The sequence below is a fragment of the Mizuhopecten yessoensis genome, unplaced genomic scaffold, assembly GCF_002113885.1.
Source record: "Mizuhopecten yessoensis strain PY_sf001 unplaced genomic scaffold, ASM211388v2 scaffold716319, whole genome shotgun sequence".
Classification (NCBI taxonomy): domain Eukaryota; kingdom Metazoa; phylum Mollusca; class Bivalvia; order Pectinida; family Pectinidae; genus Mizuhopecten; species Mizuhopecten yessoensis.
The window spans coordinates 143876-215964 of record NW_018480057.1 but is presented as its reverse complement, the minus strand read 5'-3'; the positions used below and the strand labels follow the sequence as shown (position 1 = coordinate 215964).

Here is a 72089-nt window from a genome sequence, read left to right as displayed (position 1 = left end):
CATCAGCAGCACATCATATGATTCGATTTTATAAACACCTTGTGTTGTCCAGTTTTTCTTACGTCTACTTTGTTCTGATGATTCAAAATATGTTCTTGGTTTATTCCTATTTGTCTTGTCTTTCTTTTCTATCTACTTCTTCCTTCCGGTGGTGTCTCAATGTCCCTTATATCACCCTGTCTGTTACGAGAACGTGAACCCCAAACTAACAAAAAAAAACTTCACAGAAAGTTCTCGAGGGACATATCTCCTATTTGATATGGTGGTTCCTCTTGGTATTCAGATGTGCATGTATACTTTTGAAACTGAAAGGAACAAAATGACTGCCAGGTGTCCATCTTTGATTTTGACAGAAAACAATGAATGCTTGTTCTGCATGTTTCATTTAGGGAGTGATCATAAAAAAATAAGATGGTTGCAGACGGTCATCTTGGATGTTGACAGTTCAAGAATACTATCACTATTTCCCAGGAAGTACTTATAATTGATCTTTCTCACATTGCAATGATCGGTTCTATTTCTGTCACATTAAGTACTGTACTACTAACTATGTGAAACGACAAACTCACTTGGATGACAAGTGTTGACACGTGGTGTAATGAAAACAAGATACTAGTAAATGTAAATAAAATTAAATGTATATTAGTTGCTAATAAGCAGAAACTTGGGAGACTAAATGAAACTCTCAATCTTATACTAGAGGAGAAACCGTGGCCCAGGTACATGCTGAGAAATTATTTGGTATTTATATCGATGACAGTTTGTCCTAATCAACTAATTTTTCATCAAATATTTCCAAAATAAATCAAGGATTAGGATTATTACGGCGTATCGACCACTTTTACATACAGATTCAGGGCTTCAGATTCCCGCATGAATTTTTGAAAATGACGCGTCTGTTATTGTCCATTTTATTCAAAGCTATTCATCATGAAACTTTTTACTCACGTTAGTGTCAATCTACTACCGACTCGTATAGGGTTCCGTTTAGTCTTCATCATCATCATTACCATTGCAAGAGAATTATATAAGACGCGATGACGACGACTTGTATTGCTATTACTTTTCACCCCGTCCTTGACGAAAGGACATATTTTCCTATCTCTTGACTAGAATGTCGATAAAAATATAAAAGACAGTAATGAAGCAGATTTAATTCTAGATAAAGTACTATAATTCACCGAGAAGGTATTTTGAAACAGCAGAAATACATATACGTCATAACATATAAACAACACATGGTGTTTTTAGATAGAATCATATGATGTGCTGCTAATGATAGTGATGATGATAATACCTATAATTATGTTCTTGATAATTTCTAGCAATCCCATTGGCCGCATCCAATTGATATGGTTGGTTATCTACGCTTGCACGTAGATAACATCTCGAGTCCACCTGCGCTGGCCTCTCGATTTTATCCACGTGCTCGCGATGAGAAAATTGTTCTCACGACAAACCCTGAAAATACAGTGTGATAATCTATAATTATCATCATCATTTTCATCAGCAGCACATTATATGATCCAATCTAATAAACACCATGTGTTGTCCAGGAGGAGTTGCTTTATTTTGCTGTTTCACTGTTTGCACGTACAGTGGCTTGCAACATCTGCGCACGTAATTGTTTAAAAATAAGTTAAACTGTGTACTCGTGTACTAGTATATAGTATTGCCGGTCTATCATCATCATCATTACACTCAGTCATCTTAATTGTGCCATAATGACACTCATCATCATAAACAGCATCGATCATCATCATCATCATCATCATCATGTCATAGTGACACACCTACTCACAATTGTCATGTCATTTTGACATTATTCATCAAACAAGAGAGGTATAATAGGCTGGGAAGGTCTTTGTGTCAGGAAATCATATTTTTGTAAACAGCGTTTGAAAGCAGAGACTAGTCCATGGTATTGGAGAAAGTTTAAATTAGTTTGAAAATTATGAAAGAATTCGTCAAGTGAGAGAAAAGTCAAAGTAACTGGATCTTTATTTACATCATTTAATGTAAGCACGACCGCCTCAAACCAATTTGGATAAAAAACTATTATATTATACCAAAGAGGTGATTCTAAAATTGAATCTGGTTTAGGAAGCCTTATATATTCAGAATTATTAAGTCTACCCCATGCTTTAAACACACTCCTCCAAATTAATTGTGACAGTTGGATTTACATAAATGAATATATTCCTTTCCACAGTTATACAGCTTTTTAGAATCGCCAGATGAATGCAATAATCTTCTTGCCCAACCTAACTTAAGAGAATCAATAAAAGGATGTACATATAGTTTTGAATAACAACATATTTTTTTCATCTTATGACATTTACCATTCCACAAGGAATAAAAAAAATAAAGAATTTAACTGTGTAACATATTTTTCTGGTGGGTAAGGCAAAGTTATAAAAAAGATAGTTAAGTTGCGAAATCAACAATGATTTAATAACATTTATCTTACCTACTGGAGTCAAGTTCTTTCTATTCCATGTATTTATAATAGCTTTAAGCTTTACATTCTTTTTATCAAAGTAGTCTAGGACATACGTATAGGTCATTTTTTCTTCTTATTAGGTAGAAGTGTACTGTAGCGTACGATGGCCATGGATGGGTGATATTTTTTATACAATGAATAATCCCGGTAACATAACATGTATCAAAATTTCAAAAAGAAATCAGAACTAAAATTGGCATATTCCGTCGAGTTATCTTCTCTTGTGAACAGGTATTGATTGTTACGTCATTGGTTTGTATGAGAAAATTACGTCGTTTTCTCAAAAATTGATGACGTTACTCTCTCAAACAAATGACGTAACAATCAATACCTACTCTCTAGAGAAGATAACTCTACAATACGAAAAGACGGAATACATGATGAAGTGGACTATGTGGGCTTCATAATTTTTCAAAAAAAAAAATCGAATTCGGTTTGAGACTACACTTTTGGGCATTTACAAATCTGTGTCTACACAACAAAAGCTAGCTTTTCATGTAGTCTATTTTTGTACTTAGCACATGTGTAAATATTGTGAAAAATCCACCGGAATGACCTATGCTAAAACGTGAATATTTTTGTTACCGAGTAGGCGATATTTAATTTCAGACAGGTTTTAAGAAAAACAATACTACTTGCGGGGGTCAAATTTTGGGTTAAAAATCATGTTTTTTGGCATATTTTGCAAAAAGTTATTCATGAAAACCACTAACCTATTCAAGGTTTCATTTTTCAGATTACCTCCCTTTGTTGGTAGTTTGTGAGCAGAATTGGTAAAAATTCACCTGTCAGGAGAATTCATATTACTCGGTCACTATTAAAGTGAGAAAGGGAACAGATACATCGTTTTGTTCATTGTGTCATTTTCCAAACATTTAAAAGGTTTTAATTAAATTTTGAGAAAAAGAAAGTGATGTATGAGGTAGCAGTGTAGAGTAGCGTACGATGGCCATGGGTGATATTTTTATACAATGAATAACCCCTGTAATATAACATGTATCAAATAAAAAAAAAATCAGCACTAAAATTGGCATATACATGATGAAGTGGACTATGTGGGCTTCATAATCTTTTCAAAAACAAAATTTGAATTTGGTTTGAGACTGCAGTTTTGGGCATTTACAAATCTGTATCTACACAACAAAAGCTTGCTTTTTATGTAGTTTATTTTTGTACTAAGCACATGTGTAAATATTGTGAAAAATCCACCGGAATGACCTATGCTAAAACGTGAGTATTTCTGTAACCGAGTAGGCGATATTTAATTGCAGACAGGTTTAAAGAAAAAACAATACTACTTGCGGGGGTCAAATTTTGGGTTAAAAATCTTTTTTATGCAATGTTTTGGTGTTTTTTGATGTGGTAGCCATGGTTTTCACAAGTCCCAAATCTGGGGAAAACAGTTTTTGAAAACAAAAACAAATCTTCTAAACAAAATGAAATCAAAATGTAGTTTATAAATATGTATATATATGTAGGTGTGTTGTGTAGGTTGTTTGGGAGGAGGTAAACCGGAAGTAACAGGTTTTGATATGACAATATTGATTATGGGTCAATTGTAATGATGTGTGATTGTTTGTAATTTAAAGGTCCCTTTATAAAGAAACACACCTGTTCCGGATGATTGATATCATCGTTATTGAAAAGAATTCATTGTGGCGACGTTGTATGCGATCGACTTTTTAAATCCTTTTATTTACACGCTCGATGTGCTATTGTGACATTGTACATCATATTTAGGGACAATGTCACCATGTAGTCATAACAATGTATGATATAATAACCATGCCATTATACATATCATATCATCGAAGTCTCAGACTGTAGATGTTGGTTATCTACTTCAATAACAAAGATTTTTCATTAAAAAACCCAATGACTGACAACATGCTGATTAATTACTACTTTAATTATAAGTAATATATCAATGAGTTATTAGAATTTTCATTTCACCAAAAACCCCATTAAATATGATATCACAATATTGATTTGTGTCAATTTTAAGTTGTGTGATTGTTTGTAAGTTAAGGGGCCCTTTTTAAAAGTGTTGTTATGACAATGGATTATGGGTTAATTATATTGTTGGGTGATTGTCTGTAATTTAAAGGGCCGTATAAAGAAATACCTGTTCAAGGTGATTGATATCATCGCTATTTAAAAGAATTCATTGTGGCAACGTTGTACAAAAGGATTAGTGGTCTAGTTTTTATATTTTGTTATTGATATTTTCACACCTGGCGTGCTATTGTGACATTGTACAACATCTAAAGGACAATTTCAACACGTAGTCATAACGACGTAACAGGTATATTCTTTGATCGAATAGAAATGATAATGACCAATTCTCGTTTCTACACTTATGGCATAATTCGTAGGAATGCCTTCCTTTTATTCGTCCTCATTCTCATTTGAGTCTTCTGTATCGCTTTCCGCGTCAGATTCGAATTTATCATCATCATCAGCAACTGATACATCATCATTTTCACACATACACTCCTGAACATGGTGTTTGTTTTTCAAAAGAGACAATCGTATAGCAGCAAGGTTTTCATAATCATTTCGTCTATACTTTCCACAGATTCTATTATTTTCGTGTGCAGTTTCCCACTTTTTAGTTGTAAGAGATGAAGAAGTGTCTGCCCATATTGAATAAGGAATTCCATAAGATTTTCCTCTTTCATCTTTGTATCTGCCTTACTCTCAGCCTCTTTCTTCGAAAGTCCGTTTTCCTTGTATTTTTCTACCCTTTCACTCCATTTATCTTTGTTGTTGGCTTTAGCCCGGTTACAAATCGTTTTGAAGTATTCGTCCTCTTTTGAATCTTTCTCCTTCTCATTTGTATCGAAAATATTGGAGCCATCATCTTCAAAGATATGAGACTTATGTTTCTTGACTTGAAATTTTTTTTCGTCCTCATCGTCCCCCAAATTTCTTTTAAGGGTACCGTTCTCAGGGCACCATCGCTTTACGTGCCTCTGTAAATCATGTATGTTCTTAAACATCAGACCACAATCGTCACAGGAATGCATGTCTAAGCGCTCTGTTTCTGTTACAGCGGTACTGTCTTCTACTAAGGGGGCATTGAAGATACCAAAATTGGTCTGCTGCCCCCATTCCTATTTTTTTTCCTTTTCTATGTACTTTTTCTTCCTGACGGTGTCTTCCTAGGCATCCGTCTGCATATGACCCTGGAAGTTGCGAGGACGTTAAACCACAAACAAACAAACAAAACTCCCCAGGATAAACCATTGCAATCAACTGAGGAGAAGAAACGTGTTTTTAGATACGAGACTCGCATAGTAGAGATTCTGAAGGCAATTATACAGCTAATGGAAAAGCGGTCGTTCTAAAATTTGCGTCTTCAGTTTCTTAGAATTCACTTTCTGCCACAAGGAAGGAATTTGAGTGAACGCTCGTCCTAATCAAGCGACTAAAGAACAACCCATATGCACAGATGGATCCACCAGCGCACCATGAAGTAACCAGCGCACAACTTAGAGATCAAAATGAGACCACGGATAGGGCCAGCCTCAAACAGGAACCTGGACTAGTGCACAACCTGCAGCGACCAACCCCAACAATTGGCAGAAACCAGCGCACAGCCTAAAGACCAGTCCGAAGCAACGGATGGAACCAGAGCACAACCCCAGTAAGCGGATGGATCCGGTTCACAACTTCAGAGACAAACCTGAACCAATGGTGGTAATCAGCACACAATCTAGAGACCGATCCGAGCCAGCGGATGGGACCAGTGCACAACACAGAGGACAACCTGAACCGATGGAGGGGATCAGTGCACAACCTAAAGACAAAACCGAGCCAACGGATTGAACAAACGCACAACCTGGAAACACGCCCTCCCAACCGTTTGTAAAGGGTTTAACGACCTATCAACAGCTAATGTCATTTCAGGACGTGCCTCAATGTGTGTTGTGCAAGCATGTATGAGTGCAGGAGGCAGGGTCTGTTTGCCTCCGTGTGATTGCGCGGATAGGATGCTGACTTTCAAGTGATATCTCACTTAAATACCATTTTGAAGGCACATGGAAAAGTATTTCCGCCCTTTCACATTATACTGACAACAGGTGAACCAGTTGTTGCCATTACGCTACAATGTTTAAGGACTTTGGTATATTCGAAATAGTGTCAGAACCCATTGCCTTCCTCACCTGGGCGAACGCTCAACGTTATAGCCAAAAGTGAGGTACTGTCAGGCAAGGCTCTAGGAAACAAAAGGTAGTGAGAAGTCGACAGAAATATAATTTGCCATTGCCCTAAACTATTGCTTAGGGTGCTGTCTAATTCCAAACATCTAAAATCGCCGCCCCAAAAAAAAAAATCTGAACATTTCGGAACTGGAAAGATGCCACCGAGGACCTGAAATCCAACTTTGTAAGCTTGTACCAGCAAATCCCCAATTATGCAAGGGGTTCCCACATTAGCCGCCACCTACGGTCATGCAGTGGGTAACAGCATATGTATTCTTTTCTCGAAGCCCGAACTGCAGGCGTGGTACAACTAAGAGGCAAACCTGAGCCAGCGGATGAAACCAGCGCAGGGATTAGAGACGAACAGTGACATTCGAAATTATAACAATATAGCAGCAGCAAATTCCGTCAAATTTACTTTTATTCAAAACACGAACTCGATCTATCTTTCAATTTTCCACCAACACTTAAAATATCTATATAAGCACAAGGGTTCCAGGCGGATAAAGGACTTTATATTAAACGCTAAAGCTGGCGATTATTTTTATTGCTTAGGATGCTGTCTAATTCCAGACATCTAAAATCGCCGCCCAAAAAACAATCTGAACATTTCGGAACTGGAAAGATGCCACCGAGGACCTGAAATCCAACTTTGTAAGCTTGTACCATTTATCATCTATGGCTCTGGTGTCCTCAATTTGGGGACACAAAGCGACCAAAATAAGTCTGCTGCACCCATTGCAATAATTCGGATCTTAATCTTTCTTTATACTTCTAACTACCTTTTATTCCTAGCGCCTTGCTTGGCAACACCTCACTTTTGGCCTTAATGTTGAGCGTTCGCCCAGGTGAGGAAGGCAATAGGTTCTGTCCCAGGCCGGGACAACCCAAAGTCCTTAAAAATGGTAGTTGTTACTCCCTGCTTAACGTTCAGCATCTAGGGGAATGGCAACAACCGGTTCACCCGTTTTCATTATAATGTGACCTGGTGGAATGCTGTGCTGGATGCCTTCGGCATGGTATTTCAGTGAGATAGCACTATAAAGTCGGCATCAGATCCGCACTATCACAAGGAGGCAAGTACAGCAACATTTCCTGTCTCCTGCATACACACACGCAAACAAGCATACACTACACACATGGAGGCACATCCTTAAATGACCTTAGCTGTTAATAGGACGTTAAACAAAATTAAACCAAACCAAACCAATCAGAGAATGAATTGCTCCTGTGTCAAATGAAAGGTATTCAAGACAAAACAAAATTCGTTACTTAAAGAATATAAACTTCTTCGCTTATGATGAAGTTTTAGCCGCAAGCAGTTGGAAACAACTGTTTGTTTGGTTTGGTTTGTTTGTGTTTTACGTCCTATTAACAGCTATGGTCATTGATGGACGTGCCAGGTTTGGTTTGTTTGTGTTTTACGTCCTATTAATAGCTATGGTCATTTAAGGACGTGCCTGGTTTTGGTGGCAAAGGTAATCCGGAGTTCCCGGAGAAAAACCACCAACATACGACCAGTGCCTGGCGACTGCCCAACTTAGGTCTCGAACCCGCGACCCAGTGGTGGATGGTTAGTGGTAGCCGAATGTCAGACGCCTTAACCACTTGGCCACCGCGGATATTGTTGGAATTTACTTCCGTGTAAAAGCTTATGTAGCCAGTCAATATCCTTTCTTTCGCTTACAGAAGTAGGACTTGACACACAGACGTGTAACATGTCGGATTAGTGCAATGCAGGTGCTGGAAAATTCAAGGAACGCTCCTAGATCAACATATCACTATTGCAGTAGCCATGATCTTAATCAGGTTCTTTGCAAAATATGTAATATAAGGAAATTCATATCATTCTAGACACATTGAAACAATTTAACTTGTATTTTTTTTTCACATACTGACCAAAGCGTAGTAATACCGCGAGCAATTAATCCGTGATGTCAGTGCTCAGAGAGATTCCCAAGATCTCATCAAGACAACCAAGTTGAAACTGTTTTGTGAAAGAAAGTGGGTGGAGAAAATTTCGACACCGGTAGAAAGTCTTCGATGAAATGTACGAGCCCTTGCTAGACTGCCTGCAGGTCATTAGCACGTCAGAGCCTAATTTAGATGCCAAAGCAGTAACGGAATCTCACGGAATCTTGAAACGTATACGGACGCTACTTTCATTGACCGTTTTCAAACTGTTGTACGTTTCTTTGGTTACGTTGTTGGTCTCAGTAGAAAGCTCCAAGGCTCATCGCTTTATGTCGTTAATTTTGTTTTGTTGCTAGAGAAAGTGAGACTGACTTTGAAAGTTTGTTCTCGAAATCTAAGGAAATGGCAAAGATTCATTTGATTTATCAGGCGTTTAACTAAGTGATTGACATTTCAGTTATGTATTCACATTTCATTTTCCTTCATAACGAAACAGTTGTTTTGTTTTCATTCCAAAGGCCTAGATATTCTTCCCAAAACAGTCCTGTTTGTCCCTAAAATATCATAATTCAGATGTGACACTGCATAGAATAGCCATGTAAAGTAGCATAGAGATAAAATGGCGATGTCAGTATTGAGAGAACCACATTGAGATGTCCATAACAGTGTAGAGATCAGATGGTAACAGTAAATGAGAATATAATTGTACAATACAGAAAAAGCTATTAATAAAATTACCGCATTAGTTAAAGCAGCGAATATTATAATAGATAACAATACTTATTCTTTGAAGTTGCATCAATGTATTGTAAAATAACATCTATATTTAGACCCTTAGAATGTAGGGGAATACATTTTTGAACACCTAACGGTAAAACGTTTTCCAGGAGGATAACCTCAGAACCCCCGCACACACAAAGTGACGGGGACAACTCCCTTCTCATACTCCCTCTTCCCACCCACCCCTTCCCCTTGTCGTGTCGCTCTTCGCCAAGTGCTACCTACTTTATTAAGCACAAAACACTTAACAGACAGCTAGTGTGGGGCCGTCGGGGGGAGGGGGATGTCTGCCGTACCGTTTGCTTTAGGGACATTGAAGAAACAAAAATTGATCTGGTGCCCCAATAGGAACTGGAACTCTTCGAAACTTTATTTTACCCTCAAATCTACGCATGTGAAATGTTTATTAATTTATAAATTTCAAAACAATTATAAAACAAGTTATGATACTTATAATAATCATTCTTATCGACCCGGAGTCCGTTTTGCCCTACCTGGTTGACATGTTGTCGTGTTCAGGTTAAGACATTTCAAAATTTCAACATGTCTCTTGATTTGCCTTCATATCTGTCTTTATGTNCACCCCCCCATGACTGAGCAAACTGAGACCAGATCAATGGTATCGATAAAATAATCGAACCTTCCAACTCCCGGTCAGTTAGTAAACACGATATCAATGACATTGACGAGTGTACATGTAGGCCTATATGAACAGCCACACCGCCTAACAGTGGATAATTCGAACGAAAGGCAAAAAGAGTCCCTGGCAAAAGGTTTGTATTACTTGATTAATATGATCTTTAAATGTCAGGAGCTTATTTCTAGAAGCAAGGTTCGCTTTTTAAAGCAAGAAAATGATAAAAAAAAAAAGGGAAAAGCTTATCTTATAACATTGTGTGAGTGTGTATTAAGTCATGTTTCTGTAAGAACGTATAAAAAATGTACATAATTAGTTTGACATAAAAACTTAAATAAGACCTTTTGTTTCAAATACGGAGAAATTATCTAAAACCCATATAAGCTCACTGTTAAAATAGAAAAGTAAACTACTTTAACACAGGAAACATTAATATTTTCAAAAGTTTGTACTAAAACAGTAAATAAGATCTTAGATTCAAAGGGATATAAAATGAAGAGAAATTCATTTGGATGTGGCACAAAGCGCTATTTCTAAAAGTGGATTTATTGATTATCGTTTCGTTTATGTACTAGTTTTGGATTTTCAAAGTATCAAACTAATAAACATACAAGACATTACCAACTTAAAATATGCCTTAAACTTAAAATATTAATATGGTGAATGTCTGGTTGTTATCAAGTTTCACCTTTGTTTGACTCCACAGAGTACATTGACACGAAGAAGATATGTTTCTCCTTGGTTTAGCCATGCTGCTTTCAAGCCATCAAGGTAAGTGTTTCTCTAAAGTTTAGAACAACAACTTATAATGAAAGGACTCGTGTCAAAGAGTGAAAGCATAAACAAGATCGAACCATGAAAATATTACGGTGGTATTTAAGGATGTAAAGAACTTTTCTATCACTGCAACCCAGTGGAAGTGATTTATTTTTCTATTTTTCTAACATTTTTAAGGGAGGTTTAACCTCTCTAAAAAATAAAACCCTACGTATTGCTGGGTTCGCATACTTTATAATTCAAAGTCATAGATGTTAGATTAAACAAAATTTTGTAAGATTGCATCGCTTTACCGCTTATAGTGAAACTTGACAGGTATGTTTGCCGTGAACAAGTTTGAATATATGTCTCATCAGGCACTATAACCAAAATTAGAGTTTTACAATCAAACTCCTTATAAGGAGTTAAAAGTTAATTTTCTGCTGACGTGATGTGAATGCGAGGGATTTGTATCACTTGTGATGCCTTGATACTAATTTTTTTTATTTGTATTTTGTTTTTTCTGTGTTTTTTTTTTTTTTTTTTGGTTAACCTTTTACAAAATATTTTACCTGAAGTAGTTTATATTGCTTATATTGAATAAGCCTCTCATTCGTTGCACTGACCTAGTGCCGCTCTATTTAAAGCCTTTTCTTTCTACCTAAGTATGCAGATTCTACCGTTATTACCTTTCAGTTATCTTTCGGTTTATTAAGGAGTGTTTGTGTCCATTGTTGTCGCTGTCAGTCCGATATGACCTTGTCGTTGCTGGGCCGTTAAGCAGCTTACTAACTAAGAAAGCAAACTGTTGTATACATCAACAACTACCCAGTCGAAGTATTGTATATCTAGATATTTATTTACTCCCCTCCCCTTCGACAAATGGGACAGTCTTTTCTACTTTACATCTCCCTGGGCACTTCTCATATTACTGTAGGTGTTGCGCTGACCCGACAAACATCAAACAAAAGAGAAAAACAAACTATTGTGTTAAAATTCACAGATCTAGTGTCCATTGATTAACTGATAGTAAACTAAATATTGGTGGATAATACGATATATTAAATGTTACAGAAGCCTGCACGATTTATTTCTAGGCAATATTTACATACTAGCATGCCCTATGACGAATTCGACAGCCCGATACACTGATAGCACGTGTTATTGGATGGTTACTGGTGGCACTGCCACTGAGAGCAACGACGAATGCAACGCTGATGGTGGCGTCCTAGCGCAAATACCCGATGCTGAAGCCAACAGTTTGGTATTGGAATTAGCCTTGAGGTAATTAAAGTGAATATGTCGTTTAAGATTAATTAACTATCTTAGATAATGAAGGTCATTCAACAATACTGATAAATAAAACCGTACCTCAAACACAAAAACTAAAAACATCGGGGTAATTCAACATGGAGATCCTTGTGAATGTGCTAGAAGAACATTACCAAGTGATTCCGGGAAGTCTCTTCCGCTTCATCGACCACACTGGGCGTGTAAATCTAGGTCAAGTAATGTCACGTCCTCAAAGCGAGGACCAGGGTAGCAACATCCCCATGTCATCATCATGACAAATATCATTTCAAATACACCAGTAAGCGTCGAATTTTTTGGCGGAAATCATGGTATTTAGATAAGCCATCCGTTAACTCAACTGCGCTAGTAAACATTTATTTTGAGGTAGAAGGGATGTTCCGTTCAAATAGGGGAAGTTTATGATCGGAAATTGAAATCACCACGCTTAGTAGTAAGCGGTCAATATTGGTCATGTTGTATGCAAAGACCAAAGTAAGCGATGGTACATGCACCAGCGAAGGCATATCGTGTAATAATTTGAAACTAGTTCTAAGATTTGTAAAGATAACTGGCCTTACTAAGACGAATGTATAAGTTTGCCTATTATTTTATGTAATTGCGTCATGTTTCAATCTGTTATGAAACGTGTCATCAACTTTACAGGTGTAGTCCTATCTTCTGCAAAGACGTCTGGAAGAGACCAAACTTGCAACATTTGGGATCTTTCTTTCTTGTCTACACCAGTTCGTTTCCTATATACGTTCTCTTTCCGACGCTAGGCATTCGTCAACATATGACCCTGGTTGTTGCGAAGACGTTGAATCCCATACAAATGCACAAACAAACCTATACATATATGTTTTGTTGTTTTGGGTCAAACGTTCTCGCAACATCCAGTGTCATATGAGGACGGGTGGCTGGGGCACATCGCCAGGAGGAGAACGTAGATGGAAGGAAAGATGACAGGGAAGATGGGAAACAAAACAATTTTTTTTATCTCAAGTGTTACCATAAGGGAGAGCAGATAAATTTCGGTCTTTTCAATGTCCTCTTAGTAGGACACCCAAGAAAACCCCGACTCTACATTGGGGGATCACAAACTAGTCACTTTTACGGTCATAAATGCCGTAGGATACACCATGTTTATTCTTTCATCTTTAAATGTCCACTTAACAGCAGACAAAGATAAAACCATTCCCGATTCTGCATAATAAAATATCTAATCTTGCATTTATAACCTCAGCTTCTGTCTCCTTTTCAAATGAGAGGAAAACTGTACTTCCATGGTTCCTCGGTTTTTTCTTGTGGTACGTGGTAGTAACCTTTAAAAGGATTAAGTTCTTATTCATTTTAAACTTCATTTTTCAGTTTTTAAACAGTTCATAACAAACTTTGGAAGGAAAAGGGCCAAAATAATTGGAATACGCGTAGACAACAAATTACAATCTGAAACCTAAACTACGTGAATGGTCTCCCAGTCATTCATATTAGATGTTATATTTTCTCAAATGTATTTTATCACATCATAGTGATTGTGATTGTGTTTCCTTCAATCAAGTTCAAGTCACTTCTTTTTTTAATTTTTATCGCAAAGTTTACATAGTGTTCAGTGATTTTATGTTCTTCATTCATAGTCTTTGGCCCATACGTAAGATTATTTCGATTTGCTATGCCTCACGTCCATTAATTACGCTTTCTACTATTTTTGACATCCAAGTTTTGACGCCGATGCTGTTGGCACCTGGATTGGCGGACCTATCAACTCTACTGGCTGGGACAAAAGGTTACCGTGAAAGGGCGTGCCTGATGATAGTTGTTATTTCCTTTTAATGAATAGTGGATACTGGATCGCCACACCTAGCTGCAGCGTACCATTCCATGGAATATGTTCAACACCATTTGTTATTCCAGGTGATTGCATCTTCGGACCGTATATCATAGTAATCCTATATAAATCGAAAATTATGTTTTATCATTTCAATGTTTTAAACTTTTATGTTTTAAGTAATACCAAGTAAACAAGAAATATTGTTACACTGAAGAATTGGTTATTATACAACGCTTAACTAAGTGAAAGGTTAAAACTTGCAACCAGTAGATCATGGTACAGAGAGCCATTTTCCTCTGGCCACTACCTGCATTTTACAAAAGATAAATGTATGCGATTGAATTCATACCCTACAGAATCGGGGACTTTAATTTATGTCTTTTACTAGAGGGACATGGTAAAGACCACGATTGATCTGCTGCCCCATTGATCGACGTGGGTTCTTTTTCGCTTCCTATTTTTCCCGTCTCTTCCTTTCCTATCTGATTTTTCTGTTCAGCTGTGTCTCGCTAAGCACCTGTCCTCATATGACCTAAGCTTTTGCATAGGATGTAAAATCTGTTGAAATATGTTGATTAATTTAATAATAAACGCACCGATTTTAAATTTAAACAAATTGGTGTATCAACTATGAAGCAAATGTGTTTGATACAGTTTCTGTTTTTATATTATAAATACTATATACGATATAATATAGGATAAGACGACTTCTTGTGATTGTAATGTTTTTGTATTTTTCACCTTTGAACAATTACTTTTCATGTGTTTCTATTTGTTCTACACTGATGTTTTGGGCTCATAGCGACTTAGGTATTTCATCGCTGTAAAACTATATTTTGCCCTATCAGTGATAGTATGAAATTTTCTTTCTGAAAAAAAGTGCAGTTATTCAATTATAATGCAAATAACAAAAGAAAATCTGTTTGTAGAAGGTGAGTCAGAAACGACTACAACTGAATCTTTCGTGACGATGACAGAACAACATACGGCGACAATTGAGCCTCCCATTATGGTAACAACTCTCAATAATTCAACAAAAATACAGTCTACATCACCACTGACATCAGACGAACAAAAGATAATTAACACAGTAACAGTAAATCTAGAAACAAGAGCAGCCCAGACAACTATAGCAACTGAACCAGCAACAACAGGACAAACAACGAGGTCTGAAACAACGCCATCTGAGCCAACAACAATTGACCATGGAACATCTTCGGAATCATTAACAACAGAAACAACAACGGTTGCACCCGTAACATCTGCTAAAACATCTGAACAAACACCTGTTGAAACAACGCAAACAACTTCACTAATAACGACGTTTGAACTAACAACAAATCAATCAACAACAACTGAGACAACGGCAACAGAACCAATAACTGAACAGACATCAGAAACAACTGAGACAACGGCAACGGAACCAATAACTGAACAGACATCAACAACAACTGAGACAACGGCAACGGAACCAATAACTGAACAGACATCAGAAACAACTGGGACAACGACAACGGAACCAATAACTGAAAAGACATCAGAAACAACTGAGTCAACAACAGTAGTTGACTTGGGAATGACATCTAAGTCATTGACAACTGAAGGAAGCCAAACAACTTCACTAATAACGACGTTTGAACTAACAACAAATCAATCAACAACAACTGGGACAACGGCAACAGAACCAATAACTGAACAGACATAAGAAACAACTGAGACAACGGCAACGGAACTAATAACTGAACAGACATCAGAAACAACGGAAACAACGGCAACGGAACCAATAACTGACCAGACATCAGAAACAACTGAGACAACGTCAACGGAACCAATAACTGAACAGACATCAAAAACAACGGAGACAACGGCAACGGAACCAATAACTGACCAGACATCAGAAACAACTGAGACAACGACACCGGAACCAATAACTGAACAGACATCATAAACAACTGAGACAACGGCAACGGAACCTATAACTGAACAGACATCAGAAACAACTGAGACACCGGCAACGGAACCAATAACTGAACAGACATCTGAAACAACTGAGACAACGGCAACGGGACCAATAACGGAACAGACAGCAGAAACAACTGGGACAACGGCAACGGAACCAATAACTGACCAGACATCAGAAACAACTGAGACAACGTCAACGGAACCAATAACTGAACAGACATCTGAAACAACTGAGACAACGGCAACGGGACCAATAACGGAACAGACAGCAGAAACAACTGGGACAACGGCAACGGAACCAATAACTGACCAGACATCAGAAACAACTGAGACAACGACACCGGAACCAATAACTGAACAGACATCAGATACAACTGAGACAACGGCAACGGAACCAACAACTGAACAGACATCAGAAACAACTGAGACGACGACAACGGAACCAATAACTGAACAGACATCAGAAACAACTGAGTCAACAACAGTAGTTGACTTGGGAATGACATCTAAGTCATTGACAACTGAACTTACAACATCTGCACTGGCATCGGCAACAGAACTATCAATTTCAGAACCGCCGACAACTGAATCTGCAACGACCAATGAATCAACAGACACAACTGTACTACAAACAACGACAAAAGAAACAACTGCTACTGCAACAACGTCATCAGAACCAACAACATTTACATCTGAACATATAGTGTCAACTGAATCATCAATGACGACATATGAACAAACAACGCCTGTGTTAACAATTACATTTGGACAAGCAATGTCAACAACCACGGATCGAACAACGACCACAATGAGGAGTCCAACGACCACAATGAGGAGTCCAACGACCACAATGAGGAGTCCAACGACCACAATGAGGAGTCCAACGACCACAATGAGGAGTCCAACGACCACAATGAGGAGTCCAACGACCACAATGAGGAGTCCAACGACTACGACGAATGAACAGACAAATGTACTGGAGGTGACCACAGCTGAACTAACAGTACCAACGGAAACCGTAACGATGACAACAAATGAACCATCTACAGCGGGAACCACTATTCACACCTATCAATGCACGTGCCTGAACAAGACGTATAAGAAACTGGAGGATGTTTTAATAGAGACAGCTAAAATACGATTTGCACTGACTATTGATAAAAACACGCTGTCCTCTACCATTCGACGAAAGACATGCGCAGACGATCAGCGACCCACCTGTCAGGGCATGGGATATGTGGCCGGGATACTGCTTGCGATAATGCCAATAGTTATAGTAATAATGGATGTTCCTACAATTATTACATCAGTATTATTCTGTAAGTGGAATATCGCGTCCTCAAAACGATCTCGTTGCATTAGATGTTTTAATGCACGGGGGTCATAGAGCATTTTAAATGAAATTGTATTTCAGTCTACAACTTTCTAAAGATATATAATGGCAAATGTCTTCAACGTTGTGAACTCAATGATAAGGAAAGAAAAGTATAGACAGTAATTCTTTATCAAAACGTTGACATTTCAAAAATGACTCGCACTAAAGAATGTGCAGACTTGAAATGGGAATCGTTCCTTCCCTCTTTTCTTTGGTTCGAAGGATGGTATTACAGTCTCAGCAGCATGAGTTGCGGGTGAGGTCTCCTTATATTGTCGACTTCCTAATTGAATTTTCACAGCCGAGGCATTAGACATTTTTATTACTAGGCTCAAGAAAGTATTAGATACAATCACCTGCGTGTGTGTGTGTGGGTTCGTTAATCTTGTAACGAGAGATTTAGGAGGATCATTATGTGTTCTTGTTCACTGTCTGTTCTTCAGTCATAAACATCGTAATATGATTGATATTCTGGTACAAAAAATGCTAATAAATCTAAATCTCATTTGGTCTTATTGGAAACAGTGGAAATGGACAAGCTGATATGGCAGCAAAACACTGCAATTACGAAACACCCAACCAATAAAAAAATAATCGTATTCAGATTTCAAAACATTGATGAGGAACGAAACGTATATATTGTGATTTTTATTTAAATGTTGACATTTAAAAAAAGACTCGCATCCAAGAATTTGTAAACTTGTAACGGAAGTTTTCCCTCCCTATTATTTTCTATGTAAATGCTGTATACTTACCTCTTTGATACACGACATAATTTGAAATGTTTCTATCCCTAAATTGTATGTGTTGAATATCACAGAAAATACTGGTGTTTTTTATTTCGATTGAAATAATAAATTTGAAAATTAAATCGTTTGACTATCGACTTGCCCTATTTTTCAGACATGTTTCCTAGCTAACTTACTTTTTATTTTGGCCTTTGCATAGATACAATTGGAATGAGTTGGTAGTTTTGGCCTGAATAGGCACGGGACATACATACATTACTCATGCAGACTTGCTAATGGGTGAAGTATTGTGATCCGAAACAAGTTCGTGATATTTATATCAGTTACAAAACATGAAATATGCCTCTATAATAGAATATAGAGTTTACACTACTCGTACAATTTTTATATTAATGTTTTACAGATTTCTAACCTTTAGATGCTTTTGATGTGTGTGACGTATTTTGAGTTTCTTTTGACGCTTTAGATGACCTTGTCGCGGGGGACCGTTAAACCTTAACAAACAAACACTTAATATAACCGATGTCATGTTGAACCCGAAGAATCGTTAGTGGTGGGGCATCACGTCATAAACAAAAACTTGTTAATGACTTAAGTATACAGCAAAAATCGATAAGTGAAAGATACATCAGCTCGTACGGAAACATTAATTATAATATCAATAAACTATTAGGTAACGTTTGTCGCAACAGCTGTGAATTCCCCCACCGTAGTTGTCACAACGATCGATACCGCGTTGATCACCACACACGGAATGTTTGACCCTATTACGTGTGCTTGTTTACCGTATAAACATCGCTGTGATTAATATACGTTTGAAGGTAGATAACTATAATGACAACAATGCCATATCTTGTTGCGAAAGTGCCGAAATATGTAAATAGCAAAGGGATCGTCCAAGTTTATCTATGCAAAGGAAAAAAAAATACTCCCGTTCTTAGGCAACATTTTGATAAACATACAGAAAATGTACGCTTGTACTTAACCATACCAGCTTGATTTTCAAACGTTTTCATTGTGTGAAATATTACCCATCACCTTGTCTGTATCTACCGAATTANTTATACATTATTGTCTAGCCGAAAAAAAAAAAAAAAAAAATGAAATATCTGATGATCAGAAAAATAATTTTCTTTTTTTTCTTTTTCTGTCTGCTTATCTTTCAAATAGTTTCACAAATAGGAATTGGCAAGCTGTATGAATCGAGGCTAGTAAAAGTTACTTCATCCTCTTCAAAGGTTTGTTGATTTTATATATCGTTTTCTAGTTATCCTTTCGACAGCGCATAGGGGGGTGGGGGGTCCAAATTTCCTAGAAGGGGGAGGGGTCCATGTGGAGAAAAAAATGAGGAAAATGGTGAAAGCACATGATTTTTAAAGAAAATTCTCAGGGTGGGGGTTTCCTGAAGCCCAAAAGAACTCTGGATCCGCCACTGCGTACTGAAATGAAACTAGGTAAACCGACGTTAAACATGCACATATAGCTGCATATTAATGTTACATAAAGCAAGGTCTTAAGCTATTTATTGAAACTATTTTTAAGTTTGTGACTTGTTTAACAGTTGATAATAGAATTCCTCTCACATTTGTAGTCTATTAAAAAATGTCTCTTTCCGTGTCTTTTGCTGTGGGGACATTGATGAGCACTCCTCTACGAAGATGTCTTTCTTGGTATCTGTATTCGTATGAACTAAGTTGTTGCCAGAACAAATCACCTAGCACATTTTGTGACCCCTAACCAATGTCGCTGCAGTCTTGTGTAGAATTAGAAAAGGGGACGGTCCGTACGTTTCGTGAAGTAGTCTGGAACATGTCACTGGTAGGTCTCCAAGCATGTCTATTTTCCATGGCAAATCCAAATCTACCAGCTGCATAGGAGTTGGACATTTTGTCTTCTTAGAGCATACTGTGCATCCCTTTATGAACAGCCTAACATTTCTTGATATTCCAGGTGACACAATAGGCCTGCTGTATCTAACTGCATGTTATCATAAATGCATGACTAACCAGAGGGTGGATTAATTTGTTGCATCTTCTGTTCAAGCACATTAAAGAATGCAAAACTGATCTACGGCCCCAATTTTAACACTTCAGATTAATAAGTTTTCTTTGCTTACTCCTCAGCTCTTTCTTTTCGTACACACCCGGAGGTCAGGGATTGAGAAAAGAACATACCTGCTATTAACAATTAGATGGTGGTAGAGGAAACTAATGTTGGAATTCCCTGCAAATTTAGGGATTTGCCTTCGTGCCATCTACTTGGGAACACCAAGCGACCAAAATAAATATGTTGTACTGATTGCAACATCTGGGATCTTTGTATTTCTCTCTGCTTCTAACTACTTTTTGTTTCCTAGTACCTTATTTATCCATACCTTACTTTTGGCTTTAATGTTGAACATTCATCCAGGTGAGGAAGGCAATGGGTTCTGTCCCCATGCCGGGACATACCAACGTCCTTCAAAATGATAATTTTTATTCCCGGCTTAGTGTTCAGCATTTAGGGGTATGGCAACAACTAGATCACTCGCAGTATTTGGCATGGTATTTCAGTGTGGTAGCACTAGAAAGTAGAAATCGAATCCGCGCTCCTACATAAAGGGAAATACACCAACATAACCTGCCTCCGGCACACATGCACACATGTACAACATACATGGTGGCACATCCTTTAATGGCCTTAGTTGTTGATAGGACGTTAAACACTGAACAACCAACCAACTCTCCTGCCGTCACCAAGAATATAGCTTCTATTTTAAAACACCATGTAATCACTATGTTCTTGCATGACATGTCGTCAAGTGACTGAATGATAGCTTCTATCTATCCCACTAATTTGGTTTACCAGTTAACAATATCGTAAATATTTATTTTTTTGAGAAATATTGATATATTCTGATATGAAAATATTCCTCTCTTCACATCTTTCTTGAACATTATTTTTTTCCAATTCCATTTTTACCAGATGCCCCCTCCCCCCATTTTTTTGGATAACATTGCAAGCATAGTGCAAAGATTAAAATGGTTGTGAAAACTAGTTGACTGTTGTGTTCACGATCTCCTATACTGACAAACCAATGTTTTAGTCAGGTTGCATATAACTATCAGATGAACACTAACAAAGAAAATAATTTTATGCATCATGGCTTCATTTTATTTCATAACTCAAACAGGATATAATAAAGCAAACACATGTCAGGTATCATTACACTATGGTGTTTATTTTCTGCCAATACAATGGAAAGTCAATAAAAACAAAAATAAATTTGTGCTAGTTATCTTTCCAGATCATCATTCAAGAGGATGTAAAAAATATATAAAGAATTTCCAACAATTACATCATGAGGTGCATCTCAAATGTAAAATTAAATATAGATTACAACAGCACCAAATCATTAACTGTCAAATAAATATATATATTAATGGACTGATAATGGTATGTCTACAAAATAGAATGACAAGAATAATGTGAAATGGTATTTTTCATTTGGCACAGACTGTACAAGTTCCATACCAGGTAGATAATGACTGACAGAAAGATGTGTCCTCTACTTTAACTCTTTCACCACTGTAGACCATAATGGAATCATCCATATAAATGCATGGTAGAGTCTACTAAAGTTACATGGGGTGAAAGGGTTAAAAGATATAAACAAAGTTAGTGGTGGCTTACACAGATATACCCCCAGCCCTGCTGAAGTGTGACCCTTGAACCTTTAACCTTGTGTTGTACAAAAAGATATTACTTCAATACAAATATTGTAAAATCTGAACTTTGACCCTTAAAATATGACTGATGGCAACCAAAATTTAATCCAGTGACCATGTTTTAAATTTTACTTCAAACATTTATTCTACATGTAGAATTTATTTAAATGAAATTATCAAGGACTTTAACATTTTAAAAAAGTTTTGCATTTAGCTCACTGTCGTGAAAGATTTAAAAACTTTTGGTCAAGCAAAATTGTTAGTTAGCTGATAAAGGTTAATATTTTCACATGTTCCCCTCTGAGATAAATTGCTCTTGATGATCAAAGCAGGGACTATAGTATAACTATAAAGTAAATTTGTTGAAAGGGAGATCATGTGCACATTTTTTTTTAGATCAAACAAGTTAAAACATGATTAATTTGTGAAGACAAAAATGAAAACAAAACCTAGTAATGTATATTACAGAAGTACTGCTTACTTTGAGGTGAAGATCATTGTGATCACATCTACTGTACACCTTCTATGTTTGATGCAGGTATACTTAAGGTTTCATCAACATAACAGTTTAAAGTTATGGTCCAGACAAGGTTAATCTTGTACTTATCCAGCTTTTGTCTATGAACTGATTGTGAAGGTCAAGGTGAACTAATTATTTCCCAGTGCACACTTTCTGGGGATGATGCAGGTGTATTTCAGGTTTCATAAAAATGTCTGAAAATATTATAAAGTTATGGCCAAACCATGATTTTACTCAAAAGGTTTGCACTTGTTTTAATTTTTGACCATGAGGTGAACATCACCATGCACTATACACCTTCACATGGGAATACATGTACACTTCAAGTTTCATTACGTTGTCGTTCAAGGTCTAAAGGTTAGTCTTGACAAACCTCATTCGAAGCTTTGCACTTTCAAATCAACCCAAATAATAAGTTCAGAACCTTGAAAGCATTGATGATATAAAAAAGGGGGCCGGGGGACGGACGACATGTTGTCATTTTGAAATTGTAATCAACATGAAAAATAACAGCACCTGTTTAGAACTGTTAGAGGATTATTTTTAAAGTTTAAAGTTTGGTTACCAGTTAGCAAGTATAAGTTGAGAAGTTGAAAATGATGGATTGCTCCATGTCAAATCTGGTCAAAATCCCTTCATCCATACTTCAGGAGTAGCTTTTTAAAGATTAATGCCTATTTCTCATTAGGATCTAACGTACCAAATTGATACAATATTCGTTCTGTTGCTTTGATAGTATTTTAAAAGAAGAGTTCAGAATAGACAATGGACGTCAGACACTGCACCATAGCGTTAACTTAATTGATCATGTAAGCGAGGTGAGCAAGCAAAAATACACAGCAGGTATTCTTATTAATTGATAAATTATTGCACGTTAATGTTTATTCATTTTTTTTAATCCAACAAAAATTTTCCTGAAGTAACAAAAACAAAAACAAAAACTTCTGATAAATAGCACTATAGAGATACACAAATTTTCTATCAGAGTGTAGATATCGACTCAGCAGCTATTTTGTCATGATCGATACTTGGGATGTGCTGGTGCTGGGGATTAGTCTATGAACCCGATCAAACTTAATTTTCCACCTCGACTCATTCTACATATTTTAACATTTCTATATAAGCATTTTCACATTTCATTCCTCAGGGTATAAAAGATGTACCCCAATGATAAATCAGTGCATTTGAGATGAAATGATAAATTAAATTGACAGATTAAAACTGAACACTGTACACAACTCAGCAAAATAAAATAAAATAAAATAAAATAATTTATTAATCATATTTGCCAACTCTCCCTATTTAGGAAGGAGACTCCAATTTTGGACCCTAAAATTTAGCATTTTCAACCAGTGAATTTCCTTAAACTATTCCTATTTTCTAAGATCTGATGATTTTACCTAAAAGAACAGATCAAACAATACCATTTAAATGTGTTATTTTTTCTCTAGGGTGTACATACACATTTTATTTATGCAATAAATTCTGAGCATGCACAATCTGTCCAATGGAAATTTTAAAAAGCTGGCAAGTATGAGTAATTTGTTGGCAAGTATGAGTAATTTGTTTTAATTATTGCTAACAGAGTACACTCCCTTGAATAACTAAGAGTACAATACAATGTCCTGAATAAACACATAAATGACACTTAAATCACTCATTATATACCATTACAGCCCTGTTACACAGAGGTGTCACGTTTCCACAACAATTCTGAACACATTGTCATGTTTCCTATTCCAATTACAGTTTCTGGCACTTTTTGTTCCCATACTATTTACCACATCAAAGATAATTCCCACCACAGTTTCCAGCAGTTTGTTACAAAATTCTCACTTGAAAGATGATAATATCTTCTCCAATCCAACTGCCTGAAATAATAATTAAACACACATTACATTTTAAATACGCCAACATACCCTGCCTCCGGCGCACATACACACATAGAGGCATGTCCGTAAATGACCTAAGCTGTTGATAGGACGTTAAACCCTGTACAACTAACATTATTGTGCATTATGTATTACGTCATTCAAGCAAACCTTATTATTACTGTTACCAGGTTAGACACCGTATTTTTAACCTTATACCTGCATTTTTGTATTTAAATTTGTTCTGATGACTACACGCCTCATGTGTCGAAACTAGTCAACATAAACTTGGATTAAAGCCGTTATACCCAGCATGACATTGTCATGGTCATTTTTTCCTTTTGAACATTTTTACATGTTTACATCATGTCTAGAGATGAATTTTGTACATATAACTTGAATTGATATCATGTACAGATTACAGAACCAAACTTTCCTGTACAAGAACCAACATGAGAAATGATATACTAAATATATATATTGCTGGAATATTTTTGCATTTACCTTCTTAGTGTGAAAATATGAACCTGATGAAATATTGACATACTACGAAATCCATCAGTATTCTGTCACTAATTAATTGTACACTATATTCTTTGTATTTTTATCTCTTGTTTTATGGCTGTTCCTCAATTATTTCTTCTTCAAGTTACACAGAGATAGATTCCCAGTGAAATGTTTGTTATTATCTAATTCTGGGCCTTTAACTACCTAAGGATTATAGAGCACTTCTTTTAATGTAGCCATGATGTTAACTTATTATAATGGTAAATCAACATCAATAAAATTTAACTTCAAGAACGATTACTAGTTTTTCTAGTGATTGGAAAAAAGAGATCCCAAAGGGATCTTGGCGCCCAGCACTGAACCATCTTAATCGGTTCTACGTAAAACTGATCCCTATCTCTTCTTTTCCCTTATCTGTTGTATTGAGCCATGTAAACAGAAAATCCACTGTGTGGTAACTTCTGATCAAATACTTCTACTGCTGTGTATGCCATTGTTCTTTAACAGCGAGGTTGTCATTTGATCTACATGTATTTTCTAACACAATACTGAATGTGTAACAAAAGGTGAAACTTGAGAAAAATCTCTCTATTTTTTGTTCTTTCAGAGAAATAGCTTTAACAAACTTGAGCTCTAACGTTTCACAATGAACGCGTATCAACAACATTGGTTTTATGATCAGTCCCACTATAAAATAGGCACAACATGTACTTAAGACCATGGGGAATCTACATGTGAAATTTGAGAAAGATCCCTCCTGTAATTTCTGAGAAATAGCGCTAACAAACTCTAACTCTCAAAACTCAAGATGGCCGTCGCCGTCTGTCTGCCATCTTGGTTTTCATATCAGTCCCAAAATTTTTATGTAGAACAAAGGGCGAAGGAGAATCTTCATGTGCGATTTGAGATAGTTTACTCAAGTGATTTCTTAGATAAAACACTAACAAGAATTGTTTAAGAACAGATGTGAATATATTCAAATACAGTAGATTGATTTTCATTCTAAATGTTCCATTAACAAGATAAACAGACAACTTTCTTAAATATAGATCAGTTATTTCGACTTCGATGGCACTGACTTAGACAGTCTAATCTAATTCTGTGATACTACTTACAAGTATGGATTCCTCAAACACTATCTTACATGCATAAAATTCCTGATTTCAAACTTGTATAGATTTTATTACAAAAAGAATTTAAACATTCTTATTTAAACTAGATCTTCACATTGCTCCCTTTTATTGATATGTCACATGGTATAAAATGTCAATAAATTGGAGCAAGTGAAGATCCAATTTTAATTAGACTGAATTTGAAATAATTAGGAAATCATAGATGATTAAATATGTGCAACTTGAAATATATATGAATTCATCGCACAGAAATACAAACAAAAGTAAGGATACATGTATATATATATATGAATTCTGTTTCACAATAACACTAGAGGAAGTCAAATGTAAACATAACTTCAAAATTATTGGAAACATGCAGGGAATATCAAATGAGCTCTAATGAACACTGCTGAAATCATACACAATATACTATTCCGTCTTTGCGTAACATAGATTGTGATGACCAACGTTTATAGAATTTGTAATATTTCTAAATTTTTAACAAGAATATAAGATTTTTTGGCGAAAAAAGTCCAGATAAACTTCGAAAACACAGCAAATATTACCTTTATAACAACAGCAATTATTGTTCCAAAGATGAAATAAGGAAAAATGGTCATTAATCCAGACTTTCTTAGTTTCTTGGCAGACACCCATGTAATAATATTAAGCTTCTTGTCAGTGAAGGGTGGATATCGCAAGCTGTATGGACAGAGAAAACATTGGTCACTGCATGCCTAGACAACAGAATGTAAACAGAACCCATGTTGATAATTCAGACACGCACAACACACAGACTGTGAGTTAGGACTAAACAAATTAAACGTCTACTTCAAAATGCATAAAATTTGGCCAATAAACACCCAACAGCTCAAAACATCTGATTTATTAGTCAAAAAAATACTAAAACTGAAAATTTTGAAATAGAAATCCTAACAGTACATTTTTTAATGTAACAAGTAACATTTTAAAATATTTAAGACAAAAATATTCAAACAGGGTAGTTAAAAGTTATTACCAGGTAATAATAAAAATTCTTTCTTTTGAATATGTGTTATATCATTTAGTCACTAAATAACCCAAATTCATATGCGTGTCTGTATCATCAATGGACAAATTTTCAAATCAATATTTACCAGACTCATCAAGAGAAAAAGGAGAAGAATCCTTTCCTAGGAGACTTATTGCTGACTAACTGGACCATCCCTAATTTTTGATCAGTATAAGGTGGGTAGCGCAGTCTGTCAAATATAAAGTGGTACTGGACGGTTCAGTCTTTTGTAGCAGCACATGCAGCAGAGGTATGTGATTTCAATGTCCTCTGATATTTTGCTATTTTCTATTCAATGATTGTTTGTTGGTGTTTTCTTAAGAATGTAATCTGGAGGCAGATCAGAATTCAGGAATGTGTGATGCATAGTCTTTCTGTTAAAAGTAAGTTCTCCATCAGTAACATTTGCCTTTCTTTCCAACCTCAAAGTGAGGAGAGGCTCATATTAATATATCCCCCTCCCCCATCATTACCTCACTTTGCCCATGATCTGTAACCTTTAGACCTTGACCGATGACTACCAGAATCTAATAAGGTGTAGAACTCAATGTAACCATACTATGGTGTGAGTATAAACTCAATTTATTTAGGGGTGTGCGATATCTTTTACACAAGCTTTTTACTTTTAAAGTGGTTAAGTTTAATCTTTTCCCATGACCTTTGTTTGACCTTTAAAACGTCATCAATGACCACCAAAATCTAATCAGGTGTAGAAATTGATATATCTTTACTATGGTGTAAGTATGCTTTAAATGTTTTATGGGGTTCATGAGATATCTTGTACAGAGGCTTTTTACTACGGAGGGGCGTACAAAGGCACTGACAAAGCAATTACTATATACTCCCCTAACTACATGTAGGTACAGGGTATAATAAATAAAGATGACCTATGCACTTTCCAGGTCTCAAATGTACATTATTAAATTCTTCAAGTCAAAGTACTGGAAGTACTGTGATGAAAAACTGAACAAAAACATTTATGAAGAAATTTTGCTACACACATAGTTCACCTTACTATGGCATATGTGAGACTGCGCTCTCACACTTCTTACCTTTCAGCTCCAGGAGTACCCTTTGGGAACCATAAACAGTAAGGGCATTTTGTATTGTGCTGATAATATTTAACAAGTTTCACCAAAATTACTGTGAAATCAAGTTATTTTTGTGGGGCCCAAATCTCGTTATAAAACAAATACTGGTAGTCATACTATAACTTAGAACATTTCTATTTATGAATTCCCGTTAGAAATTTTACAGGATTTCAATCATTAACAAAAAAAAGTTTCAATTACAACAACAAAGGCCATAACTCTGTTATAGAGAGATGGGAGACCAAATTTCAGTATATGCAACACTCCACCTCCCTAAGATACACAAAAAAGGTAGGTCAATTAATGCAGATGTCATGAAATGGTAAAGAAGTTATGATCTGGACAAATTTTTGTATCAAAAATGAACAAATGATAATTGTATTAATCTGTATATAGTCCATAAGGCCCTATTTCAGTATGCAACAATCCACTGTCTCTCGTTACTTAAGTACAACAAGTTTGGTGAATGTACCAGATAAAGCAATCAATCTGATGAGGAAAATGTTTGGTATCGAAATGAAACAAGGGACATAACTCTGTATACTGTTGGGGTGTCGGAGCAAATTTCGTCATGAAATACATTGCCTTCCCTAGATAGTGTGTGAACACGGATCAGAAAGGGAAATCTGAGAGGATTTATACCCCATACAAACATCAGCATTCAAGTTCTTGAAATCAAACTTTAATTAAACTAATTTTTAAAAGATACAAAAAATATTTACCTGTTTACCGATTCCATTTTGAGCTCTTTTTGTAGAACAGACCTTCGATGTGAGAAAGTTTCAAATGTAAACTTTCCGTGATAATTCCCAGTACCACTGTTTCCAACACCACCAAATGGCAGAGTTGACACTGTGAAATATTAACAAAATATTCCTTTACAAATCCTTTTAATTTTCAATGAAAAAAAAAGGAAATACTGTGATTCTGTAAATGGCACATTTTCACATAGAGATGCTCCATTTTTTGGCCAAGGATTTTTTTAAATAAATAACAGGAAATATCAAATACACGTTGAACTTTTCCAAACTATTTTATTGAAGCAAAGAATATTCTGTATAATTCTCTAATTATGGCTCAAAATTGCAAATTTTTCAGCAAGTGTTAATATAAACCTGTTATACGCTACATATATATATTGCATGTAATCTGTTTTAAATCACATAAATTGACAGAACTTCTCTCTCTCATTGTCATACTCTGCTGCCAGTTCCTCTAAAACATCTTAAAGTGCATACAAAATTAAACCCTTGAAACCAATAATTTTACTTGCAGAAGCCAGAAGAGTCCTGTTCACAATTTGGCTTAATGTTAACAACAGACCAAACAAGTTGAGGAGTTTTTGCTGAGCTAGCTATATTATGTAATGACAATAAGAGGAATGTATTTTCTCTCTCATATTCGGTCATGTAAGATAATGCTGGCCATGTAAGATAGCCATGCTTGTTAAGTCTATCTTACATGGGTGTGATGTCACAATGGCTCAACAATGACGTGACGTCATAAATTTGGAAAACACTGATGCCATAATGCAGAAAAGGCAACATGATGAAATTAGAACCTTTTACGATATATTTACTGTACACATTAGAAAGATGAGATTATTATTTCTGCCCAAAGTCTGTTTGCAAATATTGGGTATGCTTAATCTCGCTGACGATTTGTTTTCGTCAAAAAAGCTCAGGGGAAAAATTGATATTTTCAAAATGGTGGCCAGTCCAAACGCATTTTCATGGTTTCTGAGCTTATTCTGGTAGTTCGAATGAGAGAAAAATACTCTTTCATGCCAAAGGGTGTAGGATAGGGAAATTCCACCCTCGTTTTTTTTCAAATTTGCAAAACCCTCGGGTGAAATTTCCCTATCCTACACCCCAGGACATGAAAGAGTCTTATAATCTTTATCCTCATAAATGACATCAGTAAGTAAACTGGGAACAAAACAGCAACCATTTGGTAAATCAAACCCAAAACTTACATCCTGCTTGCATGAGGACATCGTTGACACACAGACTTCCACTGCTGGTGTTATCGGCAAAGTTGGCCACTGTGTCTTTGTCGTTGCTAAACACATACATGGCCAATGGCTTCTCCCTGTAAAGGAATACGTAACAGTTGTGTACAGGGTTCTGATCAACTTTACTTACGGACTGAAGTACATCTTAATAGTATGTGCTAGGTATGAAACCCAGCTTCTTACAAATATATATTCCATGATGCGCCATAGCACATCATGAAGAATATGTTTGGGAACAATATGGTTTCATACAATCCTAAATGTCAAGTACAATGTATATGCAATTTAACCTCTATAATAATAATAATAAGTATATACAACATTTGATATAGCACCCTAGCTAGCTAACATTAGCCACTGTAAAACGCTTTACAGTACATAGATATACAATTGATACAATTAGCATATACATTAATCAATACAATTTGTTTTTGAGGAATTTGCAGGAGCTGCCTTATCAGGCTCCTCTAAGTGGCTTCTTTTGGTTCATGATGCTTTCTAAGCAAACTGTTTTATCAAATGATGGAACAGCCATATTTTTCAGGAACAGCTTCATCATGTTTTCTATGGTTACCATTTTCATCAGGCGTCAAATTGAAGCAAAGTTTTGATCTAGTGTCATGCTGCGATTTGTTTTCAATCACTCTAACAGTATGATGGACAGACCCAAACAGTTTCTGGTTTGAAAACATTCTAGTTTAATATGTGTAGAAGTTCTTGCTCTTATGCATTTATAACAACTTTTTGCATTCATAGGTTTATTTTTAGGCTGTACAACAAAATGAAAATAGACTCTATATTTAATCAAAGTGACGACACACAGCATGCCTATACTAGTAGATGTACACAAATAAAAATAGTATTAAATAAAGACTTTTACACATGGAGACGTATTAGCATGGAGCAAAATTTATTATACCTAATTTATAGAAAAGACTGTTGTAACTTTGTAATTTAGTGATGAATAAAATTTGTTATCTTTTTTCCACCAATTTTTACCTGTAATCGATTATGGGAAATAGAAATTGATTGATAAACAATTTATCTATTATCGATCAATTAATCGATTACCGTATTCGATAATTGTCCCATCACTAACAATTATAGCAGAATATTTGGTGAGAAAATACTTTATCTTTCTTTTTCATCGTTTATTCTCGAACATTTGAAACGATGTAACAAAAATGTAAGCAGTATGTAGAAAAGCAAACATAAACAGTTATACCACGACCAACATATTCAAGATTTTCATGATAATGCCTATGATTGAACATGTGCTCACACACAATGCCCTGGATACCTTCTTCTTGATGTCAAAGTGTTTAAAACAGCCGACCAACTTACCTACTGTTGATGTAGTCTACGGCAGCCCTGGCGTCCTTCACAGGCATGATTGGCAGAATGGGTCCGAAAATCTAGACAAAGTTAGTAAAATTTATTCATAAAGTAGAACTGTCGCAAGAATGGCAGACTTGTGACCTCTGCCAAGAAATTAGGAAGTAGAGGATCTTACACCAGTGTTCATGTCATTTTGAATTGACAAGTTCAATAATTTGATGTGACATGATGATGAGCCTTAACTACATGAAGTGTATAAAATAAAAAAAGTAGCACCTGTAATGGCGTAGGAATATGTTCCCAAGGTTTTGACCAATCACAGCACCTTTAGGTTTTATTACACGTGTGTAATACCATATTTATGACATGGCCGTATGACATAGTAAAATGGTTCCATTATGTGATAAAATTTCTTTCAAGGTTTTGAAACAATAGCGCATTTCCCCCTAGATATGGGAGGAAACTCTTGAGGTCGTGAAAGGAGAGGACATGGCCCAAAGTTATAATATCCCATGAGGCTCATTTTTGACATACCTCGTCCTGCATTGTGATGTCGTCAGGGGTGACATCAGTCACAACAGTCGGGCCCATTAAGTTATCTTTCTCATCAGATGGTCCTCTGATTGCTATGTTTTTGGAGCCATCTACCAATTTCTTGAGGCGTCTGCAAAAAAATATCCAGATACATGGCATACCGTATTCATCAGAATAATTGCCCCACCTCCAATTACTACCTGTCGTTAGTTTCTTTGTAAAAACAAATGTCAACAATCTGTTCCAGTCCCCAGGTTCATAAAAGTTAGCAGGATAATATTTACCTCGTCAACTGCAGTAACATATATATATATATACTAACAATTTAACAGGAATTGTCCAATTTTACATTAGTGACATCTTCTTAACAACGAGTAATCCATTAACAGCAGCAACCGTAACTTGGCAGGTAGGAAGAAAATCATTAGTGTGGATTTTGAGCAAAAATAGTGTTCAAATGTGTGGTAACTTAGTGGCATATCAAAGATTACTACAGGCAACACTTCCAGACATAGTAGCATCGAGGAGGGGAAGGCTATGGGCGGGCATTCTGTCATTAAATAGGGAGCAGGGGGCTTTGACAGACTTTCCGAGCAATCAAATTTGAAGTTTCTTCTCTAAGTCTGTAAAAAGCAATCTCATGTTCTGGTGATCACTCTGCTGCTTGAGTCTATGGACCCCAAAAAAAACATATTTTATAAGATTATATATATACATTGTATTGCCGAGTCATTTGTGACTGAAATGCCTTGTCTTGATATTTGTATAGACTTTGGGTTATGTAAAAAACACATATTTATCATATTAAACAGGATGATAGAGCCAAAGTCAATTCAAAAGTCAGTGGTTATTTAGTGGGGCGCCGCGCCTGAGCATGGATACCCAAAGTATGCAGGGCGATTGATGAACATATTTATCATGTTTTATTTATCAGGGTAAACAAAATAGTTCTGATACTTTGAATCTAAATCAGAAACAAGTTCTGTGTAATTGTGACAGGAACTATTATCAGTGTCACCCAAACAACTCCTGCTGTATGAAATGATGTGTCACAAAATATGCCATTCCAATCATGCCAAAAGAACTTAACTTATAGACGTCACAGATAGATCTTAAATTGTACAACTACATTCCTCCTTACATTTTGTTTAACTCATTCACTCTTACCTATTTAAACTGGACTTGCCCAGTCTTTGATTTGGTAAGGTTCAAATGTGAAAATATCAATGACGTGAATACTTTTCCTTATGAAGTCACACAGTAACCAATTTCAAAAAAAGCTCTCCAGACAAAGCTGTTGAATTAGAACCAGAAGTTCTAATTGTATTCTAAATTACATACAATTATCAAACCATATTTATCCAGAAAATATAAATGTATCTAGGGAATGGTCTCTTGCATAGTATTGCATAATGTAAAATGATTTCTAATGCAATCTGATTAAACCATATCTTGATCGACACTCTGTCCACTCTGTCCACTCTGATGAAGCAGAGTGTAGTTCACAGAACGGAGTGGAGATGATCAAGGTATGATTTTAATCAGATTGATTTCTAATGGTACTGATTTTCTGAAACATACTTTTAGTGTATGCTTAAGCATAATAACAAACATGTATGCTGACTGTATGCTACTGATCATGACGTAACATTCATCTCCGAGTGTTTTTGACAAGATGTTATATATACATAGTAAAAATGTCGTAGCAGAATTAAACATATTGATGTTACTTACTGAAAGTGGCGTTCATTGACGATACGACTATAGTCAGCAGATTTTTCAACTCCATCAGGATAAAACATAGCAATGGATTCCTTCAGCTTTGTAACCAACTCATCCTGAAATTTTTGCCCCAAAAAAGTATTGTCAATTTTTTCATATATTTATAAGGATTCCGTTTTATTTCAGATTGATATCACTTGACACTTAATCTTTTGGTTACGTTTTAAAATTTAAACATAGTTTACACTGCCAGTAGTACCTAAAATTCTTTTGATGCAGCGGTTTCTATCAGATTTCAAGTTGCGTGTATTTAATACAAAGTAGTAATTTCAGTACATTTCATAGAACCCTATTAATATTATCATTCTATTACTAGTTTCATGAAAGTAGCAGGTGATTTATCCGCAGTTGGAAGGTATTTTTCTCGCTACTGGCTAGAAATGAAACCCTAAATATCTAAATATGTATAATTATCAGATAAGACAAGTTTCCCTGCCTGGATACCATTATAACACACCTTGGTAAAATACCAACTGCTTGCTACAGTCTCTGCTAGAGAAATGTTCTCTATAGCTCAATAGGTAGAGCATCAGTAAACCTGTGTGTAAGGGGCCCTGGGTTCTATCCCTGGTGGAGACATTGTATGATCTCTGTTACATATGTATATCGGTACTTAACCCTTTCACCCCTATGCAATTTAGTAGACTCTCCCCTGCATTGATCTGGATGAGTTCATTATGGTCTACAGTGGTGAAAGGGTTCATCATCAGTTTGCATGTTTACCACTGGGCCTCTTTCTGACAAACCTTCAGACAGTTTTCTATCTTGACCTACTTTTAACAGAAGACATCTGAAATAGGTTTCTTACTTCGACCTTTTTCCACACATGTACATCACATACTATAATCTCATTTCAGACACTATACTGGTTTCCTACCTGGAGTGTATTCAAGATCTTAGAGTCTATGTCGATCTATGGTGATTTTTATCTTGAACTCTATTCTACAAATTGTCTACAAAGATTTTCAAAATATTTGAGACCTAAGAAGTTTAGTCACCATTTAACTACAAAGTTTGTTTTCTACATTGTAGCTTCATATGCTCAAAGTTCTAAAGTATGTTGCAAGAAACTAAATTAACAGACCTTATAGGGCGATTTTGAAAAGAATGTAAGTTATTCAAGACAAGCAGGAATATAGTGTGAGAAGAGTGTATATATAGAGTCTATGATTGGATTAGTCCAATTTTGTTTAACGTCCTATTAACAGCCAAGGTCATTTTTAGTTAGGATGTGCCTCCATGTGTGTAGTGTATGCGTGCTTGCGTGTGTGTATGCAGGAGACGGGGTATGTTGCCCTGCTTGCCTACTTGTGATAGTGCAGATCTGATGCCGACTTTATAGTGCTATCTCACTGAAACAACATGAAGAAGGCACTCAGCACAGCATTCCGCCCGGTCACATTATACTGACAACGGTTTAACCAGTTGTTGTCATTCCCCTTAATGCTGAACCTTAAGCAGGGAATAACAAAGTTATTAAGGACTTTGAAATGTCCCGGCCTGGGGATAGAACCCATTGCCTTCCTCATCTGGGCGAACGCTCAACATTAAGGCCAAAAGTGAGGTGTTGCCAAGCAAGGCGCTAGGAAATAAAAAGTAGTTAGAAAGAAAGATAAAGATCCCAAATATTGCAATGGGCGCAGCAGATTTATTTTGGTCATTTTTGTGTCCCCAAATAGAAGACACCAAAGCAAATTCCCAATTTTGCAGGGGGTTCCCTTATTAGTCGCCTCCTACGATACATGCAGTGAGTAACAGCGTGTGTATTCTTTTCCCGAACCCCAACCTGTAGGGATGAGAGTCTATGAACTTAAGCACACAACTTGACATCATTCTGACAAATACATAATTCTGATCTGTCAGTTTAAACAGATTCACTACAAGGACCTTCAGACACATGATATATTTAAGAGCCTATTCAGAAGGACAACATACTTGGACATCCTTCTGACACATGACGTAGTCTGGGGCGATGCAGATCTGGCCGGAGTTACATGTCTTGCCCCACAGTATTCTGTTGGCCACTGCACCCAGGTCACAATTGCGGTCAACAAACACTGGGCTATAAACACAGAATTTGCATATCATTTTACACATGTGTGTATGAAAACAAATTGCACACAAATCTAAACAACTACAAAACTTTAAATGCAAAAAAAAAAAAAAATGACCGATACAGAAATATATAAAAAGGCAACCAGGAACTTTGTCAGAAGTGAAACCATATATATGTGTTCTAGACATACGCTGGTGTAAAATTCTTTAAAACACTCTAATTTGTTTTTACTGTTAATTACATACCTACCGGCTGAGACTATTTTTGAGTAACTACTTTATTCTACTTTATTTTAATATTACTGTTTTAAAGACTACACCATATCTTTTACAACAGTTCAAGCATCTGTCCCTTCCGAAACTACCTCAGCTATCACATAAATGTTAAATATACCCACACAAGTCTAGGCTCAGGGTATTAAAGGTCATGGTTATAGATTGTTTACCTCTTGCCTCCGAGTTCCAGGCATACTGGCGTTAGGTATTTGGTGGCAGCCTGCATCACAATGCGTCCCACTGTTGTACTTCCTGTGTAGAAGATGTAGTCAAACCTCTCGGCCAGGAGGGCTGTCGTCTCGGTAACACCGCCATTGATGACCTTGATGCATTCCTGTCAACAGTGGAAATACAAACACAGTATACTTTGGTGAATGTTTTGTGAAAGTGCCCTGAAAAAGCCAGACAAAGGGTAAAACCAGTTGACATAACACAAAATTAAATTAAAGAAATTACCCTACTACTTTTGTGACCGATTCCTAGTGCTGAACCTACTCTAGTGCTTTTGTGACCGATTCCTAGTGCTGAACCTACCCTACTGCTTTTGTGACCGATTCCTAGTGCTGAACCTACCCTACTGCTTTTGTGACCGAGTCCTAGTGCTGATTCAAAATTTTAGTTAGCATCACACACAGTAGACATAGAAATTCTAATACAATATTTTGTATGAGAAATCCATTTTGTTCTGCACTAGGGACAATGTCACAAGATATGTTATACTTTACAGTAGAGCATACTACTCTAAAACAGATTTGTCTCCAAAGCCCGGACACAGTTGGGAAAAATGAAGACAAATGCTCTATTGTCCACCAATCTTCACTACTTACATTGTCCATGTATTTGGGAAGCAGGTCCCCCAAAACAGCAGCTGTTGCTGGGGCAACCTCAGACGGTTTCACAATTGCACAATTTCCTAAAACAGAAAAAAAGCGCTACAATAAAGAAATTGTATATGTATATCTTTTGAAAGCTCATAACAGATTTATTGATAATACTAACATATCAATGTATCGACTATGGCATCTAAATTACTGGTCATATTGGTGATCATTTTTTCTGGGTATTTCAGCCAGTAAACCGAACTTGCTCAGCCATTGACATACATCCTGAAACAAAGTACAAAATCGAGAGAAAAGTTATTTAAGAAACTTTACAAAACTTTATACAACAGTTTATATAAACTAAAGAGTGGTAAAATGTGAGACCTGCTTTTTCCTTTAGTGTCAATGGCCATAAACACAACAGAGTTTACCTGCTGCTAGTGCTCCCACCAGGGGCAACAGAGTGATCTGTATGGGGTAGTTCCATGCTCCTATGATCAAGGCTACACCAAATGGCTCTCGTTTGATATAAGCTTTGTCCATCATGTTCATTAGACCTTTCTTCACCTAAAACCAAGCAGAATAACACTTTTTTGTATTCAAAAGAAAAGAAAACAAGAGGCCCAATGGGTTTGTAGAGCTTTTGTGCACCCAAATCGTGTAAGCTAAGCAGACTGGATAACCTTATAATTATTATACAATTCTTGTGACCTGTAAGCTGCATGTTGGTCAAGCTTGTTAGTTGTAATATTCTCAGCAACAATAAGTCCGATTTGATGTTCAACTTTTTGTTAAAGAATCTGTTTTTAATAAGTTTGACCTTATTGACCTTGTGACCTTGAAAGTAAAGCAATATGTCATTTATATGAAGAAAAGATACAGCACTCCATACAAAGTACCCAATTGCCAAGCTTTTAACACAATATGGCCAATGTTGACCTTTGACCCACTCTAATAAATGCTCAAGATTAGCTTTGACCTTTGTAATTCATGGCTTAAAATTGTTTTTACCTTTGATCCCTGGGCAAATGTTACAATGATATTATCTACGATCCCTTGTCATTACATATACTTTGGCCATAAGGATACAGACCCGAGGTGCTAGGCAACACTCTGTCTAACATATACAGAAGGGTTCATCAATTTAGAAGATATTGTCTGACCAAGCTTTACAATAATTTGACCTTTGACACCTTGCCTTGACCATGACCTTCAGGTTACAGAGCTGCGTGTGTGAAAGTACAAATCATCTAGTAACGATTAATAATTTAAGCTGTAAAATTTGAAGATTAAGAAAAGTTCCACCATTGGAAGATATAGTCCTCACAAAATTGTATGGACACACATACATGAGATGATGCAGGCATGGACAAATGTGTAAGCACGTATGATGATACATGCACCTTAATGATGATACATAAATGTTAAGTAAAGATACGTAATCTTCCGATGATAGTTACCAACCTTTTCAGGTTTCATCCATTCATCCAAGTTGTTCAAGGTCTCAACCAGATCGTTTTTACAGTAGTCTATCTCAAAAACAATGGATTCCATTTTGGGCTGAAAATGATATAAAATTAGATGAAGTATGGAGCTTGTATGGCAGCCTTCAGACAAAAATACAGGACATGACATGGGAAGGGTGAAATTTACACTGCACAAAAACAGACTCTACCAGTTACAGCGAAAGTCGACTTGGCAATAGTTTCTTAGTATACGTTTTACTGTTCACAACCAAGGATTGTAACAACTCCACGTAGGAAGTGAGAGGCGATTGAAAATTTGTGACAAGTTCGTAATATTTTCTCATAGGTAGATCATTAAGATATCAAATGTTTTATTAGTTTATACATTATTTACATGTTTCTTCAAAAAGAATGAATGCAATCATTATTTATAACAATAGTCCCGTTTCGAGGAAGCCCTTATACCTATATATACACTCAACAACAAATAATTGTTGTACATTGTAGTATACTTTTGCATTCTTAATGCATGAAACTTCCAAAAACAGTACAAAACAGACACCAAGTTAGCTGCATATATAAAGATAAGTTTTTAAACCTAAAGATTGATTTGAAATATTACATAATGATGCTCATGTTTTAAACCTTTTTCAAATCCTTGTTGAGAGCTTCTGAAAGCTTGTCTTTGTTTTCATCCAGGAACCGGACTAGGGAGTTTAACTGCTGCTTCCTCCATTGATACGTCTTGGTTTTGCCAGTATGAAAAACTGTGCGCATGGAAGTGATGATCTGTGTACACAAAGTAAAAACAGACAATTAACCTCAGATAATATGTTACAATGAACTATTGCATCTTCATAAATAAGGCCTAAAACCATGTAACCATTGTGAAATCCATGCTCAGATGGTCTGAAACCATGTTACCATCGTCAAACCCATCCTCAGATGGTCTGAAACCATGTTACCATTGTCAAACCCATCCTCAGATGGTCTGAAACCATGTTACCATCGTCAAACCCATGCTCAGATGGTCTGAAACCATGTAACCATTGTCAAACGCATGTTCAGATAGTCTGAAACCATGTAACCATTGTCAAACGCATGTTCAGATAGTCTGGAACCATGTAACCATTGTCAAACACATGTTCAGATGGTCTGAAACCATGTAACCATTGTCAAACGCATGTTCAGATAGTCTGAAACCATGTAACCATTGTCAAACGCATGTTCAGATGGCACGAAACCATGTAACCATTGTGTAAACCATCCTCAGATGGTCTGAAACCATGTAACCATTGTCAAACCCATCCACAGATGGTCTGAAACCATGTAACCATTGTCAGACCCATGCTCAGATGATCTGAAACCAGATAACCATTGTCAAACCCATGCTCAGATGGTCTGAAACCATGTAACCATTGTCAAACCCATCCACAGATGGTCTGAAACCATTTAACCATTGTCAAACCCATCCTCAGATGATCTGAAACCAGATAACCATTGTCAAACCCATGCTCAGATGATCTGAAACCATGTAACCATTGTCAAACGCATGTTCAGATAGTCTGGAACCATGTAACCATTGTAAAACTAATCCCCAGATGGCATGAAACAATGTAACCATTGTCAAACCAGTCCTCAGATGGTCTGAACCCATGTAACCATTGTCAAAGCAATCCTCAGATGGTCTGAACCCATGTAACCATTGTCAACCCCATCCTCAGATGGTCAGAAACCATGTAACCATTATCAAACCAATCCCCAGATGGCATGAAACAATGTAACCATTGTCAAACACATGTTCAGATGGTCTGAAACCATGTAATCATTGTCAAACCCATCCTCAGATGATCTGAAACCATATAACCATTGTCAAACCCATCCACAGATGGTCTGAAACCATGAAACCATTGTCAAACCAATTCTCAGATGGTCTGAAACCATGCAACCATTGTCAAACGCATGTTCAGATGGCATGAAACCATGTAACCATTGTGAAAACCATCCTCAAATGGTCTGAAACCATGTAACCATTGTCAAACCCATGCTCAGATGATCTGAAACCATGTAACCATTGTCAAACCTATGCTCAGATGGTCTGAAACCATGTTTCTATTGTCAAACCCATCCTCAGAGTTGTGTAAGGAGACCTGTTTTTATCATCACATCGCCTCTGAATAAACAATACCTAATTCTTTATTTACCATCAATCTGTTTTTGGGTTATTGCTATTGATTGTTATTGTGATTTGTATTGAATAAACCTTGGTGATGCTGTAAGTACAGAAACAAGAGATTTCAGAGGGATCTTGGCGCCCACCATTTTAAATTTTCATTTAAGTTCTTTGTCAGTTCGATCTTTTCTCTTCTTTCCTTCTTATCTGTTTGATCGAGTCATGTTAACAGTAAATGCACCTTGAAGTAACTTTTGATTTAAACTTAATACTGATGTGTATGAAAGCCAACCTTCCAAGTGAGTTTGTCATTTCACATATTTACTAGTAGTACTTAATGTGAAACAAATAGAATCGATCATTGCAATATGAGAAAGATCTGTTTAGTTCTTCCTTTCGCCATTTTGTTTTTATGATCAGTCTCAAAATATAACATGTACAACGAGGGATCAAGGGGAACCTATACATATCAAATTTGAGAAAGATCCCTCAAGTTATTCCTGAGAAATAGTACTAACAAACCGTCAATGTCAAAAATCGAAGATGGCTGTCGATAGGCCATTTTGTTTAACTGATCAGTTTCAAAAGTAAACATGAACTATAAAGGAAAATGGGGAACCTGCATATAGAATTTGAGAAAGAACCCTCCAGTATTTCCTGGGAAATAGCACCAACAAACCTTAACTGTCAAAATCAAAGATTTTTTTATTCGATCAGTCTCATACAAAAATATGTATAACTTCATACCAAGGGGAAACTACACAAAAATACTAAGAAAGATCTCTCCAGTACTTCCTGAGTAATAGCCATAACAAACCTTCACTGTCAAAATCCAAGATGGCTGCCTGTCGGCCATGTTGTTTAACTGATCAGTCTCAAAAGTTGCCCTGTACAACTACGGACAAAGGGAAACCTACATATAAAATTTGAGAACGTTCCCTCAGGTACTTCCTGAGAAGCAGCCATAACAAATCTTCACTGTCAAAATCCAAGATGGCTGTCTTTCGAAGAAGAACAGCTGTTGAAATAGAATCCATCCCGGATGTGAGGTATATGGATAAGGTGATTCAAACCCTCGGGATGAAATGTTGAGCAGAAGACCCTCGGCAAAGCCTCGGAGCTCCTGCTAATTACCATAATGAAGTCATGAAATAGCATGCTTATGGAAAATGTGACAATTCATATACATAAAGAATATGATGCTTGAAAAATGATTATATCACATATCTTTATATAGTTTCGATAATGATCGGTTTAACCACAGACTTGGATAACAAATCTAATCTAATTTTGTGGTTTAACAAAATATACTTATCAGTGCTCAATATATATGCATAAAGCCTATTTATTTGACTTTGTGACACATCACATGGCGAGTCCTTTCTATGTGCTAAAACACCAGGAAAATCCAGTTCCTTCATATCTATAATATTTGATTTGTGAAAATTTAATTTTGGGTTAAATATCGCCAAAATTGAAGCCCTCAGAAATAACCCCTTGTGCTAAGGCAAATTTTCTACCGAGCATAATGTTATTTTTTTCCAAATGGTAGAAGGAGGTCGAAAACCTATAGATAATACAAATGCCTCCTCCTGCATCTTTGATATTTCTATAATCCCCACTACTAAGAACATCCTACATTTTTTTGGTTGAACCAGTTTCGACACCAGAACAGTTTGGTTCACTATCTTATTTCAACTCTACTTTCAGTGATTAGAATACATTTCATGTTTATTTAAATCGGAAATTACAACATAGCAGACCGCCAATGAATCTGAAACGACCCTTACACTATCCTTGAAATCTTTTCACAATCCCACATGAAACAAACTACCCTAAAAAAAGGAAAGCGCGCGGACGATCACAAACGGATCATTCATTTAATCCTACTGGATTGTTCATTTACAACACGAATTACCTCACTGTAGCTCGCCATTGCTGCTGTGTGTTGTCAGCCGTCTGTGATAGATGTCAACGCCTGTAAAACCACACGGTCAAAGAATGATACCCGTGTTATCTTAACGGGTTCGTAGTCGACTCGCAACAACCCAGTTTATGACTTACAAGCGTTTAACGGATATTGTAGTTTATATATAACGTGATAAGATAATCACAAATTAGGGAATGGGAATCCATGAAAGATTGTTTGGAGTTCTAACGCATGACATCTCTCATCACGATTATTTGATCTAAAATATGTGAGCTGACACAAGAACAGCACGCAAGAAACAATGCATTCCAGTCAACGACGCAGTAAAATACACGAAACGTACGAGTTATCTCCCGTTGAACGACCACGTCACGCAATATTATCAAATTTCTTTTCTAATTAAACTATGTATACAACATATTTCGCACATGACTGAACAAATCAGTAGTTATTTTTGCAAAATCAAAATATCCTTTCATAATCCCTGGATCTTTTCGTAACAGCCTTTTTTTTTTTTTTTTTTTTTTTTTTTACATAAAACCACGGTTAGATGCTATCCAAGTCCGTGATAAAACCTACATTAAAAATTCTATTTTAAAAATATTTCAAGTATTACTTTTAGTAAAGGGTTTTGGCCACGATTTTTCATAATCTCATATTTTACGGTCATGTGATGTAATGATATATATATTATATCACGGAATTAGATTAGATTGTTATCTAAGTCCGTGATTAAATGCATAATTTATGTTCAACTTTTTGTCATGTGATATTTGTACTTGATGGAGAGAGCCTATAGTTGGTAGTAAGAACTTGTGCCCAATCCCTGTGAATTTGGATCTAGACAGAGTCGATCGTGGGCGACGAGGTAGCTCGATCAGTTGGTAGAGCGTCCGTCTATAGTTAAGAGGGTTCCAGGTTTGAACCCCCGGTCTGGCCGTGCATTTTCCCGCTCCTACAACATTTTTTTGAATGAACTATGGCGCCTGACACATTGGAGTTAGGGGAAATCCTCTGAATCCGATTAACCGTGTGCAATTCAACATTTCAATCAGCTCTGGATAATGCGTCAATTGAGATGTGTAAACGACTCGACTAACGCAAAATTAAAGCAACCGTATGATAGGTCAGAGACGTATGATATCGTGTATAATATATTATACGTCTCTGGATAGGGTAACTACACTTATTATTGCATATATATCTAGATTTCCCGGCATTACGTCAGCAATAGTAAGCTGGGAAGTCTCTCGGTCGTCTGTTAGCAACGTCAACTCATGATTGACTTCAAGATATATATGTTGGCAGCAAGTAAAATTGGTGTAATCATTTTTTTTAATTCGATAGCTTTCCTCTCATTTTACATTTTAGACATTGTGTTTTTAGCCTATATAAACTTAAGTTAACCCTCGTGTCCCCGTGTACTACCTTAAAACTATGAATGTAAATCTCATGGTTTCTTTCCCGGGATCGTTTTTAATAATTGTCTACTTTCTAGAGATAACACCGATTATAATTTCTAGGATACAACGATCGCTCCCTCAAATAGGACTATGATGTTCGGTAGTTGTTGTTGCATCCTTTTCAAGTCAGATGCGAAGACAAGGTCTAGACTTAGCTTGACTTCTACCAGTTGGTTTTCGGCACTTATGGGGGAGACCGCGGGGTAAGTTCGGCCCCGGATTAAGTCCGACACCCCTGCTAGTTTTGGTCTTGAGCAATTATTTACAAACTTGAGTATCTAAGTACATCATATGACTGGGAGGGACATTCCCAAGTAATAATGTCGAGGAAATGATCTCATTTTTTTAAATTACTAAAAAGGAGAAAGTTACTGTTTGGGGAAAGAAAGATAATTTATGTCATACGTGTAACACACGGACAGCTTCTCATGATGGTAGCATAGCATTGTATTGCCTTTCGTATTGCTGTTAATAATAAGTATATATATACGAACTTATTAAATTGTCGGTAGTAGGAAGGCTCGGCCCATACAATCACACGGAAAATTGTGAAATTGGCGGGAACATCTGACGTGTCACGTTTTATGACGTCTTAATTTACCCCAGACTGCCTGTCCGAACCTCCGATAGAAAAGTGTTATAATTCTTCAAATACGGACATTTATGCCCTTTTCCCCGGTTTCCCCTATCGACAAAGACAAGTACCCTTTAACACTATATATGCTCTCGATGAAGTCATGTTCGGATAATTCTTCAAATACAGACATTTTTGCCCTATTCCCCGGTTTCCCCTATCGACAAAGACAAGTCCCCTGTAACAGGGACAGTATATATAGAGGGGATTGGCCCAGTCAAGATTATATAGCACGTTGCTTTTGTGTTGGTTCACCGAACCGCGAAGTCATCGAGAGCCCCTCTCGATCAGCCCGCGCATGCGCACTAGCGTTAAAATTAAGCACGCACCTGCTTTCGGTGTCATGTCAACAATCTCGCCGAGATCGAAGTGTTTTGATAACGGTTAGCCCTAATTGGGACTGTGTATTTGTAGGTCTTCTTTTTATTCCAGGGACAGGGCTATCGTTGCCACTATGTCTAGCCTTTCGGCTGTGTTGATGGCTGTTACAACAAATCACATTTCGTAAGGCACGTTCCAGTGAAAATAATGCTAATATTGACACTTTTTGACACAAAAACAGCACAAGTTATTTGTTATTTTTTGCCATAAAAATTAGTACTACATATCAAAAAATTATTCAACTTTCTATCGCTGTAAATTTCAAAACGAAGTATTTTTTAAATGAGCTGATCCTCGAATGCAGGCGATACTTTTTTGTTGCGTTTAACATTTCCGGTTGTTTACGGTTTTGAACCACACGTGTCCTTTGTTATCAGACGAGTAATTTCATCTGTGACATCGCTATCGTTCCAAGTAACGCATATCAAATCAGGCCTACTTAACATAGAAATTACTCAGCTGTTTATTGATATTAATTGTTTTAAAAAATATAATCGATAGTTATAAAATTTAATCAAAACAGTGAGCAGTCACCAACTACTTTCGCAATAATGATTTACGTTCCAGTGAAAAATAATGCTTAATAATTTAGTCTTTTTGACACAAAAATAACACAAGTTAAATATGTTATTTGCAATTAAAATGGGTTGGGTCGTTATAAAATTTATTCAGCTTTCTATTGCTGCTAATTTAAAAAAGATCGGTCAAATACTTTTGGAGTGAGGTGGTTCAGATATATGTGGGTTTTGTTTTATCCCGCATTTTTGTCTGTCGACGCCCACCACAATACTCTGAACCACGCGTTACATCGCGTTTTAAAATAGAAAAATATACCCCAAAAACGAGACATCAATTACTATGATACCACAGATTTTATCAATTAAAAGTAATACAATCAGCTTATCACAATGGGATAAACAAAAGACGTAAAAACACTTATCGAGATTGGTTTGTTTTCACACCAACTTCTGCATCTAACGAAGCGGTTCGACGCCATCTTGCTTTGTCAAAATTGAGATAGGTGGCGCTCGCGAGCTGCTCCGGAATCAGGGGGAGGTAAGTCTAGATTGACGTGTCATAAAATTGGTTAGGCAGAGAGGGAGTTGCTAATCCCTTCACTATACGTCCCTGCCTGTAACAATATATATATATAAGCTCTCGATGAAGACACGTTCGAACAATGTTAACATCTTTTCCCGTGGACCTTTTTTCGACATAGTAATTAATATTTAACAGTATATACTAATCCCTTGCACAGGGACCTGAGAATTAATTACACCTATATTTAGATCGACTTTCGGTAAAAACATTCACCCCAATGATTATACTATATTACTCTGAACACCCTAGTTTAGTTCCAAATATAGCTGTAACAAAATATCGGGTCCCTGTAATCCCATGTACTTCTATCTGATAGCAATTTACTAAAACATCTTAACGACCATTTGCCAGCTTTCTCGTGACGTAAACGTTACGTGTGCAGACTTGAACTATGTACATCTGTGTATGGTTGTAACCGTTACATGGTATAATTGGTAAATCAACTGTCTTGTCTTTCTTCAGCAATTTGTCTTTCAGATGAACCAAGTTGTTTGAATGATGATGTTGTGTTATCGCATGGGTGTGTTGATGTGGTGTGTGTGCAATACTCTTGAAAGATGAACATATTTTTAAACACATGTGACGGCATTGTTTTTGTTTTAATAGATACAGCATGCCAAAAATGAAATACAGGATTCATACAGCTGTTTGGTCCTTCTCAGGCTCATTGGTGATGCTTATGGCCGACAAGATGGAAATCCAAATTGGACTCCTTCCTCAAGAGTTTACCCAAAGCCACTGTCCTGCCTAGGAGGTTCCACATGGTCCACACTCAATCCTTGTCGAGTTCCAACGATTTTGCCCCGTCACTTTTAATACACAATCCTTCTGATTTTTTTCTGTACCATCTGTACTTTTTCTTGGATGTTCGCCTTGTTCCACTGCAGAAATATGAAAATGGGGAAGTCATTCCTCTATCTTCAAACACAGGATTAACTCCTTAATTCCCTCATACTTTCTCCTTCATCCAACATCGTACTAGCAAGATTTTCAGAATTTTTTTATTCACTCGAGACAAGCATCTTAAGATAAATTTTATGATAGCAGACCAAATGCAAGGATGGATGGTTACAAACATACATGCTTTATCCAACATGGTACTAGCAGAACACGTCCTTCCTGTTTTTGTTTGTGCTTCGCTCAACATTGTGTAATTGGGAGTCCCTTTACGTCTTCCCCAGCCTGCATTTCACGACTTACAACTCATCAACTATGTATCTCAATACTTGAGAGTATTTGGTGCATTCACAAGTCTATTAAAGTAAATTTCCTCCTGTGCTCTAGGTTCAACTCCTTTCCCCCCAGCACCCCAGTAAGTCGGCCTCCCAGCCTCCCATGTGTTATAGATTAGCCGTTACAGACTGCTTATGCAGTCTTGGGCAGTTTGTCAATTTATAATCTGAATTTTATCATTATATATTTAATCAGTGTCAATTTAAAATCTGAATTTTATCATCATATATTTAATCAGTGTCAATTTAAAATCTGAATTTTATCATTATATATTTGATCAGTGTCAATTTAAAATCTGAATTTTATCATTATATATTTATTTAGTGAAAAATACCGTTTCTGGATAATTTAATATAATGATGACGATTATAACATAGTGTTGATAACAAGTGGTGTATCGTTCATGATCACCAAAAAATGAAACATGAATTAGGAACTTTGCCGAACATAAATGTTCCTTAAGATGCCCTCACACATTAGTAGGTAGAGCATGGTCTACCTTATTATAATTTACCAGGTATATTTGATTTTGATTTATAAAAAAATTAAATAAACATTATAATGATAGTTGGCCTAAAATCCTGCATCAAATGTGACTTGGACTGAGCTTAATTCTGCCCATTGAAGCAGCACCTCCAGTACTATGCAACATTTGGCCTTGCAAAATTTAACAAATTTGGTTGTGATCTCATTTTCAATTAAGTGGCTGTACAATTAACACAACTGATTTTTTTGATCACATAACCAGTTCAGCAAATGAATAGCATACCTGTATTATAAAACCTGCATATATTACAAAATATGGTTGATATCCGCCTTATAGTTCTAGAGAAAAAGTCATTGAAAGCAATGTGGCCAAATTATCCTTCTTTGTCCCTGCCCTTACAATGGTACAATTCAGAGTCCCTAATACCTTAGAATGTTTCCAAGTATGGTTGATATCCATCACTTTGTTTCTGAGAAGTCTTATAAAACAATATTGCCAAATTGCCTTTTCATTTGAATAATGGATGTATTAGGGGTTCAGAAGAAGTTGTTTGAAGATATTGTAGAGAAACAGATGAATGCCATAATTAAGCTCACATTGATTCCTCTGACCACAGATGAGCTAAAAAGCACACAATTCTTTGTACATTTGTAATATAAATTTTAATTCTAATTTACACCTCATAAAATAGTGACAATAACCAAAAAAAAAAGGTTCACTATGTTTAAGAAATGTATCATGATGGTAAATAGCACGTCTATCTGAAGCTTTCTTGAATACATATAGAATTGTTAGGAATAATGAAAGTCCACATCTAATGTCAAGTCTGCCATACATGATCGAATGATGAGGATATGTGATCACAAAAAATAATAAATTCCTGATGAAAAATGAAAAACAGCAGAATTTGACAAAGTCTCATTCTAAGATATCATTCAGATGCGCTTGTATCAGACCGGGCTGGTGATCGGGATGCTGAACGATCACTCTTGTTTTCTCCATTAACTGCTGCTGGACTTGCACTGCGAGAACGACTCCTAGATTTGGAGGCGACAGATTTACTCTTGCTTTTTGAGCGACTGCGTGATTTGGACTTTGACCTGCTCCCAGAATGACTCCTACGACGACTGCTCCTCTTTCTGTTTCCACTGAGTGACCTAGACCTTCTTCTACGGTCGTGACTGCGACTCCTGCTCCTTGAACGTGACCTTGACCTTTTCCTCTTCCTCCTATCCCGATCTCTGGAGTCACTCCTGGACCTCGACCTACAAAAACAGAAATTGTCACTGAATGTAGGATTTATTTATATAATAAACCATTAATCAATTACATTGTATTACATGGTTAAATCACTTTTCATGTGTTAATTGTTAATACATGCACAATGTTTTTGTGTATGCATTAATTGTTTTTGTGTATGCATTAATTGTTTTTGTGTATGCATTAATTGTGCAATGTTTGAAATATGTGTTATTGTACAAACAATGTTTCGCGTGTGCTATTGTACATAATATGTTCCTGTACATGTCTTAATTGTACATTCCACAAATGTTACTACTACGCTAATAATGTTCTTGCCTCCTTTTCCTCCTTGGGGATGGTGATCTGTATCTTCCGCTAGTCTGCTGACGCCTGAAGCCATAGTTGCGGTCATCAGGACAATCTCTAGCCCAGTGTCCAGAACGATGACATCTATAACAGTCATCAAAGCCCTGCTGAAAAATATAAAATAGATGCATTTTAATTTACAATATTCCTTATTTGAACATTAGTACATAATAAAGTATAATTACAATTAGTATAACTAATCATTACTTAATTTTAGCCAAAATATTATTCCATCAATTTTTTTCTTATCTGATTTCACTATTGTACAACAAACTTGTGGGATTTCCACTAAATCTGAACCAGAAACCAGTATAAACTGGTTAATACAAGAAGTGCAGAATGTATGTATCACTCAAATAGATACTTGAGCAATCATGGCAATATTTTCTCATAACAAATGCAAGGTATAAGAAGTAAGTCTCCAAGGGTAGGGTGAGACCCCAGGGCTATAACTCATAGCTTGATAGTGGTTGTCTCTGACTTCATACCATCTTTGAGTTTGAAAGGTTCTGCTCTTCCACTTGATATACACCTCTTCTCTTAAACCTTAGAATATGTCATCACAAAATCGAAGGCTCTTTATGCAACCTTTTGTGAAAGATATAAATAGCCTTGTCTGAAGCACTTGGTGAAGATGAAAGGAATCACACCGCAGTGAATAAGCAAAGTTTACAGGCTTTGAAGTTAGGTGAAACTTTTCTGTAATCTTCAAAGGACTGATATCACCAATGCGATTGGTAAGGTTTTTATATCGCATATCAATTGGATAGCTTAATGCTATGACATGACATGAAATAAGGGTGCAGAGAAAACTGAGAATCATAGTGATGTATCATAGTTATAAACATAGCACTAAGTCTCAAGGGTCAAATTCATTTGTGTCTTCACTGTACCTAACAATTGGGTCAAATAAAAATAATTGCCTACCTACCCACCCTAAATTTTACTGGATGATAGGGGAGACACAAGTAATGGGTTTTTTGGCCTTAGATAAAGTGTTTGGATCTCAACCAATTCCATGTTATCACCTAGGGAACAAATCATGAGGGTAGGATCAATTCTGATAACACGGTCAATTCTGATATCATTGTTTTATATTTTCATGCCCACCAATTGTATACTGTATATGGTTATATGCCGGGGATCTCAACTACTTCCCAGGGACCAGGTGATCTTAAAACACTTAACTGAGCTTTCAATACAATTTACTACCCATGTTTTTAAAACAACTATAAATCGTATCAAACCTGCATTGAGCTGTCAGCCATTGGAGACTGTTGAAGTGATATTTTGGGGGTAGAAGAATGCCAATATGATCTATTAAAGTTATACACTTTTGATACCTTATGTAATGTATGTAATGGCATGATGCAAAATCTCCTGGCTGTAAAATGTAAGCCCTAGATCTAACAATCTATTCTACTGATATCTGTTTAAGAAATTTAGTATCTTTTGCTAGATCTAGAAACTTATTCCACTGACAACTGTGTATACAACAGAACAATTGCGGTATCTGGATACTTATTCTCATTTCAGTGCAGAGTTATCTTCTCTTGAGAGCAGGTATTGATTGTTACATCATTTGTTTTTGAAAGTAACGTCATCAATTTTTGAGAAAACGACGTAATTTTCTCACACAAACCAATGACGTAACAATCAATACCTGCTCTCAAGAGAAGAAAACTCTGCAATACGCAAAGACGGAATTGCTAGATCAAGATAATTATCCCCCTTACAGTATTTAGAACCTAAATATTAATACTTACCCCTCTGGAAACAGTACCGCCTCTACGATTACCCTTAGCCCACTCCACTACAATACCAGAACCTGATATTTCACGTCCATTTTCATACTTAATAGCATCCTGAAAATAAAAGCAACAGCACAGTAAGGATCAGGGTGTAATATATACAATGTGTAATATGAATTTGACTTTGAAAAGGGAATTTGGAAAGTGTAATTAAAGCAATATTTTCAAATTTAGATTATTCATATATCATGATCATTGCAATTTGTCAAGTAAATACAAGTCTGGAAAATAGACAATCAAGAATCACCATTAACACATCAAGTAACATCATGACAATACATGTACAATGTAACCTGTCGTAACCGAACCCAGCATAACCTATAAACCGTGTAGACCTCATACAGGTCCCGTTGTACTTTTTATGGAATTATAACAGGTATAATCTTTACACCGGTCCATTCTGACTTATAAAATATATGAGACCTTTGATGTTCAGTTCAGACAGGTTTCACTGTATATTATACTGAGGCTACAATGTACTAAATGACCTACTGTTGATATACCATGGAATGGATCAGACTGATGGAGTCTGTCATAGAAGCCTTGGTGGGATGGACATTTGACCGGTCGGACATGGATGGACACAAGAATTAACTTGGCACACTGAACTGGTCAGTTGGTGGAGAGAGGATTTGTGACTGAACTGACTGACCCACCGGCTCCGGCGGGCGGAGGTACTGGTATGGTACATGGTATTTGATTGGCTAATGCTGTGACCAATGGCTAGGTTTCAATAGTCTGTCTGCCTATGGGTGTTGGCAGGCAATGGGACTTTGGCACAATCTGTACTGGCATTGGCAGGCATTGGCAAGTCATGGCAAGGCAGGGGCTCGCTCACTGCTAAGGTTTGCCACAAATGATGTGCATTAATTTCAGTATAAAAATCAGAATTCAAAATTTCACCATTTCTTACCTCCAAGCTATTTGTTTTCCTTCAATATATTCTTTCCCCCCCAGCCATCAAGATTTGATAACCACTGCTCAAAATATCAATGAATGTCACTGGTGATCTAATTATCTCCCCTCCACATTAAAAACATTTGCTTCAAAACCAATCATTGTTAAATTCATTTTCCAATAGTTTTGCTTCAATTCTTTTTTTTATTGTTTTCAATCATGTGAAAATTTGCGCCACGAATTTCAAAAACTATTAAAAAAAACTATAAAGGAATTCTTGTTAAAGTCTGTTTTGTATATTTTGCAAATCCTCTTAATGATGATTAAATTTCATAAATCAATTGTCTTGCAATTTTCAAAAGAACCAGTTTCATTGCAAAAAGAGATTTGCCAACTGCCATATCTACATGTAAAATATTTCCATTTTGTTTACTGAAACATCAACAGTGATGTCTATGTTTATGTCAATGAAAGTAGTATCTTAGATCTAAGATATCTTAGCCCATAGACAACTGTTCATTTCTCTTCAACAACAACTTTATCTATTGGAAAGTTTTGGACTATCATGAACAGCCAAAAAGCTGTCAGTGATGGTTTGACAAATTTTCGTGAATATTTAAATTTTCCATGAATTAATAGAACTACAGGTCATAAGAAATACTGGATAGAAATGATTATGCTCTAATTAACATTATATTACCAAAGTGCTTTTTGAAGTAAATATTTTTGGAGAAGGTGTTCAGAGATAATGTGGAAAGGAACAATCACTCCTCATCAAAACATTGATATATATTGCCAAACTAACTTTGTTTGAAATGAATTAGCAACTTTACGAACATAAGCTTTTTAAAAACGAATATATTTGAAATGTCATAAATACTATGAAACATATCAATATATTTTGTGTACAGTCCTGTGAAGAAATTCAGAATAAATATAAATGTTTATATTGTTATTACCTCTGCATCTCTTCGGTCTTCAAAATCAACAAAGGCATATGCTGAAAGCAAAAGACCACAGAATATGCAAATAAAGCGGCATAAGATATGACCATAACGCACACAGACATAACAAGATTGGAAGTTTTACTAACTATTGCAATGAATATCAGACTGAAAATCAAATTTGATTTTTTTCCCCCTCCTTGTATGTTCAACCAAACTTTGAAAGTAATAATATAATTATACCTGACCAAACACACTTTAACCAGTTTTTTTTATTCAGGTGTAGTTTGCATTAATTGGTACATTTTACTTTTTCTTTTGTAATAATACTGTTGTGTATTTTACAAGTTTATTACGAGGAGCTTAAATTTGAGTCAATATTAAGAAGATTTGATCACAACAAACACGGCACCGGAGCACATAGATATTGACTTAAGACTTATATTCATACTTTATAATCTTTATCCAGTATAACTTTAGTTTAGGTGGTTACTGGTAAATGTTACGAGTACTGACAGAAATTCAAAGAATCACAATAGAAAGTACATTGTAAAAACATGATAAGGTTTCATGTAATATATTGATTCTGACCTTAGCCACACTGGCCATTATTTTGGGTGTATCCCACTGGCCTTTATTTTGGGTATATCAGCCTGGCCATTATTTTGGGTGTATTGAGTTAACAAATTGTACATGAATTTTACAAGGCAAATTCACTTTTCATACCATCAGCAATGGAGTACAGATTCCCTGTATACTATTTTGGGGTAATTTTGTATCGGAGAAGCCAATGCACCTTGGATGGCCTTAAGACTTCTCTGGGTCAATTTACAAATTCTCGTGTTCATAAGACCTGTTATAATTTCTTGTGACTAAGACAACTCAAGTTTTAAAGAAATGATTTTTTTTAAATGAAAGTATGTCATAGTTTTATTTTTGTATTAATATTTTAGGGCTTACACCCTGGGACTGCAAATAAAACTTGAATTCATTTTTAGTGAAAAAAAGAATTTCAGAATTTCTGTTTTAATTACTCTTCATAACTTGGTATTTAAAACTCCTGTCAGGCTTATTTCTAAGATAAGGATCTTAACACTATTATCAAACTTATATTATTATTATTAGAGGAAGTGTACAACATTGGTAAAAAATACATGTACATATGTTAATAAAAAATATAAGCACCAAATATCTTAAACACCAATTGTCACTCCAAGGTAGATAACTCTTATACATCCATAATGTTAGAAAATGCCATGACACTTTCCCCGATAATGTTGTATTTGGTACGGTGACTCAGTACCTTGGTTTGTTTAACAAAATACTTGGAGATAATTGAATGTCAGCTAATCAGTTAGTTGGGGAACTCATTACTATGGCATTATTTATTGTTCTCACAAATGCTGATATAAAACTAACAATTCTTTAAAGCACAAAAATATCATACTTTCCATCCCAATCGTGACGGCGTTGCCCCATGACGACCGTATTTTCAATAAGCATAATTTTGTTTGAGTATCGTAGTTAGCTTCCCTTAGCTCATTTCAACTGGTGCATTAGACTTGTAGAATGTAGATAATCTACAGGTTGTTTATAATGTGATTTGTTCGTGCATGTTGATGCACATTTTTTTTCTCTCTGCCACAAATTAAGTTTGTGTAGGGTTAAAACGTTGCTATTGTCATTTTCAAAAAAACTTGATGTAGGGTTAGTAAATGTCTATATATTGAACAAATTTTAAATAAATTTTGTCAATGTTTATAACCCATATTAAGAAGGTTATTATTTTAATGATTTTTTTGTAAGTATGTTAAAATTTAGCTTTAATATGCCGGATATAAAAACTTACCATTCGTTCTATGGTAATGTGGAGTTTTCAGAAATAAACTATACTTTACTAAGGATGAGCCTGCGATGCTTCCCTGGAGTTTAGTTGACCACAGAAAGTATGAATTATTCATAGCATAAAATTGTACTGGAACCAGTGAAAACCTGGCTTATTGTTCAATTAAGTGACCCATGAAGTATTTAAAACACCAGTTTTCTTAGGTGAAATTTAAAGTTTATATTTTTAGTTGACCCTGCTATATTCTCTAAGACTTCTTTGGTGTAAATTATATGATGTCTCTGCAACAAAATTTCACAGCAGGGCAGGTTTCATTCACTTACCCATCTCAGCACCTAAAAGGAGGAGAAAATAATCACATATTATAATGACATTTTAGAAAATATTAAAATACGTCATTACTGTTATCTCCCTTGGGTCCACATACTGGGTCGATATAATTTACAATGTACTTCAATCATGTTTTTGTGATCAAATAGAAGATCTTATAGTCATAATGCGATGACGGGTACAAATAACTCTGACGAGCAGTCGAATAACTTTGTTTTCAAGAGCGCAAAATGTCGCCACATGATGACTTGTTAATCTAATCGACATTGCCATTGTGCGGAATTCTCCAAAATCGTTACAAATTCATTGAACCCCGATTGTGGCCTATTTAAAAGATGAAATCCACCCAACTTTATGACATATTTACGTACCATATTTAACTTCACATCTTGCCAAGCGACCGTAAGCTTCAAACACGTCTTCTAGGTCACGTACTCTAGTACTTTTACTGAGTCGCCCAACAAAAAGCTGCCCTTCGCGTCGCGACATTTTGGTTCTCACGCTCTACAGAAAAGGATATTAAAAGACGAAACGAAACAAAATTATTTCATTCACTTTTTGATTGTCCTCTCGAAATTAGTGATAAAAAAAATAATATTCAAATCAGTATGAGTAATAATATTTATTTCAATAAGGTTTAATTCATTTACTTATTATTATTTTACATATATTTTTTTTCGTTTTATTTATCCGGGTCTTTTTTAAGGTTTCCGGCGCATTCGATGATTATTTCGATCTCTATCCAAGAGTTGTCGTCCCTTTCTTGAAATTTCGTGATTCAAAACGATTGAAATGGTTGGACCAGATTTGTTCGTTTTTGAAATAAGGTCGAACCTAGTTATCTGAAGCTGATTTCAGGATGAGATAGTTATATGATGATATTTAATTTGTGGAAGTTTTATACTTATCCTACAATGCCCTTTTCCTTAAAAAAACAATGTTTCTTGTGTTTTGGAATACAAGGACTAAAGTGCATCTCCTTGCTCATCACCAAATATTTCTTTACAATACCAGTCTATATAAAAAAAAATGTAGATTAAAAAGGCTCAGTAGAGTGTTTATAGTAGTCGGGGATGCGTATGACATGCTAGGTAGAAGTATAAAACATCAATATGACTGGTTATCTTCACACGCTTTTTTTTGTTATTAATGTAACTTTAACTTTAATATTTTTGATGAGCAAGGAGATACACTTAAGTCCTTGTATTCCAAAACACTAATTGTACATAAAAAACACACACTTTATCTTGGACCAAAACAATGAAATGGGTTAACTTTAACGGTTAAAACAGAAAAAAATCCTTGAGGCTAGGAGACTTAAAATTACCAACAAATCAAACTTCATATATTAAATTAATCGTTTTAGTGTAGTTGTGATGGCAAACGCCATTTTTCATTTGTGAGTTAACTTTGATAAGTAAGAAAGCAAATCAGGATATGGAATTCACTCCAGCCACAGGTGCTGAGCAAATTGTGCAACATCAACAATACAATTTACACAAATCATCAATGGGAGCGTAAAAGAATAGTGATAGGGCCTTTGCAACCAGCCAATATCTTTCTCATCTCCCTGCATACAGCCGGAGCTGCCATTTCGGCGCTAACAGCTAGCATTCATCAAATCTAGCGCTGCCCACCACGTACTCATTTACAGCTGAGTAGACTGGAACAAACGGAGTAAAATATCTTGCACAGTGTCGTGCCGTGATTCGAACCCGCAACCCTGCGGTCATGAGCCCGGTGTCCTACCACTAGTCTGCCGTGCCTCCATGAGATAGAGAAGAACGAAGAGAGTGTAAGAGAAGAGAGGGATAATTTACAGCCTATCACTGTCTTTAATAAACTAACTGTACTTATTTAAATACATGGATGTTTTCTCCAGGAGACAAACTTGGACCGCCATTTAATAGCAAATCTAAGTTTATAATACCATATACAGATATTGTATGTAATAATAAACGGCTTTCTCTTTCATATTGATTACACTGGGGGGAAATGATGAAATTAATTTTCATACCGACTTCCAGGTGCGCAAGACGGACTTTCTATAATGTTTACCCTATATATACAGATCGTATCTTACAGAACTACAGGCATGTCTTAATCTTGTATGTAAAACATTTAGTTTTCTGTTTCCGTATCAAAAGTAGATTGCCAGCACATTCATATTATTTTCATTAATCATAGATGATTTAAAACTATTAATTGTTGGTTTGTCACGTATAGTGTCACTCAAATCATTCCACGGTCGTATATAGTTGATGGGATGAACGATGATTTTGTTATCATGACAGTCTGTATGGAGGGGTAGTGTAGTTGTTTCTGTTTCTAAGCCTGTGTTGTGTTGGTTCCCCTACCTGTATAGGAAGTAAGTCATTACGGTAAGATGGAGTTAGTTTACTTCGCATTTTGTAGAATGATATTAATTTCTTTTGTTTCCTTCTTATTGATATATGTTCTTAATTGGTTTCTACATATAGTGAATTTCAGTTCTGGCAAATGATGGTAAACCTGGTATAACCCTAGTTGCTTCCAACTGGACCTTTTACAGATGGTGATAGCATCTGCATGTGAACAGCCATCCCAAACTTCACTGGCACACTCCAGCCAATGTAAAGTAAAATGCATACTTTATTTAATTTTAAAAGAGTATTCCTGTTTCAGTTAGTCAAGTAAGTGTTTTTTATAACCTTGTCACAAAACTCTTCATGTTTCTATAGTTTGATACTCCCGATGAACAACTCATGTCGAGAAATTGACAAGAGACAATGTTTTCTTGGCGTTTTTAATGAGTAATGGAAAAATCCTTAACAACTGTACAGCCGTACGTTTCAGCGGCAGCTGTCTGCATTTATTGCTAACAAAAAGGCCTTTCCAGCCGAGGAGAGAAGGTAACTTCTCGCTTTTTTCGCCTAGCCTCTCTGAATACAAGTATATGCACCTATTTTGAATCAAAATCATCTTCCTACAGCATCTACAACATCGTAATAAATTATTGATCTATTTTACGTTTAAACCTGTCGATATATCCCAGTTGCACCCTCGTAGTGCGTGCATGCTCAAATTGAACCTGTTCGTTCTTATTCAAATCCTCTGTTACATTGGCGCCCATGTAGGAACCCGGGAAATACTGACACGATCACTGGAAAGGGGAGTATTTCTCCCTGGCAAAAGACTATAGCCGCTTTCTACCGACTCGGCCAGGGAGAATAATTTATAAGCTCATTCGGTAAAGATTAAGACTATTAAGCCAGAGATCCCTGGTTCGACTCAAAGCGGGCGAATGCAATCAAAATGATGACCTCTGTTACATATATACAGTAAAATATCAATAAACAATATCACTAGATCCACTGGACCTTTATTATGTAGTTAATAAATACATTGACTGCCCCTGAAAATCTCTGACGCGCAATCAAATGCCATATAAAAAGTGTTGCGCGCTAAAAAAAAAAAAAATCTGGTCAGCGCCCTACCCTTTTCAATTCCTTGTTGGAATACTGTGCTCTTGTTTGAATATGTGAAAGATAATTTGAAAATGCTTAACATTCATCCTTACTGGCCTACTAATTAGTGTGAGACATCCTTACTGCTGAGTTGATCGAATGCGCCGGATATTTATCAATTGTTTCGTATCATAACTTTGGCTTTAATGGTATACTCATTTCCTAATGAAATAGTTGCAGTTTCTATTTTTAAAAAATAATATGATTTTCTATTTCCCCCCCCAACATATTTGTGATTTTAAGGAAATGTTTACAGTAAAAACATACAGCCTTGAGAAAAGGAAATAACTCGCGCATGCGCTGTAGGGTTGTACACGTTTTGGGTATATTCGCGTTTTGCCACACTGACAGCAAGCACCGGCTTGAAGAAAACACACGCAAGAATGGGTAATTTATCGATTATTACATGAAACCGTCTCAAATGACACGCATTTATACAATACATTTATTTATTCTCCAGCTTGAAATATGTTAGTGCCTTCATGCACCGAATGACAGATCTGCGTTTTGTTTTGCAGACCACAGTAACCCCCCCCCCCCCCCCGATTTTTTTTTACCGATGGAAATCTTGGACCAATATTCCCCTGTCATATGTAACTCAAATGACATGAATTAAACGTGTAGGCTCGTAGAATATCAATGTAATATACATTGATAGACGAGTGTTATGTTCTCTTACATATTATTAATCGTCAGGAGCGGACTAAACGTTAAATTTAGAGGCTAGAATCTGATCAAGGATCAGTATTTTAACAAATTTATTGATATATGTACGATATCAATTGAAAAAAACCCCAATCGATTATAAATGTGGATAACAACTAAAATACCGATATGTAACAAATTATATAGCGTAAATATGTTACACATTCATAACATTTTCAACAAATACAGGTATTGCTCATTTTCAAATGGTGTCTTTGTTAACTTATGTTTTAGAGTACTTAGACTTTTGTTGTACAATTTCCTTTGACAACATTGGTCAATATGAAAAGGATCAAACTTTGAATTGGTTGCTTGAATTTATTATTTAAGAATCATATAGACTAGTGTATTGTTCACTTCAATGAGTCATGAATATGAATTCATGAGTCAATTATACTTCATTGTTTATGTATACGTACTGCACTAGAGTTTAGAGGGTCACAGGTTCAAACCCTGGTCTAGATTCTGCGTTTCTCTTTCCAATGTTACAAGTGCAATTTCGTCTCTTTCATACATGCCATATCGAATGATTTGAGTGTGAGACAGTCAGACTCAGAAAAATTCCTCACGGCATGAGACAAATTTCTCATGAATTTCAATCGGTCTCGCGAAAAGAAACAAAGTTTGGTCAATCTTAATGAATAAAGAAAAGCTACAAGGTTAAGCAATTAAATCAGGGATCCCCCGTCCAGTGGGGGCTTGTTGTTAATCAATATGTGATGACAGTAGGTATAAACATTAAACAGACACATATATAAGGGCTGTTAGGTGAAAACAATCAAAAACATGGTTTACTGAAACAGAAAAATAGAATAGAAACTGGACACTAAATTGTGTCTACAAAGAGATACATAACTACAACCTCTTAAACGTAAATGAAAAAAACATCGCATGTTCATATGAACATGTGCCATGAATGGAAAGGTAAAGTTTTCGATAGGCCTTTGAAGGAAAGTAACCAAAATTTGCAGAGAGGTGGTCATGAAAATGTTGGTGTGTTTGTACCCTAATGATTTTGACCACCTGTGTTGACAAATTTATTGTATTGCTACTCCTGTAATTTATATATTGGTTGTTAATACATATCTTTGAATGAATCATTTAATTAAGACTTGTAGTATCCCAAGAATGCTTTACCTTTGATCCTCAATAAACAATGTTTCAGGCATTATTTAAAATTCGAGAATATTTGGTGTTTAGATATCTTTAATTAAATTATGTTCAGGCTAAATGGAGCACTACCAGAATAAAACATTTAATAAATTATAAATTATAAAGAAGCATAATTTTGAGTGTGACCATGAGGCAAGAATAATGGTAAATTCTTTTGATTTTTTTTAATTTCAGGAAACGTATGGAGTTTTTTTACTGGATGGTTTGCACAAAAGGACAGAAGAATATTAATCCTTGGATTAGATGGAGCTGGAAAAACTACAATTTTATATAAACTTCAAGTAGGAGAAGTTGTAACAACTATTCCTAGTAAGTACATTTACTGTGTCTGTCGGACCCATATGGTTTTTGATTTTGGAAATGCAACATCTGGATGCAGGTGCTGTTGTGTTAATTACACAAAATACTTTTAGATGATAGAAATTGACAACTTTAAATAGTTCTAATATTACTGTAGTCAATAAAAAAAATTGAGACAAGCCTGCCATTGTACATGTTCTTAAATTATGCAAGAAAATTTAAAACAGAAATGGCCAGTTTCAGTCATAAGGGGTCTGGACCCAAAATGACCCCCTCCAGCATTATTCTGGTGTTATATGAAACTCAATACGATTTTTAAGTATTAGTAGAATAAACATGTATATTAGTAGAATTTGCAGTTGCATCTTAATCTGAATTCTATATCAAGTAGTGTACGTCAGAGTATTCAATCCAGAGGAAGATGATTAAATAACGTAGGCTAAGTAATGTAACGTTTGCACAGAAACATTGTTAGGAGGGACAGTGAATACATGCTTTGAAATGCAGATTAAAATTTGAAGTAAAAGTGTGGGGGGTACATGTACAGTGGTATATCAAAGGTAAACCATCTACTCATGATCAATTATTAATGACTTGGCTAGAGAAAATTTGATTATCCCTTTAGCTCACTGGATTAATAAAGTGTTAATCAATTATTAATGACTTGGCTAGAGAAAATTTGATTATCCCTTTAGCTCACTGGATTAATAAAGTGTTATTCTAGGTTCCGTCAAAGGTACTTGTTAACGTACTTGAAGAATGAAATGACCTTAAGATTTATAATAATTACTAGCGGTAGAATTCCACTGTACAAGGTGAGAAATTCAGCAAATTTCATATTTGAAAATTGTTACAAACAAATTTCATAAACACTGCTAATTCATTATCAATACTACATGAAACATGTTTAGACTTGGATAATTTTTTTTTATTTCATTTCCAAAACTTTGGTTTCTGGTAATATTAGTCAATATTGTAATTACATAATAGTGAATTGTTAACAATATTAGTGATCAAACTAACACTATATATATTAGAGATCTTGGGTAAATAAAGAAACCATGTGATGATCAGAAAAGTAAATAAAGGTACATGAATATGTTGCAACAAAGCATTATCATGTATTCATGCTATGTGGTTTGTATGTTTTGTATTTTGCAGCAATTGGATTTAATGTGGAAACAGTAAATTACAAGAACCTGAAGTTTCAAGTGTGGGATTTAGGAGGCCAAACAAGTATTAGGTATGTTTATAGACCCTATATTGTGTGTTTTTGTTGTTTTTTGTTTTGTTATCATTTACCAGCATTTATCCTGTTTCAACTTGATCATTTCTTATAAAAATGGAACAATTCAAATTTCATGAATTTTATCATCATAGAATTTTAATCTTATTGCAATTATTAGTACATCCACATTTAAAATTTCTTCATATTTTCAAAACCAAAAAGGCATAATGAGTCAATATATATGAGTTGGAATATGTTTTACTTACAGGCCGTACTGGCGATGTTACTACTCCAACACGGATGCCATTATCTATGTCGTGGATAGTGTGGATAGAGACAGAATAAACATCTCCAAACAAGAACTTGCGTCCATGCTGGAGGTAACATGCACAGAGCACAACTGAAACTTAAGACTTGTGTTAACTAATTCACCCCTGAAGATACATTTGAAATCATCCAATTCAAAGGTTGGAATAGTTCATTATGAAATTTCAGGGATGAATGAGTTAAAGTTTGTTTGTTAAAGCCCTTGTTTATATGCTTTCTTTATCGTATATAGTCATATTGACACAATCAATGTCCATTCCATTTATCCTGTTTCAACTTGATCATTTCTTATAAAAATAAATCAACATTTTTAGCCAGCTGATTATAAGTAACTGTGAGCTATCACATATGGCTATAACATCAGTATCCCCTTCGCGTATGGAAACTCAAATTTTTTAGTCAAACATTTTGTTGGGACATGTTATAGTATGGAGAGTGTCCATCCATCCACACTTCGGTTTCCGCAAGATCGTTAAACTTTTATGAAACTTTGCATGCATGAACATGTCGGTAGATTGAAGCTTGATTCTGATGAGACTTGGTATGAATAGTTCAAAGTTGAGTAAAATCAGCATGTAATTAATTAGCATACTATGCTCTAATTGGTTGATGGTTTCTGCACAATAACTTGTCAAATTTGACCTTATTCTGATGAAGCTAGGTCAAAAATTTATATTATCAAATGACAAATGCTATTAAACCTTAAACGTGTGCAAAACCTGCACATAATTTATAAGCATACTGCTATCTGATTGGTTGATGGTTTATGCACAATAACTTAGTCAAATATGACAGGATTCTGATGAGACTTGGTCAGATCTGCCAGTTATTAATTAACAATAGGAATAGCTCTGATTTCAATTGTGTCGGATGAATTTATTATTTTTATTTTTTATTTTTTTTCATTTTGAAGTTATAAAACTATTAGTTGCTTTAGAGGTACATCATTATAATACGACTTTATATGGAACTTACAGGAATGATTTTGGAAAAACATTTTAAAACTGAAATTCAAGCATTTCCATGATTTTGCAATGGTTGTGCGGAACCATTGGGCTTTACAGTCTTGATTGCACTTTTTGTCTTCATGGACTAATTGTACATGCACTTTGTGTTTGTGCATCCCAAGGCATGACTAATCTTTCATCAGACACAGGTTTCATATTAAAAAGGTATCCTGCATCAGTTATCAAATGACTTATGTTCATGTTAAACTTTTCTTTTGCTTTTTAGGAAGAAGAATTAAAAAAAGTGACTTTTCTGATATTTGCAAACAAGCAAGATATAGAGGGTGCCATGACCCCTGCAGAAGTGTCCAATGCACTCGGACTAAATGCTATCAAGCATACATATCAAATATTCAAAACATCTGCATTAAAGGGAACAGGCTTGGAGGAGGCTATGGAATGGTAGGTTGATTTGTAAGGTGTTTTAGGTCACCTGAGCTTTAGCTCAAGTGACCTATTGCTATCTGTCTTCGTCTGTCCGTCGTGCGTCGTCCGTTACCGTTTTACATTTTCAACTTAAGCTGAAATACTGTCAAAGGGATTTCATGGATACTTCATGGGAATGTTACTGACTACTCCCTGACCAAGTGTTGTTATTTTTCGGGCCGATCAGAAATCCAATATGGCCACCATTTTGAAAAACTATTTCAAACTTTAAGTCAAGTTCTACTGGGACGATTGAACTGAAACTTGGTATGAATGATAAATTCATGGTCCTGACAAAGTGTTGTTATTTTGGGTCGATCAGAAATCCAATATGGCCGCCACAGCCAGCCGTTTTGTAAAACTATTTCAAACTTTATACACCAAAGTCAAGTTCTACTGGGACGATTTAACTGAATCTTGGTATGAATGATAAACTCATGGTCCTGACAAAGTGTTGTTATTTTTCGGGCTGATCAGAAATCCAATATGGCCACCACGGCTGGCCATTTTGAAAAACTATTTCAAACTTAAAGTCAAGTTCTACTGGCCCTATTAAACTGAAACTTGGTAGGAATGATCAACTCATAGTCCTGACAAAGTGTTGTTATTTTTCAGGTCGATCAGAAATCCAATATGGCCACCATGGCAGCCACTTTGAAAAACTATTTCAAACTTAAAGTCAAGTGTAGATCTACTGGGCCCATTTAAAAAAAACCAACAACCTTAAGATCAATTTCTTATAGGCCTATTTAACTGAAACTCGGTCTAGGAGTGATCAACTTATTGTCGTGACAAACTTAACTTAACCTTATACTTTACTATTTTTTACTCAAATTTTGGTAAGGATGATTGACATCATTATCTCCACTTCATATATCAACAACAAAAATTAATACTGTAGGACTCAGATGACCGTTTAGGCCCATGAGCCTCTTGTTTTCTCCAGTTTCTGTTGGCACCAGAATGTTATTTTGTATACCCGAGTCGACCTTCAACAAAGTCCAGGATATTTATAAAGATTTTACCTTGTCTTGTGTGTGTCCTTCTCAGCGTCTGGACGAAATATTGGCCAACTGACAGTCATTAGTATTTAGCATCTAAACACCATAGACAATTAGGTGTATAGATTTCTGAACTACTGAAATTTTGATAGACCAGACCTTGACCAATAAAATTTTACTCATATATTTAGTATTCAATATATCCAGCACGAAGTTGTCATGGCCATCTATTCCTTCTGATTTCTCTTCTTTTTATGGCTGGACTCGTGGTTTCCTCGTGGAATCCATCTGCTGAACTCTTTGCACAGACATTGGATCTCCCACTCCCTGTATTATATATTTTGACTTGGAGATAAGTTATTTAACAGAGGAGTTTTTTTCTCACTACTATCATAAAAATCCTAAGAAATCACTTCATAGACAATTTGGTATATGAAGTAAATGAATCCCACAGACCTACAATGAATTCATTGTGATTGTCTTTCGGTCTGCCGTTAAGATCAAACACTTAGAATATGCTGGGTTGCATTCAAATACATGTCATGTTTTGATCTTTGATGCAAAGTGTAGATTTCCAGAGCATATTTTCCCACTGTTTCATGAGTGGAATTCAGACTTGTTAAAGGTGCTGTGTCACATATATGCCAGAATAAGGTGTTGTTGGCCGAATCAATTACTGGCCTGATTATTTGAAGCTTACGTTTAGTCCGACTGTCCGTTCTTTCAAGATAAACTGTTTCTAGAGCACTACTCTGTAATAGTCCAGATAACTTCACAAAACTTTATACGTGTATTGATCTAATGGTCTAGTAGTACCTTTTGCTATACAGGAGTTTTCATTAACTATATTTTTTCTCTTACCATGGAAACACATATAAAGCATAAACTGCCAAAATTCCCCATTTCGTTAATACATTTTTGTGTTAATAGTGTTTGAAGTTTGTTAAATATTTTCACTGCAGAATTATATCTGCAGAATTACATTGAAATTCTTTGTCCAAAGTCTAATTCCCTAATACACAAGTCAGGTACAAAGTTTGAGGTCGGCAATTTAGATTAAAATTAATTGCAGTAAAACTGAAATACAAACTCATTTAACACCAACCCTCAATTTTGCTTACTCTTTTCTAAAACTCCCTCGGGGGGAGATCTGGATGACTATGACCTTGTTGTAATGAAATTTAATCATACCTGCATTATTTACAAAATACATTCAATGCCCTGGAATTTAGTGACTGATCTGCAGTTGATCATGATATAATTGCTTTCGTGGATTTCTTTCCAGGCTTGGAAATCAAGTGACGCAGCAGAAATAAGCTACAACTCGGATCATATGATGTAACAAGAATTCCAGGCAAAAGCTAGTCTAGTGTAGCAGACTCGCCCAGGAGAATTGACTAGAACTAAGCATATGTTGACCAAATACAGAAAATTGTGATGAGGTGTATTTATACTGTACACCTGGGTATGATCTGGACACATGGCTTTACAGTGTTGTGTTAAACCAGCTCACAAAATCTTTTCAGATAAAGTAGGAATTTCTCCTCTACTGCATTTAATTTTACTGACAGCAGAAGCGTTTGTAAGAATTTCCAGTGTTTCCTATAACTTAACAAAGTAATTGTTTATTTATTGAATTTGTTTAACTATTTAAATGCAAAATTAAGTGCTTGAATTGAAATCTGTGCAAGTAGTTTGGGTAACCCTGTATGTTATCCATCCTAACATAATTGCAGGTCAAGCTATATTAGAATGGTCCTTATTAACCCTTTCACCCCTATGTAACTTTAGTAGACTCTACAATGCATTGATCTGGATGAGTCCATTATGTTCTACAGTGATGAAAGGGTTAAGAGATTTTTCATTTCGTCAAAACAGTATCAGTAGAAATATGGTACATAGCTATAATTTCAAGGTATTATTTTGACATTAACATAAAAGAAACTTGTGCATAGGGTTGATTTTTGGGCTTCAAAATTGCTTGGGACATAATGTTATGTTACACTAGAAATGTTCTTTTTCCATGTTTTATTCATAGATTAATAGTTCCATGAAATCTATGAAAAATAATACTGCTTATAATATTGATCTATGTATACAGAATCTATAGAAGTTCTTTCTTCAGAAGATTGGGATTTGTGCTGAGGATTGACATAATACTGAGTTGTGGGTCTTGTGAGACAAGTATATTCTAGTGCTGGGTTGTTATATGTGGTGCGTGAGGGTCCAGACTAACTGTGTCTGTGAGAATTTGGGGGCGATTGTGTGAATGTCAACTCTCTATATATGTTGATGTGGCTGTAGAAGAAATTTAGGTACAATTGAAAATTTTGTAAATACGATCAACAACAACTGTTATTTTTTGTGTGTTTTCTGGTTTTATTTGTTATGTTCATTTTTCAAGTGCAATTTTATGTTCTGTGTTTGAAGATATTTAGAGTTTCATCATAACTGTCAAATTGGAAAACACCGATAGTCAATGGACAATAGCTCAGAGGTTTTGATTTGCAGTAATTTCAAAACATTCTTGAGATGTTGGCCAAAAGTTGTTTTTGTTGACCTACTCATTCACTGTCTGGATTATTTCTTCAATATCAGGTTTGTCTACACATTAGCAACTTAACAAATACAAACTTACTGGCGCCCTGTGTTGTATGAGTAGTTTGTGTAAGGATGGTTTAGCTGCTATACCATTTAGATACTCCATTGCCATTCATGCCATGCTCTGCTTAATGAGTAATTCACCAAATGTTTGTTGATTATAATGCTTTACTTATAAACAATAACATAGAGGGGTGTCCCCAGCCTGGGACTTTGAACTTGTGTAAGAAGCATTCCAGTTCGGTATTTGATTCCATTGAACGTGTTACATGTGCTTTCATTACACATAAAGTCTGATCCAGAACCAAAGTTCTTTAAAACATTTAAGACATTAACCTTTCAAGTAACATTTTGATGTTAGAATTATCTAGTATTCAGATGAATGTTTAATGCAATACAAAGTCCTCTATGTGTTGTGATTAAGGAAGAGGATCCAGAGATAAAAAAATTGAATACTTCAAACGATGACAAATTGTGATTTTACAGAAAATAATTTATTTTAAACATCTTGGTTTTTGTGTAATGGTTGATTATCAATATTGTGTAAAAGTGGTTAAACAATACCCATTGTCATAATGTCGATTGTGACAAAGATAAATTCCCACAGAAATTTGACATTGTTTCACTATTTGAAAGATTTAATATTTTATAGTTAAATCATCAGCTGACCATCTATTATTTTTAATATCTGGTTTCTGCGATAACCCGGTAATTATAAGGTGAGCTACATTTCAGTAGATGTGGATTTGGCTGTAAACACTGAGACAACTAAGTAAGTCTTGACGCCTCTTCATTTAAAAGAAAACCTGTCCGATACCACAAAAAATGTACAAGGCAGCATTTTGAAGTGGATTGAAATGCATGAGACCACTTCATATATGTATATTGTTCAGTTTTATGTTGATGACAAGAAAATCACTAGGACAATGCTTGAAGTAACTGAAAAATCAACAGAAACCTATCTTAACAAAATCTGCTTCAACTCATTCACCCCTGAAGATGCATTTGAACTCTTCAAATTCAAAGATTGAAATAGTCCATTATAAAATTTCAGGGGTGAATGAGTTAAATCTTATTTGTGTATTGTGTTTAAGATGCATGCAAGAGCGAGATGTATGGGCATGTCTGTAGGTTTACCAAGTGAAATTATTGTGTTGTGTTATATATGTGTAAGTATATTTTAAGCTGTTCAGAGCTCAAGAACTGTCTAAGTTTTCAATGCTAAGATTAGGCAGGTAACCACTTGATCAGATGCTAATGATTTATCAGAACTCCATTTTATTTTGTTTGCAAGTGACTCTGTTAGAATTTTCAAATTTGTTAATTAATTAATTAAAAGTTTTTCGGTTAGAATTAAGGTGTATCTGTCCCGTTTCCGCATGATCTTAGACATATTTAAAATATGAAGTGATCAGCAGTGTATTTATCTGTTGTAAATATGATTATTTTGTGATCGTTCTAGTAGCAGCAGTATCAATATTTTTCATGGTACTTTGTCTTAGGTGATTTAAACAAGGTATGCATACAATGTGTCTACAAAGATGGCAGGGTTATTCCAGGTACATGTATGAATATATGAAGGGGCAGGGAGCATTAACATGTTTCATCGATAGTATGAAGGGTGTTTTTATTACGATCTCTGTAAAAATAGATGGGGGGGGGGGGTTAAAAAAGGATGAGTCTCGCTGCTCCCCGAATATATTTATTTATTTCTGGAGAAATAGCCCGTATGATTATTCAACATGAAGCGAACTGGTATCTTTCGGGTTTTTTTTGTGTTTTTTTGTTTTAACTTGAAGAATATATCAATTTTAAGATTTCTATCATGGAAAAAAAATATGATGTCATTCATAGTTTTATTCATTAATTTCATTAAGATGTTTTACAGAATCTGGTTGCATTATTCTGTGTATTTGACCAACATACATGGTTTTTCTGTGTTACATGTTTCGTAAGCTTGTTGATCAATATTGTTTGAGTTTCTCATCTTGTCAGTAATACACCCTTGAGTGAACATTGTATGCTTTAATGCACATTATTGAAACACTTCACATGTACAAGAACCCAACAACTTTTACCACATTTTATCACACTTGCTGTATGAACAAATACTGAAACATTTTCAGTTTTATAATAGAAGCACATACTTGCATCATTACAATTAAAATGAGATATTTATTGATTAAAATATGATTATTTGATATGAAAGATTATATGCACTATATGTAATTTCTAGATTTACTGTCTTGAGGATAAAATGTAAAATAATTGGTAATACAATGTATATTGAGTGGTTTATTTATTGAATGGGATGTATACCGTGTAAATAAATGTGTTTTTTAGATCTTGAATTTTATCAGAGTATGATAATTCGGTAGTTTAGGTAACATTTTCTTACTCAATTATTCAGTCCTATTTTCTGCAACATGTGCTTTTTTGTTTCAAATTCGATTCAAAATTACAAACTTTATAGTTATTTTAAATAGGCATGAGAGTCTTCCTTCTCAGAAGTCTGTTAACTTAACCGGTTTTGTGATTCATCTTTACATAACATAAAATGTTTCATACATGTAAATCAGCAGTGTTACCATCTTCCTAATTTTGTGGTAATCCAGGATTTTTTTAAACATATGTAACAAGAGTTTTCTAGGGATTACCATAAGCAGAAGAGTAATTTAAGTGTTGTCACCTGATGGATTCTTGCTTTATTACAAAAACCTAAAATATGGTCACATTTTAACTCATTCACCCTGAAATTTCATAATGAACTATTCCAACCTATGAATTGGAAGAGTTCAAAAGCGTCTTCAGGGGTGAATGAGTTGATGCCACTCTTTGAACTAAGAGGTTTTCAAATTGTGATGACCAAAGGTGACCTAATGGTTGTCACATTTTGATATCCTAGTGTGATTCTGTGATGTTACTACATGACCTTAGTGATAGTCACATGTCACACTGTTATGTCATTTTATGACCTACTTTATGTAGCTGTCGGGCTGGAGATGTCACATTCTGACATCATTGTATAATCTACAACCTGTAAGTGATTACACTTGAGAGTTGAGACATTGTAATATCTCCATTATTCATTTTTATGTTTGTCTCTTTGTTCAACTCTGTTGAAATCTGATGCACAACTACAAATTAAACTGAAATAAATTGTTAAAACTATCAACATAGTTATGTATTTATCATGTAGCTAGTCCGAAGCAGTCATATCAAACTTCATTTGTAGATATAGCAAATGTAGGTCACTGTGACCTATATTTCAATTTCACTAACTTCGGTTTGACTTTTGTATTATGATGGAGCATCCTTGGGCCAAGGGTATTCAGCATTGTATAATCAGGGTGCGTATCCCAACTTCTAGGGCAGAGGGACGAGGCCTATATTGATTTGATCTGGAGAATCCTTGGGCCAAGGGGGCTCAATGTTGTGTCAGTAGTTGTGGCCACATTGGGTTGTAACACTTTGACGTCACAGAGAGGTGGGACTTAGTAGGGGGAATCAAGATAAATCCTTAAAATCCTCAAAGGATTTAGCAAAATTTTGACCTGGATCATTATTAGGCAAAAATTACTCCAGACTCGAGATGTTGCATAAGCAGTAGGTGTGGTCCCATGAGGACATGGTCCAATAGGGGAAATATAGAGGTAAATTTTTAAAATCCTTCTCCTTGTGTTTGAATGAAGGGATTAAACCAAATTTGGTTGCAGGGCAATGTGGACTCTGTTTTATAAATAGTGTGGCACCCACCCATGTGAGCAATGGCAAGGCCCCACAAGTTAGTCAGATAAAGGGGTTTAACCCTTCCACCACTGCAAACCATAATTGACTCATCCAGCTGAATGAATGGCAGAGTCTACTAAAGTTACCTAGGGGTGAAAGGGTTAAACCAAATTTGGACAGGGGCGATTGCAATTCAGACAATGTTGTATAGATGGAAGGGGTGGAACCAAATAGGGGAAATAGAAGTTCATCTTCAAAATCCCCCTTCTACATAGATGGAGGGATTTGAACCAAAAATGTTTATCTGGAGCATCCTTAGCCAATGGGATTAAATGTTGTAGAAGTAGGGGGAATTAAAAACAGGAGATTCCAGAGGGATCTTGGCGCCAACCATTGTACCATCTTCATTAGTTCTTTGTCAGTTCGATCTTTACTCTTCTTTCCTCATATCGAAGTAATGACAACAGAAAAATGTACTGCCCCCCAGTTAGTGTGGAAGGTTTTATAGTTTCTTTTATTCATTAATTTTTTGACAGTCGCCCAAACTATTTTGTTGGGCCAGTGACTACCTCACTTTTGACAACTTTTGGTCGCTCGAGCAAGACTTTAACCTCCATTGGCGAGCAGGCATCCATCCATTTCAGGCACTGCTGCACAAAAAGGGAACAAGGGGAACTTACATATCAAATTTGAGAAAGATCCCTTTGGTACTTCCCANGAGAAATAGCGATAACAAACTTTCACTATCAAAATCAAAGATGGCTGCCTGTCGGCCATGTTGTTTATCCGATCAGTCTCAAAGGTTGCCCTGCACAACAAGGGAACAAGGGGAACCTACATATAAAATTTGAGAAAGATCCCTCCCGTACTTCTCGAGAAATAGCGATAACAAACTTTCACTATCAAAATCCAAGATGGCTGCCTGTCGGCCATGTTGTTTATCCGATCAGTCTCAAAGGTTGCCCTGCACAGCTAAGGACCAAGGGGAACCTACATATAAAATTTGAGAAAGATCCCTCTCGTACTTCCTGAGAAATAGCGATAACAAACTTTCACTATCAAAATCCAAGATGGCTGCCTGTCGGCCATATTGTT

The 72089-nt window shown here is 35.8% G+C and overlaps 4 protein-coding genes across 6 annotated transcripts; 2 read left to right on the top strand and 2 right to left on the bottom strand.

Annotated features, from left to right (window-relative positions):
- Positions 1 to 14889: 14889 nt before the first annotated feature.
- On the top strand, positions 14890 to 18416 carry LOC110442993 (mucin-5AC-like). The gene is made up of 3 exons (XM_021486915.1): positions 14890 to 15480; positions 15907 to 17200; positions 18409 to 18416. The coding sequence occupies exons 1-3, from the start codon at positions 14890 to 14892 to the stop codon at positions 18414 to 18416; spliced, it is 1893 nt and encodes a 630-aa protein (XP_021342590.1).
- A 5136-nt stretch (positions 18417 to 23552) lies between these two features.
- On the bottom strand, positions 23553 to 42586 carry LOC110442994 (aldehyde dehydrogenase, dimeric NADP-preferring-like). Of its 2 annotated transcripts, XM_021486917.1 has the most exons (14): positions 42245 to 42583; positions 38799 to 38942; positions 38152 to 38247; positions 37119 to 37254; positions 36694 to 36779; positions 36037 to 36200; positions 35471 to 35597; positions 33488 to 33591; positions 31754 to 31883; positions 31226 to 31296; positions 29843 to 29958; positions 28590 to 28719; positions 26292 to 26427; positions 23553 to 24103 (listed from the first exon to the last, which is right to left on the bottom strand). In XM_021486917.1, the coding sequence occupies exons 1-14, from the start codon at positions 42260 to 42262 to the stop codon at positions 24065 to 24067; spliced, it is 1497 nt and encodes a 498-aa protein (XP_021342592.1). In that variant the 5' UTR covers positions 42263 to 42583; the 3' UTR covers positions 23553 to 24064. The 2 variants fall into 2 exon arrangements, with proteins under 2 accessions (XP_021342592.1, XP_021342593.1); XM_021486918.1 differs by lacking the exons at positions 23553 to 24103; positions 26292 to 26427 and adding an exon at positions 26855 to 26966 and having other exon boundaries at positions 42245 to 42586.
- Positions 42587 to 48198: 5612 nt separating this feature from the next.
- LOC110443001 (probable splicing factor, arginine/serine-rich 5) lies at positions 48199 to 55513 on the bottom strand. Of its 2 annotated transcripts, none has more exons than XM_021486934.1 (6): positions 55363 to 55513; positions 54985 to 54996; positions 52831 to 52871; positions 50930 to 51028; positions 49134 to 49270; positions 48199 to 48820 (listed from the first exon to the last, which is right to left on the bottom strand). In XM_021486934.1, exons 1-6 carry the CDS (start codon positions 55478 to 55480, stop codon positions 48487 to 48489), a joined length of 741 nt encoding a protein of 246 aa, XP_021342609.1. In that variant the 5' UTR covers positions 55481 to 55513; the 3' UTR covers positions 48199 to 48486. The 2 variants fall into 2 exon arrangements, with proteins under 2 accessions (XP_021342609.1, XP_021342610.1); XM_021486935.1 differs by having other exon boundaries at positions 49134 to 49267.
- A 3285-nt stretch (positions 55514 to 58798) lies between these two features.
- On the top strand, positions 58799 to 66430 carry LOC110442996 (ADP-ribosylation factor-like protein 1). Its single transcript, XM_021486923.1, has 6 exons — positions 58799 to 58884; positions 60550 to 60684; positions 61837 to 61918; positions 62172 to 62283; positions 63464 to 63639; positions 65950 to 66430. The coding sequence occupies exons 1-6, from the start codon at positions 58881 to 58883 to the stop codon at positions 65978 to 65980; spliced, it is 540 nt and encodes a 179-aa protein (XP_021342598.1). The 5' UTR covers positions 58799 to 58880; the 3' UTR covers positions 65981 to 66430.
- Positions 66431 to 72089: the final 5659 nt, after the last annotated feature.

What these genes read in the sequence shown, in the direction of transcription:
- LOC110442993 (XM_021486915.1), top strand. Translation starts at nt 14,890, where the DNA reads ATGACAGAACAACATACGGCGACAATTGAGCCTCCCATTATGGTAACA. An exon ending in AAACAACTGAGTCAACAACA is followed by an intron (nt 15,481 to 15,906) that starts GTAGTTGACTTG and finishes ATAACTGAACAG; the next exon opens with ACATCAGAAACAACTGAGAC.
- LOC110442994 (XM_021486917.1), bottom strand. An exon ending in GTAGACTACATCAACAGTAG is followed by an intron (nt 29,959 to 31,225) that starts GTAAGTTGGTCG and finishes ATTCCTTTACAG; the next exon opens with GGAGAAGCCATTGGCCATGT. An exon ending in AAAATGGAATCGGTAAACAG is followed by an intron (nt 26,428 to 28,589) that starts GTAAATATTTTT and finishes CTGTCCATACAG; the next exon opens with CTTGCGATATCCACCCTTCA.
- LOC110443001 (XM_021486934.1), bottom strand. Translation starts at nt 55,480, where the DNA reads ATGTCGCGACGCGAAGGGCAGCTTTTTGTTGGGCGACTCAGTAAAAGT. An exon ending in AAGACCGAAGAGATGCAGAG is followed by an intron (nt 51,029 to 52,830) that starts GTAATAACAATA and finishes TTTTATTTTCAG; the next exon opens with GATGCTATTAAGTATGAAAA. An exon ending in TCCCCAAGGAGGAAAAGGAG is followed by an intron (nt 48,821 to 49,133) that starts GCAAGAACATTA and finishes CTGTTTTTGTAG; the next exon opens with GTCGAGGTCCAGGAGTGACT.
- LOC110442996 (XM_021486923.1), top strand. An exon ending in GGAGGCCAAACAAGTATTAG is followed by an intron (nt 61,919 to 62,171) that starts GTATGTTTATAG and finishes TTTTACTTACAG; the next exon opens with GCCGTACTGGCGATGTTACT. An exon ending in TTGGAGGAGGCTATGGAATG is followed by an intron (nt 63,640 to 65,949) that starts GTAGGTTGATTT and finishes ATTTCTTTCCAG; the next exon opens with GCTTGGAAATCAAGTGACGC.